This window comes from Poeciliopsis prolifica, unplaced genomic scaffold (assembly GCF_027474105.1).
Source record: "Poeciliopsis prolifica strain line A6 unplaced genomic scaffold, Auburn_PproV2 SCAFFOLD017, whole genome shotgun sequence".
NCBI lineage: Eukaryota > Metazoa > Chordata > Actinopteri > Cyprinodontiformes > Poeciliidae > Poeciliopsis > Poeciliopsis prolifica.
Genome location: NW_026562392.1, coordinates 10334870 through 10406533, shown reverse-complemented (window position 1 = coordinate 10406533; position 71664 = coordinate 10334870). Strand labels below are relative to the sequence as shown.

The window sequence follows — 71664 nt, the reverse complement described above, 5'->3', positions numbered from 1 at the left end:
AAGGTTAAAATCTTACTATTCAGTTGTAGCTAAGCATTTGGGACAATACACATTTCACTTGAAATAAAGTTACATCTTAATCAGAAAGCTCTTATCTTATTGCAAGGCATGCAAGCCTTTATAACTTTGGACTCCTATCTGCAATTGTTCTGACCAAACCATCAGACAACTAAAGTACTAATGTTAATATTTTGTATCGGAAAACTTTGTAGCTGAATGACGATGAAACATTCAACTACTTGATAAGATAAACAGTGAGTTAATAACGTCTATTGGGACAAATACTTTGGAGATGTGAGTTTGAAAAGTTGCATGCACATTCCTTACATATACACACAGACGAGTAAATTTTTTTATACAAATTATGTCACGCATTACAGTCGTTGCATAACATTAAACCCCAGTCAAAACATGTTCTCTTCCTGTCTAATGCAATAGGCTTTAGCTAAATGTTTGCATATAGTTGCCCCGCAGAGAAAGGCAGGTTAAAAGCTGAGTCCCCACAGCTGGAGGCTGCACACTCATTTGTGCAAAAATGGCGGGGAGGGGCAACACAAATGCTGTACTCGTCTTTGTTGTGCTTGTTGAAAAAAAAAAAAAAAAGCTAGAGGCAGCATTTGCAATACCTAAAATACAGATTTGAGACTGAAAATAGAATCATTCATAACGCAATTAAAAATATATACATTATCTGAACAAAATAGTGTAATTACACGTATGAGAACATAAATTGAGCTTGCATAACAGAGAAACAAAAACAACGTTTTTGTCTATTAACTCATTATTGCCTACTTTTTATGGTTAGATACTAAAAATCAATTACATTAAAAACATTTTTTAGGCAATTTTCAAAGTACTTTTTGTCATATCCTGAAAGGCTGCTGGTGAACAACGGCCATAACAGTTATTACTTAGAACCAAAAGGTGACTTTACCTCCTCTGTTCAAAGCCCTAAACACTGAATAAACAGTCAACAACGACCTTTATCGCTGCCAAAGCTTTCTTAAGCGCTCATAGACTCAGAGAAGACAACTCAATGAGAGCAATTGTTCTCACCGTCAAGTGCAGCTCGGCTTGAAGAGTGGACCTTTTGCTACCTTTGTGCCTGTATTCAAACCGCCAACATCTGCACCTTCGCGCACAAACCTTCTGTGTTGTCAACGTCAGAGTGGATGGCGGTGTCTCATTGGTCCAAATTAACCAATCACCGCGGCTGTTGCAAAGGCGAGCGCGCCAGCATGAAGGCGAGGAAGGCCAGGCTTCCTGAAGAGAGAGATAAAATGGCTCACGTTTTCCTAAAAGTTAAACACACCCCTCCAACTTTTAGTTGTAAATACAGAGTCAGTTAGCCTGCACAGCAACAGCTAGTCATGTAATTGTAGAAGAAATGATGCCCTTAATAAAAGTAAGGGAAGTTTTAATTATTTATATCTTAGACTGTGGGCCATAGTGAATTAATTTTTAATATAAGGAACAAAATAGAAATATTTTCCATTATATTAAAAATAATTATAATTTGCTGATATAAATGTATATGGACTGCACAGCTGCACAATCAATAGCACTGTGGTTTTGCATCAAGAATGTCCAGAGTTCAAATTGCAGCCCAGGAATCGTTCTGCATGAATATCATACACTGATGTGGGTGTTGTTTTCAGGTAGTACAGCTTCCTCCCACAGTACAAACTTTGATCAATTGTTCTGGCTAAATTGCATTAGTTCTGAGTCAGTGCAAACATGGTTGTTTGCCTTGTGTGTTTCTGTTTCACTGTGATTGACTTGCAACCTGTCTAGTTTGAACCTTGCCTTTTACCTGCTGGAGGTGTGCACCGGCCTCCTCATGACAATGCACAAATAAGTGGGTATAGATAATGATCGTATGGAATAATAAGTAACATTGTGTGGCGTAATTCTGTCTGGATGTTTTACCACTCATCTTAACAGGGTTACAAATATTCTGGTTTCCTGTGGAACATGTGATCCAGACTGTTTCAAACAAGAATAGACTAATTTATTGGAAAATCTACCTGATGACATCCTTCCTCCTCAGCAAAGTTTTATTATTTTCTGTCTTGATAGGAGAAAAAAAGATCAAAATCAAAAATGAAAAGTCACAATTCCTAATCCCAAGAGGCCAAAAGAAGAAACTTTTTTGCACTATATATGTTCTTTGATACAGTAAAGAGAAAACAAAATAGGAATATCCCTGAAATAGGTGATCAAAGTGCAGGAGTGCATGAGAGGCAAGCTGGAATCTTGAATGCCGCATTCCACAAACTACGAGCAATATCAGCTGCAGCCAGCCAACTGTATCTGCCACTGTCAAAGGCAAGAGGTGATTACAGAGGCCTTGCAGTCCAGCGTGCAAAAGCACAGGCACTGATACTGGGTGGTTGTGGACAACGACCGTTGCCATTATTTGTACATTATATTTTGCTATGACAGTTTGCTATGACAATTCTCAGGGGGTTGTGCCTTCACCTGACAGACTTGTCTTTGTTCACACCATTGAGCAACAGACTGACCTCCTGGGATGTTTAGAGGAAAGGACAGATGGCAGGTTTCAGACTTGCTGTGTTCACTATCTGTCTGTGGACATAAGGACACTAAAAGTGCTCTTCTTAGTTTTACTTCAGCAGAAAGTTATGCACATTGGCTGTAAAAATAGTACAGAGCCCAATGTGCTTACTGCAATATTTCCTGGTCTATTTTGTATAGTCACAAATGTCAATTTAAAAAAAAAATCACATTTAAAGAGCTTTGTGAAAACGTTTTTATTCTTAACTCTTTGGTGCAAAATCTGAGTGGAAGTTTATTTATTCACTGCATGTTTATGTCTGCGCAAGGTTGAAAACGGCCCCTTAAACCATTCAGAGACACAATCAAACCTGTCAGATTACTTATTATTGCCCCGTGATAATAACTCAGAAATAGTCCAAATAGTTTGGATCTATTTTTTTTTCTTTCCTTTTTACGGAAAGTTTCTGTTTATATCATAGGTTTGTGGTGCATTTCTATCCTAAAGCAAAAATATATAAAACTTCAACTATTTCACAACAAGATGTTAAGATACATGTAAAAACCTGAAAGAAACTTTTAAATTTGGAAACACTATGCTTATCTTTTAGCAACACTTGTTAAAAATGCTTTGGATCTACAACAATTTACAGAGCCCTCTTGTACACTTAAAAAAATCTTGCACACCAATCAAACCTAAACATATTTTTAATACAGAAATGTCAGCTATGTGAAAATCATGTTTAAAATATTTTTATTTTATTGAGCAGATGAAATACAAAAGGTGCAAGAAATGTATTTATAAACTTTAAAATACATTTTGCGGCCCTGCAGTACTTTTGTCTTGACGATTTTGGCCCTTATGGCGAAAACTATAGTGATGGACGTTTGACTTGCAACCTGTTAGCACTTTTATTTTGAAAAACAACAAGTTACTTCCGGTTAGTTTGTGGGTTTTGTCCAGGCAGCTCAGAGGAAGAAGGAACAACCCGAAACATTTCGACTCTTTAACGTGACAAAATGGGGGCCTGTATGGCTTTGTGCTCTTTGGCCAGCTGTGTGAGTATCTGTTTATGATAAAACCATTATCTCACATTTTAAACAGCTATTTGTACTCGGTGGTCAAAATGGATTTGCGCTAATATGACCTATCTACCTGAAAGCTAAGGCTAACTTCAATCTTCCACATATGATAAAATAGTAAGTTAAATCGCACACTTTATTGCTATGAAACATTCAGACAGATTTTGTTTGAGAGGCTACTCGTCAGTATGACTGAATAAGAGCGAAAACAGCTCAACATGTTTACCTTTATGCTCACGTAAGCTGACATTTAATGTTACAGTGTAACGCGGTCAGTTTCGACCAGCTGTATGTGTGCTAATTTATTTTTCTTAAATAAACAGAGACTGGTTTAGCCAGTTTTTAATAATTGTACAAGTGGATGGTTGAAGTTGTTTAAGCCTTATTTTAACAGGATTAAAGTATGTGACAAAAAGCCAAGAAGCTAGTGCTGTCAAGTTTTGGTGGCCTAAATCTACAGAAATATTCAGTAAATTATTTACTAGGTCAGTATTTCCAATAGAACACAACAGGTTTATGATATCTATTTGACTTTGACCTGCATTAAGGCAGTTGATGTTGAGGGATTTTATTTTATTTTTTTATTATTTAAACCCTCTTGGTGATGTATCTTGTCTACATTTATCTCCAGGCCTCATGTCTGTGTGGCTCAGCACCATGCCTTGTGTGTGGCTGCTGTCCTTCCTCCAATAACTCCACAGTGACACGGCTGGTTTTCTCTTTCTTTCTGCTTCTGGGAACTATGGTCTCTGTCATCATGATCCTACCTGGAATGGAAACACAACTCCGCAAAGTGAGCTCCCACAACCAACATGTTGTGATAATAAGAATATTAATATAACAATGGGGTTTACACAACTTCAGAAATGCATTAGATGATAGACAATGGATTTTGTTTTGGGATATCAGTAAAGGCGTCTTTATGCATATGTGTTGCACAGTTATCTGTTTCTTAGTGTTAGTCTGTCATATAAAATCCTGGTAGAAAATTATTAAAGTTTGTGGCTGTCAAGTTAAAAAAAAAATGAGAGGAGATATGAATACTTTTGCATTTTCAGGTGTTGTATTTGTGTTGATGCTCCTAAATTTAAAGGTCTGTGTACTGAGAGAGGCAGTTTGTGTATCTGTGAGAGATTTCACTTCATGTGTTTAATTTTTCTTCTGTAGATCCCAGGATTTTGCCAGGGAGGAACGACCATACCTGGTATCGAAAACCAGGTCAAGTGTGACGTTATTGTGGGGTACAAGTCTGTGTATCGCATGTGCTTTGCCATGGCCTGCTTCTTCTTTCTGTTCTCGGCCATAATGATTCGCGTCCGGAACAGCAGAGACCCAAGAGCAGTGATTCAAAATGGGTGAGAGCCCTGTTGGCTTTTTACTGGACACATCCGGTCAGAGCTGTGGTACTTTTTGTCGTCCTCATCTTGCAGTTGTAAATTAATTTTTCTTCTCCAGATTCTGGTTCTTTAAATTTCTGATACTAGTTGGGATCACAGTGGGAGCGTTTTTTATTCCGGATGGAACATTTAATTCTGGTGAGGACTAATTTCTACATTTCCTGTTGGTCATATATCATATAGTAAACTTACGAGTCATTTTCCTTTGTCTTTCACAGTGTGGTTTTACTTTGGATTAGTAGGATCATTTATCTTCATTTTGATTCAGCTCATCCTCCTGATTGACTTCGCTCACTCGTGGAATAAGATCTGGGTTGAAAATGCTGAGGAAACCCAGAACAAATGCTGGTTTGCAGGTGAAGTTTTTGGAAAATAAAAAAACAATAATAATAAATAAAAAAAAACCAAAGTTTAAAATTGTTATGGTTGACTCTACATCTTGTATTAAAGGTGTGAAACATATCTTTTTTTTTTTTAAACGAAAACTGGGGCTAAAGTCAACATTTTCAGTATTTAGTGTAAAAGTTATAGGGAGCATGCTGGAGCGTTCAACCACATCTATTGATAATGCAAAGGGTGATGGCAAACCTGTGGAGGTGAGGAGATGCAAGGAAAGCTGACGGCTTTCTCAGGAGTCCCTTATTAGTAATTATTGGTACATATAAAAGATAAATGGTCATCCTGACCACAAAGTTCCTGCAGGAGTCATTCCAAATGTCTAAAATATCTAAGCACAAAAGATGATCATTCTAGTGTGCATACAGGAGTTGTAGTAGGAAGATTCAAAATCTCTGTTGTGGTTTCTGTCAGACTGTGCAACAATAATGTTAAAAACAAATATTAGCTGAGACTAACCCAACTCTTCCAATAGGAAGAGTTGAATAGACTGAAAGCTTCTTGCATTTTATTTGACATCTATCTCTGGCAAAGCAGCTTAATATCATCCAAATATTTTTTTGGTTTATTTGCTTTTTTAAAAAAAATGTTTTAGTTCTGTTCTTCTAAATATGGAGTATTTTTAAATATGACATTTTGAATTGTATCTTATGTTATGCAGCCTGATTTCTGTCTAGTTTCCACAGTGGTTTTAAAATTACCCACAAAGCCTTTAAATGTAAAAAAATTGATACCATGATAAATATTTTCCAACTGTTCCCAAACAAAATTGAACATTGATCTTGTACATTGTAGCTGTGTCGGATGTATGTCTCATGTGGAAAATATTTAGAATTGATTTGTCAGTCTAATTTTATATATTTATTCACTTGACTAAAGTGGTGTGTAGACTTTCGAGAGATACGGCGTCTATACTTTCCAAAATTAAACTTGTTTGTGTTTCACCTTGTTTTCTTCATTTCAGGTCTCTTGTCCTTCACCGTCCTCCACTATGCACTGGCTTTCTCTGCTGTGGTGCTTTTCTACATTTACTACACACAGCCAGATGACTGCACTGAACACAAAGTCTTCATCAGCCTCAACCTCATCTTCTGCCTCATCATTTCTGTTGTGTCCATCTTACCAAAAATACAGGTGAAGTTTCTCATTGGGTTTTGGATTGTAGGGGAAATCTGTGTTTTTAGATGGATAATTTTAAAATAGATTTCATTTTTTTCAGAGTAAACAACTCTTTCCATAAAAACCTTCATATCAAAGCAGTGAATTGCTAATGTTTACCACTTTGCATACTTTGGCTACTTAAAGGTTTGTGTTTTTGTCCTGTTTATTCCAGGAAGCTCAGCCACACTCTGGTCTCCTCCAGGCGTCTCTCATTTCTCTTTACACCATGTATGTCACTTGGTCAGCCATGACCAACAATCCAAGTGAGTGCTAACCAAGTCAATTCTCTCCTCTTTTTTTTAATAAGTCTTGTTAACGCTCATTGTTTTGTACATGTGCTTGTTAACGTGCTGCAGCTTTTCAATTACAATGGTGAGTTCTAATGTAGCATAATGCCTGACCACTAAACAGTTGTAGCTAATTTTAGCAACCAACCTTTGTGTTTTTTGTGCATGATCTGTAGTTTGTTAGCGGATAAACAAGAATGGAGAGTCTTGAGATGAACTTTTCAAACTTGTTGCAGGATTTCCCACTGAAAATATTATTATTACTAGTAATAATGATAATCAACCTTTAATTTTCGTATGAAAAACAAAATCTGTGGATTAAAGTAGCAAATTAACAGAAGAGTAGAATAGTATCAACATATCCTTTATTGTCCATCAGTGGGGAAAGTCAGGCATGCCAAAGTGACAGGCCAGTTGAAGAATGTAAATTTACTCATAAATAAAATTATAAAGCAAAGTGAGAAAAGGGATTGTTCAGAGAATACAAAGGATATTTTACTGCATAATAAAAAAACAATACTGTAGGTGTTAAAAACACCATGCTCAGATTTGTAAAAGCGATTTGTAAAAAATGTACAGCAGATTAGGATAAGTTGGAAAATGTGGATGTATTTGTGCAACAGACAGTCCATATCATCCACCACAGCTTTATTTTAAGTTTTTGGGAGCTTTTATGAAGTGTGGTGGATTTCTGATAGTGCGTATGTTTATATTCTCTAGATCGGAAATGTAACCCGAGTTTGTTGAGTCTCGTCTTGCACGCCAACACCTCCCAACCAACTGCCAGCCCAGCCTCAGGACACGTGCAGTGGTGGGATGCTCAGGGCATCGTCGGTTTGGTCATCTTCCTCTTCTGTACTCTCTATGCCAGGTAGACATAAGAGGACCTCATTTTAATTTGTTTGTCATGATCTAACTTCATTGGGAGTCTCAAGGCTATAAAGGCACACAAAATACTATCAAAAAATCATAAAATATAAAAATCACATGTAAAAACAAATGAGCTTACATACATTTTAACCAGTATACCCTTGTTCTGGCTAAACTAGCTACATCGCTCATTACAGCGTTGCCCCAAAATTAACTTAAAGTTTCTTTAAAGTAACATACACATTTTTGTAAAGTTTCTTTCTTTAAATGTGAAAACATCAGTATAACAGACATCTTGTTAGCAATCCTCCTTCATCGGAGAAAGATGGATCAGTATGCAGTTTGCAACTTCCAGCCACATTGTTTCGTCTGATGGCCACAAGAGGGCAGTATAGGTTAGTGTCCAATTTGCTTTAAAGAAGGTTGCTTTACAAGTTTGCTTTAGCAGAAGTGAAACTTGTGTGCAGTGATGCTTGTTGGGTCATAAACCTTATAAGATCTGTTATGTTATCATTGTTCAAATGATTGGTGGTAAAAGGACTAATGTACTTCACCTTGCGTTGTTGGACATTTTAAACAAAAAGTAGTGCGTTATTGTGAAGCTGAAGGACGGTTAGACAAGGTTTTCAAAATTTTTTCTTGGCATGCAGTTATACTGAGCCCAGTTTGCAGTGACACTGCAAAACCAAACTCCAGTCTGTGTATTGTCTCCCTTTGTGTAATTTAAGCTCAGTATAAATTAACTCTGATGTTTTGTACAGAAGATTGATGGATAATCAGTATCATGAAAACCAAGGAATACAGCAGTCAGGTCAGGGATTAAGGGGCTGATTAAGTAAGTCCATCACAAAATAATCCCATCAAAATATACTGGAATTGGGCAAATATTAAAGTGTATAGATACTTTATACACCTTAATATTTTACACCATATTACTCAACTTTTAGATGGCAGCCTGCCTCAAACAGATCATTTAATGATCAGATGGTTTATATGCCTTCCATGTCTCTAGAAAAAAACACATTTTACTTTACTGGTTTCATCCTCTTTTGCACTCTTCAGTATCCGCTCATCCAGCAACGCTCAGGTGAACAAGCTGATGCAGACAGAGGAGGGCACAGGGTCCAGTGGCGAGGGAGTGGTGGGGGAGGACGGCGTGCGCAGGGCTGTCGACAACGAGGAGGAGAATGTCACTTATAGCTACTCCTTTTTCCACTTCCACCTCTGCCTGGCCTCGCTCTACATCATGATGACGCTGACCAACTGGTACCAGTAAGTGTTGTTAGGAGATGAACACAGGTGGTCGAATGTGATGCAGTCAAATAAAACAAAGACGTGAATATGTATGAGTTAACTATAATTTTTTGTATATTTGCTGGATGGATATTTATGGATTGGGTTAAAATTTTAAACCACAATGAGACCAAGGATAACACCTAAATATTTTGAGCTCATTTGGTTTAGCCTTAAGTTTTTCTCCATTCTGTGTAAAACCACCAGATGGCGCCTCGCAGCAACAGAAGTGTCAAATTGAATATTTTTATCCCTTAAAAAAGATTTTCACCCACCCCTGCACATTTTCTTCAAAATAGTTCAGATAAACGTCCATAGCTGTAACATTCTGAGTTGTTCATTAACTTGCGCGTCTCCTTGTGTGTGCCCTGTCAGACCAGACACCAGCACACAAGCCATGCAGAGCACGATGCCAGCTGTGTGGGTGAAGATGTGCTCTAGCTGGCTGGGCCTCGGGCTCTACCTCTGGACCCTCATCGCCCCTCTTATCTTCCCTGACAGGGATTTCAGCTAAGAACTCGATGTCCTTGACGTGTTTGTCCTTCCTGTTTTCTCCTTGCACACTAGACAGTTTGAAGGATTCTGTAAAAGGATTTAAAAAGAGTGAAATGAAGACTTTGAAATATCATTTTTGTTGGGGTTTTTTTCACATTGTGTGTCAGCTGTTTGTGTTATGTTGTCTAACTGCTTCTGCTAGTAATAATCATTACGAAGTATGAAAGTTTACGCTGATTTACAGCTTGTTCAATAATGACTTCAGCTTTTTCTTAATGTAATGGGAAACCCTCTGTCTTTTGCGTTTATATTTTAATGTAGAATTTTAGACTCTGCACTCTTGTAAATACTCAGCAACACGGCACTTTCAGTACCTCAGAAAGTTCACTCATAGATTTGCTATTAATAGCCTTTCTGATCAGATACCTGATTGGCCTGGTCTGGAAAACCCCCGATTATCTGTACTGCCTCGCTGCAGAGGGTGAAATAAGGGGAACCCTGCTCAGGAGCCCCACAGTGAGACGAGTGTAAGCGTTAGATAAGACTAATAAGGCACGCCCTGCAGATCATAACAGGGCTTCCCTGATGCTGCTCAGCTGTATGCACAGCCACGTCACTACATCTTGAGCTGCCGACCGAGCGCTGGACTAATCTTAGCTCTTCCTCGTCTGCTCTAATTTGAGACGGTTTATTCCCGGTGCTAAGCTTTTCTTCCCCGTCTGACAGCGTTCAGGCTCGGACAGCCACAGGCAACAATCTTTACCTTTTTATTGCAGTGTGTTGCAGCTTGGAAACTTGTATTGATCCTCAGCTAATCAGCAACATGCAGTTGGCAGAAAAAAACTGTCCCGGCAGCTGCAGCATTAAATCAACACAACTTGTTTTTTTTTTGTTTGTTTTTTTATTAGAAATGCCATATGCTTGACAAGAGACATGAGTAGAAACAGGCGTTTTAAATATTGTACAAACAGAAGTAATGCATTTCAGAAGTGATCGAATTGCTGTTAAATTGTATTACCTTTCATAGCGATTGGATGGTTGTAATGCTGGTACAATAATTATGCATTATGTAGTTACCTCATTTGTATGGAAATGGGAATATTAGTATATTTTGCACATGACAAAAACTTTTTTTTTGTTCAGTCCCAAACATTTTATTCTTTTGTTTTTAATATTTTTCAAAAAATGTCTTCATAATCATATAAAATATGTATTGTGAAAGGAGTGATGGTTATTTTTCTGCTGCAGTTTTACATTTCGTCCCCTTTCAGAATGCTATTTTGGGTAATTTTCTGTTTCCAGTTAAGTTTTATAAAATTGTCAAGTGCCTCTTTGTAGTCTTTGTATTTCAGAAGGGAGATATGCTGATATGCCTTACCTGAACGTTGTGGTGAGCTATTGCACGTCCTCAGGCACTGGTTTGTCATGTGATTTTAAACTTGTATGTAATGCATTGAAAATCACATATAATAAAGGTACAGATTTCTTTCAGTGAGGATGAAGTGTGTTTCTTGTTTCTTGTCCGATGAATCTCATAAAGACCCAATAATGTTGAGTATTATAGGCATGTTGCATCATTTTCTGTTCTCCCAGTGGAGCATTATGGATAGTACTATGGTTATCTGAATACGCACAAAGCATTTTGATCATTTTTAGATTTTTTTTAAAAGTAGCTTTGATATTGATGACTGGATTTTATTCAGATTTCCCAGATTTGATTGTCTCTCTTAGAGAAAGTTTGACTAGATGTAAATGATTTCAAGTGCTTACAAGTTCTTAGCTGAGTTTTACCCCGTTTTTGTTGCCCAGTGACCTGTCCTCCTTCCGCTGCTTCTGAATCAAAGCCTCGGGTTGTAGAGCGTACGAGGCGATTCCTTCATGCTTACATGGGAGACAGAACGTGTTGGTTTTGGCTGCTCCTGACTCTAAACTGCCACATCCACTGGACTTGCACCCTCATGCTGCTCCACCTCTCTCTCAGCCTATCAATTACAATCCTGATTTTATCTGTTGTGTCACAGCTTAGTTGCGACCAAAATCAGATTTTATCTTTAGTCTTACGGTTCGATAAATGCTTTCTAGAAGATTACACTAAAATGTGTTCTTGCAGTTAAGAAACAATTACAGTTCAATGACAGAAAGGGTCACTTCTTCCAAAATAGTGTTTGTATTTTGGTGCAAACACCTGTGCTGGTTGGCCAAGTTTGTGACATACTTAAGTTGTGGTTGTGGTCACACAAAGTCTTTCCGAAGGGCCACAAATAGCCTGCATGCCGCACTTTGGGCAAATATGACCATTGCAGCATTTTGCCTGGAACTGCCCCTCAAAATTGGACCTAAACACTGACTGTCTTTTTTTTCTTTGTTTGGTTTCATAAGAAGTGCTAAAAATATCCAGCCGTTATTTGTTGTGTTGCTGCAGAACAAACATTTGTGGGGATCTGTGGAGCTCCAAGGTCACAAATGGTTTAATTTGCATCAAGCCGTACAGAAAAAGTACTGCAAGAAAAATATCCGACATAACTTAAATGTGCATTGCAAGATGAAGAAATGGACAAACTACATGCTTGTGTCTTGATGGAACATGGTGGTGAAACATGTCGTCGTGACGACATGAGCCCACGACGTTGCTGCACAGCATGGTGATACATTCACCCACCAGACTCGTGTTAACAGGGGCCTGCTGAGTCTTGTGTGGCCACCATCTCTACTCCCAGGCATCTGTAGCAAACTGGCTACTATTAAGATTTAATGCAGCTCCTCAACAGGAGCAGACATGCAGCCTTTCTTTGAAATCTCGGTTGATTTTAATTGTTTTTAGCTCCTAGTTAGAGTTTCAGAAGGATCCGGTTGAGTTTCATAAAACTGAAGAACTCTGCCCTGAACTTGGCGTCTGAAAAATGTGAACATAGCCAGCAGCACCTGAGAACAAAATTAGCCGAGCGTCATAAATCTCTCTTTTATTTCTCCTCGTTAACTTCAGGTGTACAAACGCAAACTCAAACACTCTTTTCTCGCAGGGATAGATTTAAGGTGCTCTCGGTCTTTGGCTGTTGGCTCCAGCGTGATAAATCCAGCCTTCGTTTCCTCTCCCGTCCTCGGATGCAATTTGTCGCTGTAATAAGAGATCAGAGGCTGTAATGTGTCGATTATGAGCCACTTAGTGCGACTGTGCAGCCGCGCTTGGTTAGGCGTCCTGGGATTTTTAATTGCAGATTGACTAAGACAATTGTTATCAGTTGCAGGGTTCGGTCTGACCTTAATCCCTGCTTTCATTTTCTCACATTAGCTGGTAAATGTCAGCGTTATCAGCATGTTGCATTTGTCAGGAATAAACCCCTTCTCTACAGTAAAACAGATAGATTACTGTAATATCTTTGTTTCTGACTTTATGCTGAGATAAATGAGCTGAAGAACCACTGCTGTGATGCTGCTCTAGGTGCATGTCGTTTTGGGAAGGGAGAGTGTTTCCCTGACCACCCCACCACACCGACTTGAGATGCCTGTCTGAGGTGTAATTAGGTTTAAAGAGTTGAATCCAGGCCCCATTAAATTATATTCTGCATGCAGGGGAGTTAATTGGGTTTGGGCCCTGCTGGCATATTGCATGTGCACTGGAAACATTCACCCAACATTAAGCCCCAATTAGGCTTTCCATGATGGGAAACCTGTTGCTGGATGATGGGATGTACAGACGTTGATGGTTGACAAGACCGATGGTGCAGTTTTTTCTGCAGTAATTGCGATGTGGCAACAAGCTCATATGTATATTTGCACGACGCCTCGCAAAAGTCTTCCTGCCTCTTGAACTTTTTCACTTTGCAACCACAAATGTGAGTGGGTGTCTATGTGAGAGGCAAATGCAGAGTTGGGAATGACAATGAAGCGGAAGAATCTTTGCACAGATGAAAGTGAACATCCTCAGTCTGAAGTGTTTTGCAACAGGTTTTCTTCTAGGATTGCTCTATATTTAGCTCCACCTTTCTTCTCATCAACTCTGATTCCCTTCCCTGTCTTTGCTGAGGAAAAGTGTAAAACCGCCACAACCATGTTTAATACATGGCATGGTGTTCCAGAAAAGCTGTTTTATTCTTATCTGACCAGACTTTTTATTCCACATGTTTGCTTCCTTACACAGTTTAGGGCAAAGAGAGAAGCAGAACTCACAATGATAGATATATATGCAGCTTTGTGGAGAACACAACTCATTGTTGTCTTGTTGCAGCTCCTCCAGAGTTACTCTGAGCATTTGGTTGCTTCCCCGAATCTCTCCTTAACATTGATAAGAAAATACCCAATTTATACTGACATAAAAAGGTCCACCAACTAAGGGCTGAATATCTATGTAAGCTGCAGATATATATTTATGTGATTCTTTTACAAAGCCCTGCATTGTTATAATCTACTGAAAACCTTATTAGGCTATTTAATTTAATTAATTTATTTATTTTTTTGCAGTTGTTCTCCAGATTGTTTTGCAATGGAATCTCTCTGAGAATGAAAGTTTGTATCAGTGGAGCTCCCCAGTGCGCATGCTCTCTGCTCAGCTCAGAGCAGCAGCTAATGCAGTTATATAACAGTCAGCGCAGCCGGCGTCTGCTGTGAGCCAAATGCCAGGCCAGTCTGGTTACATAAGCCTGTCAGAGTCATATTGTAGCAGCGCAGAGCGCTCACACCACGGCGTGGCTCTGCGCTCTTTTCGCCGTCTCCTCCTCTGACTCTCGCTTCCTCCCGCTGCATTTCTTTGCTCCTCTGTCCTCCCCGCTTTTTTCCACACCCCACCCTCTCCTTCTTTCCTTTCCTCTCCTCTCCTTCCTCTTCCTTCTCTGCTGCAGCGCTGCTCTCCGCACTGAGAACAAGAGTTAAAGAGTGCTGGATGCAGATGTGGAGACAGCTCGGAAAATGGGAGGCAAAAAAGTTGCACTGAGCACATGAATCCTCACGCATGTGATTTTTTCTACATCAGGTTCTCATGCGATAAACGTCACGCTGGATTTTAGGTTACTCATCTCATAGGAGATCTTTGAGGTGTACTGGCTGCCTCTGTCCGTTGCTGCCTGCTGGGCCTTCGGGATCCGTTTGATCTGCTCAACACCAGTCAAGGTTGCATCTCTCTGTGACCTTTGCTATACCTGACCCTCAACACCACTCTTCTTGTCCCTCAGGTATTAGATGGACAAAGTATTAGGTCAAAATGAGACACAATGAGGCCAGAGATGTGTGGAAAATCTTTCTACACACGTTACTCTGCTAGTAACATTTTTGTTACCTCCAGAAAATACTAATGCTGTGCAACTGGAGGGTCAGCTGTGGGGCTCACATCAGCCCTGAAAGCCCCAAAAGAATCAAATTATTTTTATTAGGCTATTTATAAAAATGGCACTGGGAGTAAAAGCCCCACTATTGAGGACAAAAATGAAATGAAAATAAAAATAAATTAATTAATTTCTCATTGACCATTGTTGGTTTTGTGTCCACATTTTATCACTTTCCTTTAATTCTTTTCATACAGATAATGTGAAGCCAGGGTATTTGAGGTTTTGCTCTCTTGTACTTTTATGAATAATTGAGACAAATATTCATAAAAATGCTCATAATTCCAAACATCTTCTAGTTTAAGACACAAAAATGCCATACATTTTGGTTGGGACCCCTAATTGGGCCAGTTGACCTGCAAAATACAAGCGATTATGACCTAATTAAACCAAAACAAGTCCAATTAGCATTCTTATTGTAAATATAATTATGTATCTATACATAAAACTATGAGCAAAGTACAGAAAATAATTTTAATGTCAACTGTCCCTCTGCAGACACCTCTGTTTCCTGCTCCATGAAGTAAGAGATATAGGTTTGTTTTTACTACATAATTGGTATTACGCTTAATATTAATAATCAGTATTTATAATGGTGCAAATAAATTCCAGAAAGCTGCTTAGTATTATCTTAGTTTTGTTTTTAGTCATACAATTCAATTATGTAAGATTTTACCATTTTCATGACAATTAAGTTTCATAATTTCTAAAATGCATCATAAAAGAAAACTAAACTGGCATACAATGATTTGATTTAAGAGTGAAATGAGCAAGTATGCACTTTGGAAAGAGTGAAGTGACCAAGAGCAACTCTTGTCTCAAACGTCGCATTTATGAAACACAATATCCACAAAAGCATCAAAAAAAAAAAAAAAAAAAAAAAAAAAATCCCGCATCACAGGTGAATATTGAATGCTGATCACCTATGGCATTAATGCACATTTTTTGAAACTCCATCTGGAAATCTAACTAGTAGGCAAAGAGCAAGATCGGAATGACCTATTACATAGAAACAAAAAAGTAATACTGCAACGATGATTTATTGTTCAGCTCTACCAACAGGATATGGGGCAATTGTTTGAGAGTGAGAGGAAACTCAGTCCTGCAGAAAAATGATTACTTATCATTTGATCCACTGCTGTTTCAGCTCCAATTTCTTACGTCGTATTCACAAACAAAACGCGTGCAAACTCCAGAACCATACATGCCTAAAGTCCGACCTCAAAGCCAGCGAGTGTGAAAACTCCTGAGCCCACTACGCCGAGTCCTCCCCGCTAATTACAATAGTCTGAACCAGGAACTTCTGCAGCCAGCCAATGGCCTCCGCCGCCAGCTCATGGTTATTCATGAGCCGCGCCAGTCCACTGGTGGAGGCTGACAGGAGGGCGGCGCACAGCGGGAGCTGCCGTGCGGGGTGGTGCGGGGGGCGCGGAGTGTGTGATGCGTCGGGCGAGATGTTGTTTTGTTGTGGCGATCAGCTGAACGTGGCATCGCCGTCCGGTCTGACACAGCGGCAGCAGCGGGCGCCCAACGCCCCAGCACAGCCAACAGCGACGCGACCGCGCGTCCACAGCAGCGCCCCACAGCCGCCGCGTCCGGCGCATCTCAACCCAGGAAATGCGGACTTCTGGCCCTTTCGCTTCGGGATAGATGGCTGCAGCGCGCACGTCGTAGCGAGCTGGTAAATATTAACCTAAATGTTTCTGCCTGTGCGGGAGTTGGTTTCGGTTGTGCTGCGGTGGCTGCCAGAGAAAGGGAGAGAAAAAGAGAGAGAGAGAGGGGTGAGAAGTTGAGAGCAGATCCCACCCTTTACTTTCCTCTGCCTGATTGTGTGTTAAAGTTGAGCTGCGTGGATTGATTGTAGCGGCTTGTTTTGTTGATTGGCTGTTTAACATATGTTGCATCCAGACGAGTTAAGCAGCAGGCAGGGCAGGTCAGCTGGATTTCAGGCTGCCTGGGCAGCGGCTCAGGGCACATGTCTCATCATGGAGCTTCACTCAACCTGCTCGGTCTTCTTAAGATCCCAGATCCCGAGGAAAGCAGCGGATCTTATGTCTGCGCGTGTGAGGAAGCAGATCCAGATGGTCCAGCCTGTGAGGTTGTCCAAAAAGGGCTGTACCGTCACTTTGTGGATTTGTAAAGGATGACATCATGCTTCTACTCTGTCGGTCTGTCCCTGTATTGTGGATGGGCTAAGCCTTTTGTTTTGGTTTCCCTTCACATGATGAGATAAGGTCTTAGGACTTGTTGAACATGCAAATGAACCTCCAGGGAGAATTTTTCAAGACTTTCCCCCTAAATAAAGCCTTATGTGAACAGATTTGCAAGCACATTTTAAAAGCAGTAAGAAAAGACATATTACTTTTCTTAGGATAATTTGTTTATTGAGCTTACAGGTGCATTTAAATAAGTTCCTTTATTTCAGCACTTGTGTCCAAAAAGTGATTTAGATTTGTTATATTACTTTCTTGCTTACTTACCGCTGATGAAAACCCAAAATTGCAATTTTTCTGAAAATGTTCCTAGTTATTTATTTCTAGAAATATCTGCCCACTAAAAAGCATGTAGCCTGCAATATATACACTCAGTGTTTGGTGGTTTTTTCTTTTGCATTGATGGAGTTAACACTCTGTGGCTCTCCATAGGTTTGTTGTCTCTCATCTCATCTCCATTGGTTCTATTGGGTTCAGGTCAAGAGAGTATATCATTTCTGTGATAACTTCACATTTAATTTGTAAAGCCAAGTGGAATCTGTGCCTCTTCACTTTTACTCCAAAGTCTTAATTTGCACTAGAGTTTACTTTCATGACAAAAGTAAAAAAAATCCTTTTTCTCCAGGTAAGACTATTCTGACATTGTCCCTGGTTCAAGGCTTAGCACCTGGAATGCAGTCGCAGCGTGTCCCCTGCATGTGTGTGACGGCTCTTTACTCATGACTTCAGCCTCGATCCAAACCTTGTGAATCTCTCCCAACCTTTTGAAAAGGCCCGTCTTCCCAACTCTCACATGGATGTGGTGAAGCAACCTGCCACGACTGTGACCACACTTTTTCTCCCACACTCTTTTGCTTCCACTCAACTTCCCATGTCCTTTGATGCAGAACCCTTCGAACATTCAAGCTTTTTAGCAATGAGCTTTTGTGACGTTTACTCCTTATGCACAGAGTCACTGACAACTGTAAAGACAGCACTCTTTTTTTCCTGGTTGTGTAAGTCTTATCATGGCCATAGTGTAACATTTATCTAGTAAAAATCTCCTTATCGGTGTTATGTAATATTATTGATTAGGGGTTTTCATTAGCCTCAAGCTGCAGTTGTTAGAAATAATTTGTCTGTGTCATCAAGTTCCATTTATGTATATGAATTTTACACGTTTGACTCGCACAGACGTCCTGATGAGGTTCCACTTTTTTGGACACCCATCACTACCTTTGTTATGATTTTCAACCAGAAAGTAGTTATGTGTTACCCAAATGATGTATAAATTAAATATGATTTTATCCTTGGGTTGAAAAATAACTAATTACATTTGGAGGGGATGCACTTATCAGAATGCACACAAAATATGTTCTCCCTTAGAGATGGGGTGGAGTGTTGATGTTTATTTGGCTTGAAAGAATTACTAAGACATTTCCAAAGAGTTTAGATACTCTTCTGGTCACACTGAGCATGAGATCAGGATTAAAAGAAGTGAAACCAAGACGTCCGAGGTGTGGTGGAAGAGTAATGTGTACTTCTAGAGAAAGATGTGTCATACTTTGTGAGGTCATGAGTGAACACAGGCTAACTTCAAGGATAACTAAGAGTGTCTTTGACTTTGTTTAGTTTTTCACACACAGGACAGTAATAAACAGTGGGTTGCCAGGTTGGAGGACCAGGGAGAAAGCCAAAGATCATGTGATCTAGCAAGGAAGCTGGACGAGGGACAAATCAGATGAAATTATGTTGATTTAACTCATAACAGCTTGGAGAGCAGAATAAGACTTCCTTTCTGGATAAGAACCCTCTCCCATCTGTGAAGCACAGTGGTGGTAGAACGATGATTTTAATATGTTTTGTTTAGGTTATCAGTTCACTGATGAAAAAAAAATGTATTCTGAATATTGCAACTCAGTTCTAAAGCACAACCTTTACACTTAAAATGTAAATTATTTTTATCTCTAATTCTGTTCATTCAAGTTAACTATTCAAAATGTTTTCCTGAGTTTATATGAAAACAGTGAAACTTAAATCCAGTTATTCCTTGAAACAATGTCACGAGCTCGTGCCTTTTAAAAGCGAAACTGATATAAACACCAGTGATGCTGTTGTGTCATTTCCTCTCTTCGTGTCCCATACTGTCATACTTTAAACAACAGAACAAAACATACTGAGTGTAACGGTGAAGGGCCACGAATGAAGAGAAACCAACATGTTATTATTTCTTATTGAATCAGCACTAAGCAGCAACCTTGCAGTGTGCTTCTTCAGCCTGGGCCACCACTACTTGTGCTGCTGGCTGAAGAAAGACACTTGTTTAACAGGGCGTCCCGAGGGGAGGGTGGAGTGGGGCCACTTCTCTATTTCCATGCAAATAGGAAAGATTGTGTAATAGCCGGAATGGATCCTGCTCATATACTTTGACCCAGGAGCTGCTGCTATTATTTTTATGACTGACAGAGATGGAAGTTAAAAGTTTTCTGCCAGCCTTACTTTGAAGTTTGTTTTATTACTTTGTAGCGTCGCTGAGATAAAAGCAGGATGCTCTTTAACAACAACAGCTAACCTTAAAAGCTGAGACTGAACGTGATCATTCATATGAACCTGTCTGTCAACAGCTTGGCAGCGACAGTTTCATAACAAACTGCACTGGTATTCACTGCTGCAGAAACTTGCACAATGCATTTTCTCAGGTGTAGTTTAATGAAAACAGAAGTTTATCATGACTGATTAGTGCATGATTCAGCCAGGCATGCCCATCTGTTGTTGTTGGACTTTTTCCCACTCCCCCTAGTAGCTGCAGATCAAAACAGGTCTTGTAAAGTCAGTAGTCACTGTTCAATCCATCATCTGACACTGTGTGCTAGAGCATAGTCTAAATCTACCAGGGCTGCATTAATTAGAGAAAGATCCAAGAAGTGAACTCTGGAGGAGCTGCAGAGATCCAGAGCCACAGGTGTCCTTGGCAGGACAGCTGTTAGTCATACAGTCAAATCAAACAAATCTGACTTTTGTTGTTGATACAGAATCTTTACAAAAACAAAAGATAACACAGTTACCTGACTGTCCTATAAAATGTCACTTTGTGTTTGGAATATATATAAAAATTCTCCTTTAGACTTTTTTGCCTACATGCAAATATTGTGTGGTGAAAAACTAATTTTGCACACACCGTCCCATTATGAAACATGAGAAGATAATTTGGAACCAAATCATCATGTGTGGGAAGACTTGAAAATGTATTCATAAGAATAAGAGCCTCTCTGTTCAGTCTAAATTATTTAATTTTATTTTACAACAAAAATGAGCACATTTAGTTCCTAGATATGGAGAAATGTCAGAAATACACCCCAAAAAACGCATTCGGGCGTATTTGCAGAACAGAAGCTTTTCTTGAAAATGTTAAAAAAAATCACCAAGGAGTATGAGTACTTTCTTCAAAACCTTTGATAGTAAATGGGGGTTGGATGTGAAGCCTGATGACTCGAATGTAAAAAAATTGCAACTGGGAGGGAAGTTTGGGAAGGATGGGAGTGTATTTGGAGCAGATTGCCAGACATGACTCCCATTATGACTGTAAAAAAGCTACTAATTTCACTGGAGCAAAGAGGCTGCAACTCATCTGTTGTTCTTATTTGTCTGAATTCCTCATGCGGAAGCGTATTCTCTTTTATAACATGTAATATTAACATTCTGCTGTTCTTTATTTGCTTGACACATTCATCAAAGTGCTAAATGGCATGTGTGAGCCTGTTGAACTTTTCATTCTGTGTCAGAAGCTCAGTAAGAATGATGGCAGTACAAAAAGAAGAACACAGTGATACACACCTAAGTTATAAAATCCCTTTTGCTGGCAGGCCGAAACCCTTCGGTGTCCATGCTGTCGCTGATTAATCCTTTTCGGTAAAGCGCTATTGAAGAATAGGCCCGCTGTTGTGCTGGGAGACCAGACTGAACCGGGAACAAGACATTGGATACACATTTACACGAGCACACAGTGCAGAGCGGAGGCCAGGAGTGCCATTCTGGCAGCCGCACAAGTGTCCCACTAGCCTAATAATCTTATTCCTAGGCATGCAGGGTGCTCCGAGCTGGTGCTTTATTAAGACCGGTGCAGGTTTGTGTGTAGGATATTTGTATCGAATTGTGTCAGGGTGTGTGTAGTTGTCGGAGGTGGAAGGGGGTTCAGTTTTCTGTTCGCCTCTTGTTCAGCCCAGGGTGTTGGCTGCCTCTTGAACTGCAGATTAAGTTTCAGAGTGCGTGCCATGGGCCGGTGTCTGGATGTGTGTTACAGCTCGGATGCCTGGCCTGCCACCATGCGTATTTGCCCGGGGTTATGTAACGATGAATGCACACAATGATGTACATAGCAGCGCATGTTCTGCAGGACAGAGGAGCTCATAAAAAGGGACGGCTGTTCATTCACACACTCCTTTCGTAAGAATTAATCATTACCTCGTCCTGCACAGTCGGTACCCAGCTGGAATGTTAGCGAGTTTGCCGTTTGTGATGGCACTCCTTCTCCAAAACAGACCACATGTTTATTACATCAGAGCAACGCCAACTTTGCACCAGCCCATAAGTTATGCAATTGTTGCCTGATTTATATTTTGCATTGTTCTCTTCTGTATATCTTGTAATCCCTCTGTTTTCTTCTTATGGCAACACTGAGGGCACGTTTTTAGCAAATTGGACGGCGTTGTGAAACTGTTTTTGTTGTTGTGTGATTGTAAGTCTCTGAGCTGAACACCGCAGGTATATTTGGAAAGGGATAGGTCACGATATCACTTGTGAGAGTTGCGAAACTTGAGGGTGGGAGGAACGCATGAGAACATGTAAAGTCAACGTTTTTAAAAAGGTTCAGGATAATTTTTGACAGAGCCAATTAAAGTGCCTTTTAAATGGGATTAACGCAATTTTATTTTATTTGAGTTTTATTTAATAGACCAGCATTAAATGGCTGGTCTATGAAATAAACCAGCCATTTAACTGTGAAGTGGGAGGAAAGTGATATTTGTGGGGGTTTTTTGTTGTTTTTTTTACAAAAAAAAAAAAAAAAAAAAAAAGAAGAGTGGCATTCATCATAGGACAAACCAGATAGGCCAAAGGTTAAGTTGTGGAGAGGTTTAAAGCAACATTAAGTCCCAAGCATTCTCACACAGCACTGTTCAATCCATCGTCCCAAAATGGAAATTAATACTACAAACCTATCAAGTCATGGATGCTGACAGGCCAAGGAATGGAGTGAAATAAGAGGCAGCCAAGAGACCAATGGTAACTCTGAAGGAGCAGCAGGGATTCAAAACATGTGGCACATGTGTTTATTGCCTATAATAAAAAACAAAGTACTTTTTGATTAAGGGCAACATTTTAAAATGTGGGGGAAAAACTAAGACTCTACAAAAACTCGAGTTTGGGGTTCACATATAACCACAAGCAGGTCAACAATCCTAAGGCAGAATGAGCCAAATTGATAATTTATGGCAAGGCTTGAAAATTGCCGCCCAGACATGCTATCAGCTCAGCACGGTCTATTTGCTTTGGCTGAGCTTCAAATATTTTACAAAGATGAATTAAACAAAGATTTAGTAGTGGAGAGACACCCTAAAGACTTTCAGCTATAATTGCGGCGAAAGGTGGTTCCACAAATGACTTGGCTTGATGTGGTTGTTAGATAATTGCTGCATGAAGTTATTTTAACTGGATTTAATTCCTGTTGATAAAACTCCTATGAACTACACGTCAAAAGTTGTTTCTCTGCAACATGAAAAAAACATGGAGAGGTTCAAAAGGGTGTTAAAACTTTGGTAAAGCTCTTGCAGGGCTGCACATTGTCATGGAAGATGCAGTCTTTGTTCTGCAGGATGATCCAGAGGAGGTATCAGAACAGGATATCACTTCCTCTTCTAAATCTCAAGTATTCCTGCTCTGGGTCCCATGGCACTTCTCGGACCACGCCTTTTGAGAGAGAGGGTCTCTGTGAAGATTACAGTCTCCAGATGCTTCTTCACAACCTTAATGTGTGCTCATTGAGCAAACACCTGCAAAGAGGGCAGCTGTTTACCTTTGGTCTAACTTCCCTGAAATCCCCTGGCTGCATCATCCATTAGGATCTTCATCTGTTTCGTTTTATAGCATTAACATGCCGGTGCCGGTGCCTGCAGAACTGCTTGGCCAGTCCATGAGGAAGGAGAGAGACAAGCAGCACAACAATTGATTGTATTGTTTAAATTTAAAGATGTTTACTTTTGTTTATCTTCTGCAAAATCCAGCTCTACTCCTCTCTCTGTCTCTCTCTCTCTCTGAAGGAGTCGTATGTTTCGGTACCCCCGCAGAAACTGCAAGTGAGGATTGGAGGGGATTTCTGCTCTGTGGGAGGCTAAGAGAGCTTTCGGAGTAGAAATCCTCCCAACCTTGCCGCGGATCTGCTGAGCAAATCAAGGCAGCAGGCGATGCTCCGGTGCAATCCCCCTGACCCCCCGCCGAGTTTCTGTCGCTGAGGCAGAGAGGCTGAACTAACCCCACAGATCCAAAACCAGCACCACCAGCAGCTCACCGCCCCTCCTTCAGCTGTGCGTTTTTAAAAGCTCTGAGAAATCCGTGGAGCAGCCTTCAATAAAATCCAGATTTGTTTTGTCTGACTCTTGGTACTGGCAGGCTGCTGCGTGCCATGTTCAGCCTTGAGGAACAGTCTCTTACCTGTGGGGCCTCCAGGCTCTGAACTGTGGAGGCTTATAGGGAGCTCAGAGGCCAGCTTCTTGTTATTTTTTCGGGGGCGAGACTATAGTCTGATCTCTTGACTCACTGGTTATTATGGCGTTCAAGTTTTATCCTCAATGCTTGGACTGAAATGTGCACTGCCCAGCAAACGTGATCATTTTCCTTCCCTTTTTAAAGGGATTTTGTCTCATTACAGCTACTGACTTTTGCATATTTCATTGCAATTTGATGTGACAACACACAATAGCTGATAACTGTAAAGTGAGGGTAAATTATACTTATTTGTGAAAATAGAGACTCTGAAAAGTGTGGCATGCATTTGTATTCAGTCTCCTCTAATCAGATACCCATAAATAGAACCCTGTGCAATCAGCAAATAAAGGGAAAGCCTTAAAAAATGAAAATTATTGGAGCTGTACAAGAGGTATTAATAATTTTCCAAGGTATGTTCATATGTTTTTGGCTCTTGTGGAAAGTGTAGCCCAACATTGTCAAGGAAGGCCTTGTGAAGAACATCTCTTTTTATCCATCCATCCATTTTCTTACACCCCTATCCCATTGGGGTCTGGTGCCTATCTTCAGTCGAGAGGTGGGGGTCACCCTGGACAGGTCACAGGGCAACACAGAGACAGACGGGACAAACAACCATGCACGCACACACTCACATCTAAGGAGAATTTAGAGAGATCAGTTAACCTGACAGTCATGTTTTTGGACTGTAGGAGGAAGCAGGAGTACCCGGAGAGAACCATTGCATGCACAGGGAGAACATACAAACTCCATACAGAAAGACCCTGGGCCAGGAATCCAACCTGGAACCTTCTTGCTGCAAGGCAATAGTGCTGCCAACTGTGCCACCTTGCAGCCCATCTCCTCTCCTTATATGTTGTTAACTATGCAGCAGTGTGGTCGACTGCCATCAGCGTGGAAGCTCTTATTTTTTTTATATTTCCTCCCTGAAAAAGCAGACAAACTCCACAGATTCTCATCTGTTTCTGCTACAAAAGAAATGTGTAATCATTGTTGTGGTTTCGTGTTGCTCCTGATGCTCTACTGATATCCTGTCTGAGGATGGAAAGCCTTGCTTAGTAAGCCTTTGGGCTTTGCACTTGTCTCCTATTTGATGTATGTTCACTGCAAAGGACGGTGCATTTATACATGATGTGTTTGAGCACAATCTGTACACTGTATGTTTATACAGCATGTTCTGTAGCTGTTTATGTGTCCAATGTTTTTGCTGATCCCTTCATATTCCGGGCCCTGAGTTTGGGTGTCTGTTTCATCTAATTGAAGGTCAATATTTGCATGAGCATTCCTACAGACACGCTTCCTGCAGAGGCTCGGGTTGGACAGGACACAGGCTGCCCCTGTGCTTTAAGAATCAGACTGGCAGTCATGTTCTGATGTAACATCCTGATGAAAATGTTTGTGGTCTGATGTTTTTTCAAACAGTCTGAACTTATCTCGTGCACATGAGACCATAATGGTAACATTAGTGGGGAATGATGAAGTTCTAAAACATGCGCATAGCAATATGATGGTTTTAAACTTTAGTGTCCAAATAGGGTATTTGACAGAAAGAAATCACATTGGAGGATAAACAAGACTCAGATTGCAGGAGTCAGGCAATTAGGCCCCATGTATTGATTGCAGGAAGTGTAATAACTCATAGCTAATCTGAGCCATCAATTATTTTTCTCGATTGTTAATGTCAGGAGAGTAAATATACATCCAGTTGACAAGACAAGACGATAAGATGCAGTACAAGTTTTATAAGAAGGAGAATATTTCTTTTAGAAATCCACAGATCTCTAGTTTTCATTTCATTTTAAAATTATTGAGTCAGATACAAACTGTTCAATGCAGTCCACGGATGACTGGTCCATATATTGAGGTTTCTTATTTTTGTCTGATTCAAGTTAATCCAAATGTTTAAAAAGTTTTTGATATACTTCCATTTTGTGTTTTTACAACAGGTTTTACAAATTTCAAATTGAGTTTTAATAATCACTGTTGAGAGTAAAATGATCCATTTCAGTTTTTAGCTCCACGTGACCAAATGCAGTCCAGATTTATTAAAAAACTGTGAAGGAAATGTTTACTTTAGTTTAGTTTAGTACAACTTAACAGTGAAGTTGTTTACTGGCTGAAAATCTGAAATTTAAAGCTTTATTTCCATACCCAACTTTCAGTAATTTATTCAGTAATGCATAATTATCTGGAAACTGGTCAATTTAGTTAATCCAACTGTAAGAAGATTTTTTTTTGCATTGTAATTTATGTATGTCTTGCCAATTTTAAACAATCGATTCTTTGCTCACACTGAATTTTGTGAACTACAAATAAGTCAGTTTTAAACCAAACCTCAATAGTGGCAAAATCTAACCAAATGCCAACAAACCATGAATCAAAGTAAAATCATTACTGAAGAAAAGTTACTGTGGTAACTTCACCGCAGCCACTCCTAACTCAAAGTGCAGACTATTTTGTTTTGGTTGTTGGACTTTTGCAAGTGATGAATTATTGGTACTAAAGAACACCTTCATTTCTCGTAGAAATGTTAAAGATTTTACACATTCACTGCCTTCCTTGTACCTGAACAGCCTGCAAATGCTAGACTTTAATGGAGATTTTTTATTGTTGTTTTTTTTTTACAGTTGTTAGAGATTTACAGCTACAAATATGTTGAACTGTAAAATTATTGACCATCAATTCTTATTGAAGTCTTTATTGTCTAAGAACTTCAATTTATAAATAATTCTTATTGTCTGAAAAGAACTAAGAACTGTGCAAGCAATTTAATACATATATAAAAAATTGACATAAAAAAATTTGAAATCCTTCACTTCAGAGATTAGTGATTTGTAGAAAATAGAGACACTTTAAAATATTTTTTTTTCTTTTCAAGTGCCACAGTCTCACAGATACATACTCTATCTGCAACATGCAGTCTCTGCAAACTTCTGCACCCCTGGAGAGGATCCTCTCTTCTCCCCCTCCTGCCTCTTGCAAGAGCAAAACCCCCAAAGCTGCTGACACAGACTCACAGAGCGTAATTGAGAAAATAAACAGATGATGGGGATGATAGGGGGAGAGTTTGCCTCTCATCGTAGGGCTAGATGTTTATCCTCTGCTGCTAGATGTTGAAGGCAATGTTTTCATCAGCCTTTGATTTCCAAAGATGGATAAGGTGCTGAGGATAAACTAAGAGAAGGTAAATAGTTAAGGTTTGCATGGGGAAAAAAAGTGTTTTTTTTACTTTACTGATGAGAAAAAGGCTCCTAAAACTAAAACTCAGTCTCAATGCAGCACTTTGTTTTGACTGAACAGTAGCACGATTAAAAATCCTCTAATCAGCTTTGCTGGCAAAACGTTGAAACAGAACAATAATCATGTTTCAGGAGCTTCAGGCCCCTGGAAAGTGGCAAACTGAATCTTCATCCCTTGATTACAACTTTTACTCCAATTAACGTTGTGGTTAGCAGAACTTGGCCAGAGTTTACATGCGTTGTTATTTTACATTTATTTATTTATTTATTTATTATTTTTTTTCCCAGAATCAAATGTTGAGATTGTGCAGTCGACGTGTATGTATGCATAAAAAATTTTCCACATTTAGGAGTGGTTTGAACAAGAAACCTCTGAAAACCAGACATTTTAGAATAGATTGACGAATGAATCCATGATTGGATGAAGAGATGGATGGACGTATGAATGAAAAATGAATGGATTAATGGCTCGTGAATAGAAGATGTATTATAGATACATGGCTGCATGGATGTAACAACAGACCAGTAATTGTTTGTTTCTTCCTAAACCTTCTCTTGCTGTTATCCTCTCCTCTATTGGAGTAATGTTTACTCATCTTTAACATAACCTGCACCTATTTAAACAGAGCAGGTTTTACTGCTCCGTAACATGTCTCAGTATTAGTTGGAGACACGAGGCAGTAAAATTAAATGGACTGGCTGAAATGAATTATGCCATTAGTTAGCCATAGCTGCTCTAACAATAGCTATGGAGAGATATTGCATATGAAGCTTCCTGTAAGAAGCTCTTCCTCAGTCTGAGGAGTTAGATTGCTTTAATTATGTAATCCTGTCCTTGTCAGCCACCTCGATCAGCAGTCGGTGTGTTTGCGTCCAGGTAGTCTGCCGCCTCCTCCCTGTTCCCTGTGTTGCAGTGTCAGCACGCCACAAGGGAGAAAGGCCAGCTTAGTCACTGCATTCAGTTTTTCATCAACACTCTGCAACTTTAATATGCTTAATGGCGCTGCCTTTGTCCTCCGAGGACCCTGCCTTCGCCCCGGTGTCAGCTGATTGACAGCTTGCTGGGCCAGGGGGATGGTATAGAGGAAGGACATGTTGTGTTCTTCTCTGACTTCGGCCAAGACGTAATTTTTCACTCTGACAACCGCAGCCACAAGGACACTCCAGGCTGGTGCACACCTGGCAGCGAAGCACTCTTTTCTTTTTGTTCTCTGTCATCTGAAAGACTTCTCATTTCTTCTTTTCCATCTTCAGAGTGCGTCAGTGTGGGTACAGCTCTCATTGGGATTCTTTCTGTGCATCGTTGCATCGGGGCAGCGGCGGCGCTGGATTCCCACTCATTGCCCCAGAGTAGGGTGTCCATTACAGTGGGAGTGCCCAAATTACACAGCGGTGGGAGATGAGAGAGAGGAGCCCTGGTGAGAACTGTGTTGTGAGAGGACAGGAGAGTTGATGGGTGTAAAGTGGAGAAATCAATTCACCCAAGCATAAGAGCATGAAACACACAAAGGCATTGTTGCCGTGGTGTGAAGAAGCATGTTTTCAATGTTAGCTTTACGACCATCTTTGCAGTAAGGTTGTAAATCATGAGTTAAGTTGTTATGGTTAATGCTTCTGCAGTTTTTTGTTGTTGTTGTTGTTTTTCCTTTTTCTGTCAGTGCAAAAGCATAATGTGTCTTTGTCAGCCTGTGGGATGGATGGTCTTGTGAGAGCGAGCTGTCCCTGTTGTAACAGTATTTCTTTCATTGGCCGTAGCCTGTGTTTTCCCTCAGCCGGTCTGTCATGTTATCAGCATCTCCAGAACACAAGTCAGACGTTGGTTGCTCAAGAGATGAAACTGCGGAAGCAGCGGCTCGCTTTGTTAGTGTCATCAGGGTTTCACCTCATCAATCCCTGTAATGCAGTTTATTGCCTTTCTGTGTAACTTCTCTCTTATCAGATTACCCTCAGTACAGTTTTTCACTCTGAACAGACTGCTATATTTAGTTTTGTCTCTCATTTGCCACATTTTTTATACTTTGGTTTAGCACTGGGGTCTACTGCCCTGCAACGTTTAGGACCGTCTCTGTTCCTACACACTAAAATCACTAGACTACATCATCAGCAAACCCTCAAGTTTGGCAAAGCTATGTAACCAGCCTTAAATTTGATTCAGGTGTGTTTTTGCACATTCAAAATAAAACTCCAAAAATGTTTTACTAAAGAACTTTCAAACTTTTCAAACAGAAGACACGCCGATTCTCACGTCTAAATATATCAGCAAACACCCTTTTCACAGTTCACTGTTCTCTGTTCAGGCACTCATTGACAACCTGCCAAACCACAATGAGCAACACAAAATCTGGTGGTTTTTGAGTCTTGGTCTAAGAGATTTTGCTTGTAAATAAGTCAGTGTGTGTTCAGAAAATTTCTGTGTTTACAGAGTTTTGCTGCAATTACAGCACGTGTGTGCTTGCGAGCACACACACACGCTGCACACAGCTTGCTGTTTAACTCCCCCTTTGCTGCATTTGTTCTAATACTGGTAATCTGTGATGATATGCACAGCTGAAGGATTTGCAGCTCGTATTCAGCATCAGTAATGAACAGGAGTGAGACGCCAGATTAGATTTTTGACATATTCCAAATAGACTTTCTCCTCTTGCTTTAACTTCTCACTGGAGGGCACACCTTTCAATTTGTTTACATTTTGTCGGCCTCAGCCTTATGACTTCCTTGTCAGCTTTTCATGGTTTTCTAAATGAGTTTCTATAGCTTAGAAAAATTATTTTGAGAGTCGGGCTACGTTTAATTATGTTTGGACAAAGTAGCTGACCTACTGAAGGTGTTGCATTTTCTGACCTCATTACTTGTAGTTTTTGCATAGCCAGACCTCCTATGGAGGAATATTAGTGGTCTGACATAAGCCATGATCCTTTCTGGGACAAGAGAAGATACACTTCTAAGCATTGTTGCTGTAAAATGTTCATATGTGTCAAGATTTTGTCGGCTCTAACCACAAAGAAATATCGGCTTTTTATTTATTTTGGTAGTATGTTTCAGAAAGCCAGAAACGGGGAAATAGAAATGTGAAATTATTTGTGTTCCTGTTTGACATTATTTCATATCAATTATTATATATCAATTTTGTTTCTGACCATTTTGTTTGGCATTTGACACCAAAATTGGCTTTTTATAAGCTTAAAAATTAGCATGTTCTATAATGTATAACGAGAGATCTGTTTTTTCTGGAAACTGGAGAACTAAAATTGTTATCTCTGTTATCTCTCACCTTACTTGGTCAAACTGCAGTGTTTTTAATCAGTTTTTAGGCGTATGTATCCACCAACACTATGCTTTCTCTTGATCAACTGAAGCCCATCATCCACACATGTCGACCAATTATACTGAGATACATTTTATTGCATTTTTTCAAAAATAGATTTTTAATGGAGGTGAAATGAGCTCTTTCATGCTTTGCATATTTCTTATCTTATTGGTACTCTAATTCATTCGTTATTGGGTCAAAGCTCTGTGATGGATTGGCGACTCGTCCAGGACGTACTGTACCTCTTACCTAATGAACGCTGGAGGCGTAGGCAGCAGATTCATTCACCTTGGAATGCCAACTGCTTGAAGTTGCTAAAAATTTGGCTCTGTTTTTATTACTAATTAGAAATTAGCTAATAATTAGTTGCCTACTTCTATATTGAGCATTGAAATTACATGGAAATATGGCGAGGTGATTATTAATTATAGAAAAAGGAAAAAAAATTAAACAGTGACACTGCTGCTTAAAGTTTGGTTATATTTTAAAGGTTTTTTATATCTTATCTGGTCTTAAATGTAATTTCCTATATATTTTTAAGTTTTGTTGTGGCAGGGATAGTTAATTGACTTAGTTATGTACCTAGTTTCACATTGGTGTATTATTTAGTGACCTGCACTTCCTTAAGAGGGATTATTTCTAGAGGTAATACAGGTATAATGAATTATATGGATTACTAGACATGAAAACCAGTAAAGCATGGATTGCATTGAATCAGCTATTATTACTAGGCAAGAAGTAGCAGAAAATCAATTTACTCGGCCACCTATCCTACATTAATGTGTTGATTCCTCTCCATATCTTTTTATTATTCTCAATATATTCCTTTCTTTCCCTTTGCCTTCTGTTTGTGGTTGCAGTACACTTTTCAGACAGCATCTATTTTCAGCAAACCCTTCTTTTTTCTCTCTGTTATATTCAAATGATCAGGCTTGCAGGCAGGATGATGCAGCTCTCAGGATGAGTGGGACGGTAGCAGAGGAAGGAGCAGAGGGAGTGCCTGTGGTTCGGGGAGGTTTTATTTCTCCTAGATCAGATCTTTTCAAGGCGATTACAACTGGACAAAGGCATGCTGCAATTCCTAATATAGGTCAAATGACCTTTTGTGCTTGATAGCCAAAAATACAGTTCATCATTTTACATTATGGTTTTGTTGGCCAGCATATAATTCCCTGGAGACTGTGTTTAAAACACATTTTTATCACCCTCTCTAACTGTCTGGGTTTGCAGTGACGATAATTCTTGTTAACGTCTTTAAATAAGACAGTATAGTTAAGTGTGGTCCTGTCCCTTTGTCGAGTAAAACTTCGCCTCCTGGAGATAAATGGAGCTGTTGTTGACACATTTTTGTAAGTCTGCTAACTCAAAGTGGGCCAGTTGGTTGCAGTAGCTTGGGCCATATTTTAGTTACAGTGCCGGCACATTGGGGTTTTCCATGCTTTTAATAGAGGCATGAAGAGTTAGGCAGTCACAAATAATCTCCACTTTACTGTCTTGTGTGATGCAGCTCAAGTTCAAGTTGTGGTGCAGAAACAGGGGGGTTTATCTCTGGCTGTCACTAAGATTGTGTTATTATAAGCAGACAACAAAATTTGGCTCTTATCTTGACATCATAAGCCTTGTGTTTACAGTAGAGTAAAACTGTGTGCAAGTGAGGACTGTTGATGTAAAAATAAGGTGGCCACAGCTTGAACAGTGTGATTATTTAGGTCCTATAAGTACCTATTAGCTACCCACTTTCTATTACATTGGGTCATGACAGAGTCCTGCAAATTCACTTTTGAAATCTACATGTGCTCCAGTAAAATAGCATGTAGTAATCACCAAATAGCAGCAGGCTATTTAGTGATTCACCCACCAAATAGCTTGGAAAACTCCCTTTATTGGCTTCAAGTTAGAAGCCTTGCAGTGTATGCTGGTTCAAATCCCAGCATATGGTTTTGCATGGAGTTTTGAGGTAACTGTTTTTTGTGACAGGGACAAATATTTCTTCGCAAGTAAAGTTTTTGCAGCACAGTCCTACTATGCTTTCCCAACAAGTTTTCAAAAGCTGTAATGTCGATATGACACCTTAAGCATAGTTTTGACCATCACTTGTTTCTAAGTAAATTTACGTCATCCTTTGGCTGGGAATATTTCTGTGTTGAGCAGTTAGCTAAAGCCCTTGGCTAACACTAGCATTAGCCTCTGTTTTGATATCACTTGTTGATAATTTAGCTTATTACATGTTTTAGCATCACTTTGCAGTAGTGTTCAAAGTCGGTCCTCGAGGGCCGGCATCTGCATGTTTTAGTTTTCTCCCTGGTTTAACACACAAGGATCAAATGATTGCTTAACCTTTCATGCTTAGTCTATATCACCCAGATGTGGTTCTGAATCGGTGTTCAGAGAAATGATCAACATTCTTTGAAACAGATTTTCTATTAATATTGATCACCTGTTGGTCACAAAAGACATTGTTGTTGGTTTACTGCCCTGTGAATCTAGCTTAAGGTTCACATTTGTACAGAATTTTATTATTATGGTGCAGTTTGTTTTTATCTTGACGACTGTGTATAAATGAATTACCCAATGCTGTTTTAGAGCTGCTTTTCTTGTGTGTGCCAAGGCACACATGTTTCAAACGGCACAAGAGAGAGTCATTGCATAGATCATGAGATTTTATAGTGAAACTTTTCTGTCTTGTCTCAGAGACTCTCTTGTACATGTGCAGTTTGTTTTCCCTCGTGTTGTTACTTTCTGTTTGTATTCACACTCACCTCCACTTCCAGTCAAGTGAATGCATAAACAAAACAGCAGGTGCTGTATGTATCTATGAATCGGCTTCGAAAAGAGAGCTGACGAGGCATTGATGCTCCAGGAGAGTCTCTGCTGACAGCCTGCTAATGCTGCATGGCACCAAGCACAACGGGGAGCGGGGGCTTGACGTGGAGGAGGCAGAGTAAACTTTAAATGTACGCTATTTAAATTGAGTTGTTTATTACCGCAGGTAGCAATTACTTGGACCAGTCTAGTTTTGAGTAAACTCTGCAATCAGAAGGAGGCCGTGTTGACATGTTCTGTGAGCTTGGTCGTCGTATTTGAACGCTCTCAGGCCAAGTTTTCACCTGTTGACTCGCCGTTGCATGTTTGTCCAGGCAGCAGTTCAAGCGGCGACAGCTTGAATTAACATCGCGGCAGGTTGCCGAGATGTGGCGATAAGTCACGGCGCCAGGGTCATGTATGAAGCCAGAAGGGAGAACCTGTTGTGGCTTTTGCACAGAACAGCTGCAAAAAAAAGAGGAACTACTACTGGTTTTCCCATCATGTGGGAGGAATCCACAAGGGTGACTTCACAGAAAAACGATAACTTCAGCAAAAATAAAAATAACTGTGCAAAAGTAATTGCTGTTATAAGGTAAAAACTGTAGGGGAGTCCACTGACCAGCATGAGAACGCAGAGTTTCAATGCTTTGTTATTTTAAACTCTGTTACCTGTTTGCAAGAACCTGCACGAAAATTTAATTCATCATGAAAGATTGAATGATATTGAATTTTTTCAAAATATAGCTCACACCAACAGAGCTTTTGTATCTTTCCATATTTATTCAGTGAAGTGAACGCACTTCTCTCATCACGGTGTTGCAGCAAGCACATTCCTTTGTTTGCACCGTGACAGAGGAAAAGCTAAATACAAAGCAGCCGACTGTGAACGACGTGTACAGTGAGCTGCGTGGGAGAGCGTGCTCTGTGGTCTCGACGTCCACGCATCAGTGAAACCAGTGAGCACAAGGAGGACATCTTCTGAAAAAGTGAAAATGTCAGTTCTTCTTTCTATAGTTGTCTGCAACCCCGCCACCCCCACAGTGCTTTGTCACTCTTTTATTTAGTTTGCATTCCACTCGTGCTAAGTATCGAACCGTCCAAAAGGGGATCAGGTGTCTCTGACAGGAATCTCTGTTTGAACTTTTCCTTCATTCTTTAATTCTGCCTCTTTAAAGTTCAGGGTTGACCCTCCGAAATTCTCCATTTAGACGTGCAATTTTTAAATGTTGAATATATAACAAGAATACCTCCAATATTGTTTTAGTATAAAGGGCATTGGAGTGTCCAGCTGCTAAGCTTTTCATGAAGGAGACAGTTCTGTGAACCTGGAAGAAAACCTAAAGACCCTGTGGAGATATTGGCTGAAAAAGGTAAAAGTGTGTCATTATTAACACTAAAACAAGTCCTCTGTCAACATGGGTTTGACAGAGGAACAGAGAGGAAGAAGCCATTAGAAACATCGCAGAATGTTATGTTTAATGTTAAAGCTTGGACTCAAATAGTTTTTCCAAATAGACAACTGTCTAAAGCATAAAGTCAAATTAGTTAGTGAGAAGAGACTGATGGAAAACAACAGGTTCTTTTCTTCGGAATATAATCAGAACTTCAAAAATGTGCAGTTTGCTGTAAATCGCATTGTGCTAAACTTAGTAAATAAGTCTAAGTGATTTTTTTTACTAACTTCTCTAAATTTTCCTCTGTTATTACCAAACTCCCAGTAACCAACTTGAAGCAAACCGAGATGCAATGATCACATCTTTCACTATTTCAGAGCTGCTTTGGAACAATAAAAACCGACAGCTGCAGAATTGCACAACTGTTTGTGAAATGCCTCAATTAGAGATTAAAGTCTGTAAAATATGCCTTAATGATTTTTGTTGGGAGAGAAACAAGACAGATGATGGAGTAAATGTACATTTCCTTGAGGAGAGAGCGGACTTGGGGGTCTAACATCCTGTTCCCAAATGGTTATCAGCTGCTTCTCTCCAAGTTTAGAGTTTTCTTATTTTTAGGGTTGTTTTTGTTTTTTGTTTCCTTTTACAGTAAATACAAACAGGTATAGTACTGCCGAGCCTCGTACGCTCTGGGTAGGGTCCCTCTTTAAATGGATCTCGTTTCTATCACCACACCACAGTCTTATGAAGAGAATGGGTCAGTTTATTGGAAAACCACACGTCTGAAATAATCCAGCCTCGGGAGAAAGAGAGTTCTTTCTGAACGCTGACATATTTTCCCACTTCACTGCCAGTGTCTGCAATTTACAGGGTGAAAGTCCAAAAATATGTCATGTGCACGGTTGTCTGTAAATGCGTAAACCACTCATTTGGTTCAAATTATAGTCTGCGGCTGCTCCAGAACAGCACAAAGTTTCTTATAAAGCATGATGTTTGCATTTTAGGTGTTGCTTCTACCTACATTATCACGTGTGGAGAAGTAATGAAATTTCCTCATGCGACTGTGTCACAGGGGAGTCCTTGTTTCCATTTACTGTAAACGCGAACAGCTTTGCATATACTGTAAGTCTGAACTGCTGTACGCTTAAAGAATAATATGCTCAGTACTTTCACACCTTCACAATCGCTGCTCTTGTGTTTTTGAACATCACTTCCCCTGTTAAAGATGCAGCGCTCCAGGAGATATCCAAGTCCGATATCAGAATTTGAACATCTGCTGAAGCTTTTCTGTCTGGAACGTCTTTTTTAGACATTTATTTTTGTTTGCAGCTTTTAGTGAATATGAAAGAAACCCACACATGTATAATCTGCTAAAAAAACAACAACATCTGTTTGTGCCCATAATATTCATATTTTAAAATAGTAATAGCATTTACTGTCCCTGTGAAATTAATATTTTTGAATTAAACATGGCATTTGCGAGAATGACCCTTTTAGATTATAACAAAATAGTGTTACAGAGCTGCTAAATCTGTTGATGAGATTAAAGACTTTTTATGACTACTTTTTAATTACTAAAGTATCTGTTAAAAGGGGTCTAAAAAGTCAGTGCATGCAGATTGCTCCTCTGTAACTCTCTTTTCTGCCATGATTTGATGGTCGTGAATGAGTAAAGGTATGACACTGAAAAAGAGTTGCACCAAACAGCTCAATAAAATATTTGTTTTTGATTTTAAAAAGGTGAGGCTATAAAATATTTGTGCAAGACACAAACCTTTATAGTGTAATTCAAAAGTGTCGCACAGACCAGCATTGCATCAGAGATGATCAATGATCAAAACTAAATCTTTGGAATCACATTTCCTTACAACAAACTATGTACAGAAGACAAATGAAATTAAATCAAAGTGATATGAAGCATTCAACTGGTGGATATGAATTTGCTCCAGTTATTACTAAAAATCTTGTGCAAAATGTAAATATTTTCTACCCAAAAATGTTGGGTTGACTAAAACTCCAAACACACGGTGAAAGGACGAAATCATTACCACCCAGTCATAAAACATTTGTCTATATGTGTTTTATGTGAAACGCTGACAGACTGAAATGTTCCAGGTTAAATCAACTTCAATATAATCTTGATATGAGATCGAAGAGCCACGTTGGTATCGGTTCAATAACCGATACGGTACCATTTCCGGTTGTTGTCGCGGTTTTGGGCAACTCGCATCGATATTAGATGTCCAGGCTTGGTCTCAGCATTCTTAACCTCTGTGCTGAGCAACTTCCCTGTCAATCAGCGCCACAGTGGCAGTTCTGTTCCCCCTCCTCCACCTCCCAACATCTTCCCGACAGAAACCCTCGGTCTGAGGAACAGTGGACAAAGGGATGACGGATGGATGAAGGTCCCTGACAGGGAAGTACAGCATGGAAGGTGTGTGCTGTAAAGGGTGACAATGAGCACATTCAGGCAGACACAATGCAGCGCCTGGGCCTGCAAAGCCGGTAGCATCAGGCCGGCACAACCCCATCTACAGCCGACAGCTGCACTGAGCCGGGGGTAATCACCAAGTTCTCGACAACACTCCTATTGACTGTGGCAAAATGAAGCAGAGGGGAACACAAAGCACAGATGTAAGAAAGGAAGACGCACATGTGGTTAATGCAAGAATCACTCGGGGAAGGGGTGACGGAAGCACGAAAATGGGGCGTTTGAAAGGGGATGGAAACAAGGGGAGCGGACGAGCATGAAAAAAGACACAATTAGAGCAGGAGAGGATCATCGCCTCCTCCTGACTCATCCCCGTCTCCTGGCTGCGAGTCCCACCCGGCCGCCACGTGTTGCCGGCCTGCATGGATTCACGCTCCCCTCTGCCTGCCTTCTGATCAGCGGCCCAGCCATCCGCTCATTCCGAGTGCCGGCTCGACACTGCTGTGCTGAGCGTGTTTATTTTAGAACGTGTGACTCACACTTCCTGCGCTCTCTGCCAGTGAGGCAAATCTCTATGGAACAGCAGGACCTCCGCTCATTCTCAATTCTCGCTCTCTTTCTCTTTCTGTTTCCCTCGCCCTCCCCGCTCGCTTTGCGTGGCGACGCAGAGCTGGTAGGCCCGGCCCGGCGTGGCCCGGCGTGGCCCCGGGCGGTCCGGGGCTCCTGTGTAATCGTCTGAACCGATCCCGCTCTGGAATTCATTTACAGATGCGGCGCGCAGGATGAGGCTGGGAGCCTTGTTTTTTTCTTTCTTTCTTTTTTTTTTCATGCATTATGAATGTTTTGTCACTTTGGAAGGGGGCTTCAGAGTTTTTCTTTCGTTTCACTGCCACAGAGCAGGGCGGGTTTACTGAGAAGGAGGCGATGATGATGATGACTCGCAAGGAAGCGCCTTCCTCGTCTGTGTGTTGCAGGGGAAAACCCCCGTGCAAAAACCTGTTTATTCGTCTTGTCTGTCAGCAGCAGGATTCCACAGCTGTGAAATGTGTTTGTAGACGATCCTGCCCCGTATGAGTGCTAATGGCAAATGATAATAGTACTGCAGTCATTTAGAAATGAGGGGATTTGTTTTGTTTTTTTGTTTTTTTTCCTCAGCACTCTCACACGAAGCTGCTTCTTCTTGCTGAGACATCTTCCTCCTCCCTGCATATTTATACAGTAGAAATATTCATTCAGTGTCTTCCTCTCCCCGTCTTTCTCCATCACTTCTTTCTTTTCGTTTTTTTTTTGCCTCTCTCTCCTCTCTGAGCAACACACCCACTCAAGCAGTCATATCCGCTCGCACTCTCTGGCTCTCCCTGCTTGTCTCACAGTGCCTGTGAAGCGTCTCTGAGGGGGAAGACCGGTCTGCTCTGTCAGGTAATCTAAACTCTGTCTCACTCCTCACCCCTTCTCATTCTAGTATTTTTTTTTCCATATTTGCATAATCCATCTTGAAGCTGCAACTGCTCACATTTTCCAGAAGAAAAAAAAAAAAAAGGTGAGTAGAAATTTGTAGGTTCATGCAAAAGTTAATTAGGGTAATTCAGAATTCCAACAGTGATCTCAGTGCAGCTTTTCAGAAAGGAGTCGCCAGGTTACGGTTTCTGCTGGGCATGGGTGCAGATTTATAGCCTGCTGTAATTTTAGGGAAAGTTCCAGAACTATGCATGTGCGATTGATTTGCATGTTTCCCTAATGGTTTTAATCCACGGGGCAAAGTTTTGCTTTAATATTGATTGAGAATACAACATTGATGGGGGTTGGGAAGAGGAAGGTGAAGAGATGTCAACCAAAAGACGTGTGCTGATGTCTGTGTGTGGATCCAGGGTCACTGGGGTTCAGCAAATGGACTAACCAAGTCTGACTTTTAATACTGTCAGTAATACATAGTTAAAAAGATGTCCAGAGACATTTAGTGTTTGAAAGATGGCGCTTTAATTTTTGTCATTTAACATTTTTTTGCAACTTTTATCAATTATGTTTTAAGGCAACCGCATCTGCAAATAAGAGGACGGAGAACCTACCACTTAATTTTGTGTGCATGTCAACAAAGAGGCGATGGAGAGCCCCTCATGTTTTCACCCATGTTCCGCTCCTTCCTCAATGAGACCTGTACCTGAAACTGCACAGTGTTGTGTTATTAGTCAGAGCGAGCCCGGTGACGGTGAGAGGTGCCAGTCTTATCGGAGCTCTGCGAAATCCCTCTCTATGTCCTCTGGCCTCAGAGGCACAGCAAACACAGCGCGATCCCAGGCTCGAGCCGAGCGGCTGTGAGCGAGGGCTCTGGTATGTGGGGTTTGTCAGACGAAGTGATAACCCTGGGTGGATGTGAGTCTTGGTGTTTGGGGTTTTCTGGCCTGGTTTTGTTTCTGTGGAACCGTTCGGATTTCAGTGTCTGGATTTGACCGAGAGCTCTGTGCACAGTGGGTGTGAGCTAACTTTCTGACTGCCTTTCAGCTTGGGAAAGCTGCAGAGCAACCTGTACAGTATTGAGCACCGAACTGCTTACTTGGCACTGTGGTTCTGCTGTTGCTCAGAGGGAGAGGCCAAAGTCCAGGGGTCATGCCAGCTTGCCGTCGCATGCCGAGGCAAAGCGGTTCCCCACCTTACTTCCTGCTGCCAGTGTGCGTCTGTAGTCAGAGAGGATGCTGGGAGATAAATTTAGACCTCCAGCTCCCTCTCCATCTGCCCGTTGCTTCAGAGTAGGAATGGTTTCCATGGGAACTTGCAGCAGGCTACTGCCAGTAGGAGAGGAAGAGAAGCAGAGTGTTTGTGCAGCTTGTTTATTTTGCTGATTTATTAAAAAAATACAAAAATGTTTTAGTTTCAAATTTATTGATCAAACCTTTAAATTAAATATGCAACTATAGGCCCACCTCTTCAATCTTCCTCTTGATTGGATATTTTATTCTATCAAATAATGAAAAAAAAATATATTTTTTTTTATGTACCCTAATAAAGAAATCCATCGAAACCAAGAACACTAACCATTTCCCTGACTATAAACACTTCACTCAACTGCATGTCTGTTTGATGCAATTTTTGCATGTAATAAAAATCAGGCAGGGGTTGGGGAAATATGCTTTGATGCATAAGTAGGATTACTCTTGTAAGTCTTCCATTTAATTTTGGATTCAAAACTACTTCACCTGTCAACCAGCCTGCAACAGACTTTCCCCTTCCTGTGTTTTAGTATTTAGAAAGAAAAAAAAATCTGAGTAAGAAAGGAAGTCAACAAAGGAAACCAGAAAGCAGTATTTATCTGAAAAATCTTGATCGGTCAATTTCTACTTTTATTGTGAAGTGCCTGCTCCATGAACGCATTATTAAGACAATTTAATGTTGTGTATATAAAATCAAATGGGAAGAACTGTTGGTAAGTTATAAGTTTTAAGCTATACAGTTAAATGAGGGATGTGCCAATCTGGCTTCTCCTGACCCTTTTCAGTTTTCTTTGAGGTCTGACCTGCTAATCTCAGTCTGAACCAGCTCCAAATTAAGTCTGTGTCAAACAGCTTAACAAAAACATTTAACAAATTTAATTGTAAAACTGCTGTAAATGCTAATCTGGGGGCCTGAGCAGGGCTCAATGCTTTGTGGGATTTCACAGTTAGAGATGGGCGAGGAGACTCGCTGGATCCAGTAAACATGATGGCGGGAGACAGCGTTTGACGTGCACGATGACACACGTGTAGAAGGGAAATGAAGTGTGAGCTCCTCCGTGTGTCAGGGGCTCCCTTGGGTGACTGCATCACAGCCCGTTTCTGCAGACAGAGCTTTGCGCATGCATGCTCACCCTGCGCACGTTCCTCCTTTCGCTCCGTCTTCCCGTCTCTGCCGACGAGTCATTAGTCGCCTTTCGGGCGGAGAGACCGGAAACTAGTTTGCACAACAGATCGCTTAACAAGCTTCGACACTGTAACTCTCAATTACCATGAAATAGATTTAAATCTGTGGAGCAGCTGGATTATTTTCCCCCCCTCACACCTTGGCCTAAAAATAGAAGCGGGAACGCCCTTTCCCCACCCGCACCAGTAACAGAAGGCTTGTGTGTCACGTTCTAATTTCATTTTTAACCATAAACGAATCATTGAAGACGGCGCGTTGTGGTGTTGTTGTGCGTAACAGGGACCATTGTTAGGATGTCTTCTCTGTGGAATGAGATCTGTGAGAAAGGAAACCCCCTGACTGAAATCAGGGTAAGTCACCTCAGGGCATCGTCTGATCAGGTTTACTGAGGAAGATTCTGTGCATTTCGTTCCGGTTGCACCTCTGCTCTACAGTGTGTGTGTGTGTGTGTGTGTGTGTGTGTGTGTGTGTGTGTGTGTGTGTGTGTGTGTGTGTGTGTGTGTGTGTGTGTGTGTGTGTGTGTGTGTGTGCTTTGTCTGAAAGTAGGCTGTCTCTGGCATTCCTTTCGCTCATCCTCCTGGCACAGCTCTGACTGTGCTTCCTCACGCCGACCTCACACTCTAGACTGCGATGAATAATGAAAGCAGTGCTCTTCCCAAACCTTCTTAAAAATCTTCTAATTGCCCTGTTTAAGGGCTGCATCAACAGCCAGTCCTGAGATTATTAAACCTAACCTCTGATAACAACTATGTGAACTGAGACATTTGTTACGGAGGATGTCAAGAACGAATGTGTGTTATCCTCTTTGCCTTCTCTCTTCTATTTATATCCGGACCATAATTTTTTTTTCTCCCTCATTTTCACCCACTTGGTTTCTCTACCAACACTTTTCCTTTTCTTTGTGTGAGGTCTGAACAATGCTGGCAAGCCCTCCAAAAAATATACCACAATATATCAAATTATCATCTCCCTAGACACATTTTGATGTAGGTTATCTGTGAGTGTGTGCTGCAGCGATTAGGTTCAACTATGTTAATGCACTGAAATCAGTCTAGTTACAATTTCTATATTCTGTCAAACATTTGTCTGAAGGATGAATTTGTTCCAACCAATTGATTTGCAGTGGCTTGAAAGGAAGAGTGAACACGGTGGAGGCTGAAAGCAGCATATGTTTGGTTGACTGCAACTACAGGAAGAATATTGTTTGGGAAAATGCTACATGGGCTTTAAAATCTACTTGAACTACATCTTGTATAGTCAATCTGTGTTTATTCAGTGTATTTCCTATAGTTTCTTCTTCTGTCACTTATAGAAAACAGGCATATTTTTTTGTGGTGATGTTTACTGTTTAGGAGAATAGCTGCAGAGAGAAGGGGCAGTATAAGAGGCACCACTGATTATGTTCTAGCCAGAACTGGAAAACACACCCTTACGTTCTGTTAAACAGCCCACACCAGTCGCATCTGGTCGGTGACAGACGCTTTAGGCACAGCCCTCCACAATTTCTTTAAAGCATTTTCCATTTAGATGCATCAGTGCTCCTGAATCAACTATTCAGGACTGATGTGCAATAATCTGTTTCCTTTTCTAAATACGAAACACTGCCCAATTCCCAGTTTGCTCATTTTGCTAATGTTTATCTGCTGTTTTTGCTAATTTGTGGTGTATACTTAAAAATCCCCTTTTAGATATTATTTTGTTTTACGTCAATGTCTTCCTGATGCAGTTCTTGTAGTCCAGCAGAATAACGTGTCCCTGCAGGTTCAAACATCCCAGGATAGAAACAGCTGCAGCAGCCATCAAACTGTGGCGGAGGGAAAAAAAAAGAAAACAGAAGTGAAATTTAATGGTGTTTCGGTTTGTTGTGCTGCGTAATGGCCCAGTGTTGTTGCTGGAAATCCGCTGTAATGAAAGACTTCTCTACTTTAAAGAAACACAAGCTGGACAGATGATTGGCCCTCATCTGAAATGTGGGAAAACGTGGAGACCGAGGCAAGAATCTGTCAAGTTGTTGCCAAAAGGAAAGGTGATTCTTTTCCCTTTCCTTTTTTTTTCTTTCACCATCCTTAATGAAGGCAGACTCTGCTGTGTTTTTGTCATTAAAAAAAAAGCTGTCATTACCGCACTGACAGCGCTGGCACCGTAAGCCGCAGTCATCTCTTGGGTCTGATTATTTAGCCACTGTCTCATCACTTCCCACCTCTGTTTCTTTTCCTCCATCACCTGCTTCTCTCTAATATTATTCCAACAAATTTGTGCAGATTTTTCTCTGCGTTTGCTCTGTCTGCCTCTTCCCTCGCTGCAGAGATATGCAGCTATGAAGAGAACACATAGGGTGTGTTTCCGAGCGCTCATCTCCAGAGTGTGACAGGGTTAGGGAGTTGAGGACGGTGTCAATGTCATGGATAGTGAATGATACTCTGGATGAGCCTGTACTGAGAGTCTGTCAGCAGTCAAGCATGGCTGCTAACTGAAAATGTTATGATTGGCTCTGTCCGTTCCCCCCAGTGTGCTTTTACTGGCCGCAGTACAAGAATCCTGTGTCTTGAGTTGAGCCTGAGTACCGCCGTTGTAGCAATTGGAGGGGGAAATATTACAGAACATAGATCTTGATAAAGAATAAGATTTCACTCCAGCCTCATCTCTGAGTCTCTGTGATCAGCTATTGTTAGCTCCTCATAAACACAGCTTTCTAGTAGTGTCTAAGTGGAAAATATTACAATAGATCCATCTTGATAAAAGGTTTTCCCGGGATCCTGACATAGTCTGGTGGCAGTAAGGGTGGGGAGGGAGCTGTCACTGAAACACAGCGGTTTTAAGCCTATACCATCTATACCATTCGCCTCTCTCTGCTTTGCTGCCAGATCAGATAAGCATAGGTAGAATCTGCAACGTTTGTTTTGACTTCTTGCTCTCATACTGGGGCCTTGGCTGTATGACTGTAAGTGGCCATGCTGTGGATGCTGCCTGGTGGACCTCAGGCTTCTCTGACCCCTGCTGTGATGACTGCTCTTTGGTCAGATGTGATACCATGAACTTAAAATACCTTTTGCAAGCAACAGTTCAAAATTAGATTGTTTTGTAATAAGGTTTTCCGTAACTTCTATGAAGATTCAGAAATATTTATATGCCATGTTGTCGTGTACATTTGTCCAGATCACTATGACGTTTTGAAATACTACTGAACATAAATACTAACTTGATTGGTTTAGGATTGCTTTTGCACTATCAAACTAAATCGCACTTCCTGATGCTGTTTTACAAATTGTAATTTTGAATAAATGATACTCATACAATGCTCTCGAAAAAAAATTGTTTTCCATTGGTCTCCATTGGTCAATGGGTTAGAGGTTTGGTATAACGCTTCTAACCTGGGCAACTGGGAATCCAAGTTAGAACTACAGATAAGATTAGTAAGACTAAGGTATTGATGTCAGTACATCTAAAAAATACACATCATTAATATATGTCCTCTTTTGTGACAAATTTTTTCTTCATTTTTTAATTTCTGTAGATCCACCCAGAAGTTGAGCAGCTGCCATTCTCAACAATCAACAAAGAAGATGTGGGCATCACCCTAGGAGGACTGCTGGAATGGCTGTGGCTGGAGAGAAGTTTAGCTGCTTTGCACAGAGAGAGCTTTCATGTTTACCTGCATCAACGCAGCTCCAGGGCACCTTTTAATGATGTCTCATTCAGAACTTTGGATTAACTGTCTGCCCACTCTGAAAGCAGTCCTCATTTTTGATTTACAGTTCAATTTCTCGATGTTCCATAGCCTCTGACCTTATTTTGCCATGCGATTAAACCAATGAGGCTCACAGAGCCCTTTGTTACGTGTCTGTGAGGTCTCCTCCCCACTCTATGGAGGCTGAGCCCAGCCGTCCGGCCAATGGGGAGCGCTCTGGAAGGCAAGAGTCGCAGCATGCAACAGCTGAGTCTTCATTAGGGTCTTGTCCACCTCAGCAACCCCAGCAGCCTCCTAATCCTCGTCCTGTACATAGAGCTTTGGGGCGCTTACAAAATCGTCAACCCAAACGTACCGACCTGCTTCGGTTACAGCAGCAGCAAGCAGCAGCATGGCAGCATTCAGAAACCCCTGGTACCTCCGGAGCCAGTTTTTTTTCTGCAACTTCCTCCTCATCCTCATCCCTCACCACTATGTCCTCCACCCAGGGTGAGCATAGTCACAGGGGACCATCTCACTCCAGTCACGAGGCTCCAGAAGGTGTCAGCTCTCCCAAAAAAGGGGAGAAGAAACCTCAAAAGCCAGGGAAATATGTTTGTTCATATTGTGGTCGTCCATGTGCCAAGCCAAGTGTTCTTGAGAAACATATTCGCTCCCACACAGGAGAAAGACCCTATCCTTGTGCTCCGTGTGGCTTTTCTTTCAAGACCAAGAGCAATTTGTACAAGCACCGCAAGTCCCATGCCCATCGCATTAAAGTAGGTCTGGCCTCCAGCCGAGATGAGCCCAGTTTGAGTGGTCCAGAGGGTAGCAGTATTGGAGAAGACCCTGAAGAGCACACAGAGGGAGAAAGCACTGAATCCGAAGATGAGACTGGCCAGCGCAGAAAATCTTCTAAAGCAATGCTTCGACAGCAGAGGAAAGGGGCTAAAGAGCGGCTTGGAGGCTCTGAGGAGAGCCAAAGGCCTGAGGATTCTCAGGCTGTCAAGCAAAGACTGGCATTGAGACTTAGGAAACGGGGCCCCATGGCTTCACCGGATGACCCTCCCTCCTCTTCCCTCTCCACATCATCTTCATCGTTAGGCCCAGGTAGTAAGGGCAGCACAGAGTCTGGCTACTTTTCTGGATCGGGCAGTACTGACCTGTCCCAAGTCAGCCCTCCAAGTTCCAGTGCCAAAACCTATGCAGAAATTATTTTAGGGAAGTATGGAAGACTTGGAGGACAGCAACGCAGTCCTCACCAGCACCAGCTTCCTACTTCACATTCCTCATCATCAGGAAGCGAGGACAAAAGCATTCCCTTTGCTGTACCCAAAACTCAAGTTATTGAACACATTACCAAGCTCATTACTATTAATGAAGCAGTAGTAGACACCAGTGAGATTGACAGTGTAAAGCCTAGACGCTCCTCCATCTCCAGGAAAAGTAGTATGGAGTCACCCAAATTTATCATCCCAAAAGATCCCTACACATTTGACCCTAAAATAGAAGCTGCTGGTCCCAGCGGTTTGAAGCACCCCCAAAACTCTGAGGCAGATCCATTGAGTACACAGGAACTTTCAGCAGTGCCTCTTCTTAGAAGCCACTCATTACCATCAACTACAAGCCAAGTAGAGCCCCTCACTTCGGGCACCATGTCTCCAAGAAGCTACCGCCTTAGCCAGTCATTTGATGAGCAGCAAGCAGTGGTTGCGGAGATGAGAGGTGCGCAACGTATGCTCAGACGCCAGCCTGCCATAGAGGTACCCCTGGGTGCTGAGTCAGTGCTGGAGGAGAGCAGCCCTGCATCCTCATCTTCCTCAGCCAGAGGAACTCATTCAGGCAAGCAACCACATCATCCACAAAAGAGTCAAAGCATCTGTGAATGTAGATCTTGTGGCGTTGGCTTTCAGCACAGTGAGGACTATGAGGGTCACAGAAGAATATGTCCAGGACCAAAACAAGAGGACATTGATGCACGTAGCCCATGCAGAGAGAATCGCCCCCCGCTGATGCACTCCAAGTTCCGAGCACTGGCCATGGCTGTGAGGAAGAGGAGGAAAGAGGAGAGCCTCGAGGAGGATCCCCCCAGTCCTGGAACTGTACCCATATCCAGCAGCTCTGAAGGTCTCATTCCAGTGCCAAGCAGACCAGAGCACAGCCAAGGCCTCTCAGGTTTGTTTATGCATCCTTGTAATGGATTACTGGGTAATTCTGTTCTCCAGAAGCAAAGTGCTGCATCTTTTAGATGTGACCTGCTTTATACCGACTTAGTTTTAATGCAGTGATCACTAGGAGGCTCCTACAAAACTTGATAACAGAAGAAAAATTAATTTAAAAATGATGTCTTATGCATGTCTGTTGGACAAATCTACAAGATGCAGAGTACTGGCTCTAAAGACAGAGAATTGCATTGGTTTGTATTTGACCCATCTTAATCTGTTTCAGTTCAGCCTGAACCTAAATAGACAATTCAAATACAGGACAAACATTTTAATATTTACATGTACATCTTTATTTCAAACTTGAATAAACATAAAGGAAAGGTTCTGTTACATGAAACAATAGTGTAGAATGCAGCTATTTTTTTTAAATGTAATAACCCTAGAGCCATTGAAGTTGATACTACCTTGTATGCTTTTGTCTGGTCATTGCCTCTAGGTGTTACTTTACATAATGAGCCAAGCCAACAGCAGCAACAGGACAGGAAGGGTGTTTCTGTCATCCAACACACTAGTTCTTTTGAAAAACAAGAAAGTGTATCGATGGAAAGCCAGGAGCCAGACCTCAGAGAGAATCTGCAGCCACAACAACCTGAGCCAAAACCCTCTCCCTCCACATCCCGCCTCATCCGACAGCCAAACATCCAAGTGCCGGAGATATTTGTTACTTTGGAGCTTGATTCTGACATGCCATCTGTTTCACCCCCAGTGAAAGCATCTTCATCCAAGGTATGCAAGACTTTCCTCCTTAGTCTAGACTAATTACAGAAATTGGACTGAAATTTTTAAGACTTTTGTACATAGTTGCTTACCCAGGAGACTTTGTTAATATGTAGTTCTTTTGCAGGAACTTGAGAAGACAGAGGAGTTCCAGTGGCCCCAGCGGAGCCAGACTCTGGCTCAGCTACCTGCAGAAAAGCTGCCACCAAAGAAGAAAAGACTCCGCTTAGCAGAAGCAGCTCAATCTTCTGGGGAGTCCAGCTTTGAGTCTTCATCTCTTCCTCGCAGCCCTAGTCAAGAAAGCAATGTCTCAAGCCTCTCTGCTTCCTTTGAGGACACAATACGTTCAGAGCCAGCTGTCTGGGGTTCTGGCAGTCAAAGCTCTCAGATGCTGATGGTCCCATCTGCTTCTCACCAACACAACCAAAGCCACAAGGAGATGAGGCGTTCAGCTTCAGAGCAGGCCCCTCCTAGGCCCCAACACACTGAACAGATCTCAGAGACAAGAAGTAAATCCTTTGATTACGGATCTCTTTCCTCTCAGCAGTCCACATCCTCCTGGAAAGAGAGGAGAAAGTTTCTTCTTGTAAAACAGGCCACTTTAGGTGAAACAGAGCAGGAGATGGTGGGTAACATTAGTCAAAGCCCAATGCCTGGTCCTTCTCACCCCAACATGCCTTATGTCTACCCTACTGAAGTCAGTCCCCACTTCTGTCTGGATGCTACAGGGAAGCCCATGCAGTTGATGCAGTCTCAAATGTCCTCATCCTCTCATGATGTGTTCCCTTTGCAACACAGAGGACAACACATTTTTCAGAGAGGTGCACTTTCACAACTACTCCCCATAACTACATCCAAAACAGAGATTCTGCCCCCCCAAGTCATGCACAGAGGCTTCTTACATTCATACTCTGGATCTCCTATACAGACCCACACAGGACAAGTCCACTTGCCTGAACGGTTGAGAATACCATTACATCATCTCCCACCCATTGTTCCTCTCCCTAGCTCCTCAAGGGTTAGAAGTAGTCAGCCTCTGTACTTTCCTTTTCCACCAAGTCTTGGTACACACATTCCTCCTCAGTCCTCTACAGAGACCAGGCCATCCATTTCCTCCATGTCATCATCTCTGACCCATCACTCTCTTGAAACCATCTCATACCACCAACAACAACCAGTCATTGCCACATGCCTGGCACAGCTTAGACCAGTAGTATCACTTGTAGTGCCAGTGCGCCTCCAAACTCATAGACCTACCTTTGCCAGTGCCATGTATACCACACTCTCCCGGATTCTGGCTTCCACTCGCTCACAGGAATCAACGTCTTGTACAGCTATGATCATCATGACCCAAACAGAACGGGACAAGCTGCAAGGATCCTATCTGAAAGTTCCATCTCCATCCATCCATGGCCTTCTCCCTCTGTCCCTCTCGAAAGAGCTGTCCTCAGTGTCTGAGGATGAATATGGCTCTCTGGGACCTGGAGGAAGCAAACGAATGCTTTCACCTGCCGCTAGTCTAGAGCTCAGCACTGAGGCTAAGCGTCACCAGAAAAGAGTAAAAGAAGAGGAGGAAGAGCAACAGAAGAGTGTTGAAGAGGAAGAAGACGTAGAACCCAAGATAGGCCAAGAAGAAGAAAGCAAAAACATAGAGAGGACACTAGATGTCAGAGAGAAACAGCAACCAAATAGAATAGAAGGCACAAGTGTCAAATTAAAAGAGGTGCAGGAACAACTCCCATGGAAAAATAACAGAGAAGAAAGGGAAAGAAAGGAGAAATCAACTGAGAAGATGAATCCAAAAAAGGAAGAGGTGACAACTCCAGAAGTGGGGGTTGAGAAGCCAAGCCCCCTTCATACCCTAGCTTACACACTTCCACCTCTGTAAACTGGTGCTACCTGAAGTATGTCAAACCCAACCCGTCTGCTGAGAGAGACCCGCGTACCTCAGTTTATTCTACATGGAGTGTCAGCGCACACAATCCCAATCTGCCAGGCATCAGCACCAAGGTGGCTCTGTCTCTGCTGTGCTCTAAACAGAAGCACAGCTCTGAGACATACACCATGGCCACTGCTTTAGCACCCGCCAGAGGTGAACCAATCCCTGAAAGCAGCACAACTCCACATATTTCAGAGGTAAACACAAACACACACAATACAGTGCCTTGAAATCAGATTTATAACTCCTGAAGTTTTTCACATTCAGTCATAGACAAAATCTTGAAGGTTTAATTTGGAAGTTATATGACAGACCAGTGCAAAGTAGCGCATACTGGAAGGAAAATCAAACATGATTTTCAAGGTTTTCTTTTTACAAATAAAAACTGAAAAATGACAAGTATTCCCTTTACTTTGGTATTCCTTTATAAAATCCATCCAGTGCAAACAATAATCTTTAGATGTAACCTGTTTAGAAATTAAAAGGAAAACTAGTTAATCCAGGTGCAATATAATCTCTGCAGAACTGCAGCTGTTCTGCTGCTGCAATTGCAGTAAACAGTTGATTCGACTAAAAACTTACTTAGGGAGTTGCATAAAAATACACTTAAAGCAGCAACAATGTTCTATTGTATTCTTCATCATAAATATGCACTATTTTGTGTTGTTCTTATTCATAAAATTTCAATAAGTTTTATGGTCGTTTATGGGTGTAGGTCAGAGTTTGAATAAAAAATTTCAAACTTATGACTCACCTTCAGACTTGGTCCCCAGGTGTGAGAGCCAAGTCTTAGTAGCACTTTAATAAAGTCACATAATAAAGATTGTAATGAAGCCTGTCACTGTTCATGCTAGCTGTAGTTTCATAATTATGACCACATTAATGTTTCTCCAACGCTGTATTAAATAACTAGATGATTTCAGAACAAAATAACTTACCTCCAACATGCTTTCCCTGTTAACTGCAGCAACACAAAGTACATGTCTGGCTGCAAAAACTTAAATAAAAGAAATTCTGCAGTTTAACATGCTTTCAACTGCTTACAGCGCCATGACCTTTTCATTGTTTTATAATTTATACAGTACATTTGCACATCTTTACTATTTTGAATTGAGAACAAAGGTAGAAAATGTTTTTTCCACTATTATTAAAAAATTTCCAACTCAAAGCGAGGTGAAGGAAACACTCCAAACTATTTAGTGGAGTACATAATAAAAATGTGGACAATAGGAAGGAAAGCAATGAAAATGAATTAACAGATGTTAACTTAGTCATTATAAATACATGTTGTTATGAATAGTGATAGATTAAGACATAATTGTGAAAAAATACTTAAATGTTCATGAAGACATTTAGGCTGAAGAACAATCGGTTCATGTTTTTAATCCTAACTTATAATATTGCAGAGTTAGAGGTGTGGTAGATGTTATGGATTAGATTAAATAAAATGAAAACAGAGACTGGAGACTTGACTTGGACTTGGCCCTTGGATTCTTGAGACTTGACATAGAAACAATAACTTTTGTCTGCTTTAAGCTGGCAAAAGAGAAAAGGTTTATACTTTTTGCAAAATACTGTATAATGTAAATATTGTGGTGTTTATTTTCTGAGAGCTAGAACTAGAACTGCGTTATGCTCTGTTATGCTTTTTAAATAAAAGACTTCAAACTTTCAACTCACCTTCAGACTTGCCCCAAAGATTTGTAGTATTTAAATTTATTTGTCTTGGACATAGGCACAAGACACCCCACCAAGTACACTGCCTGAGATGAAGGATGAGGAGACGCACAAGAAGGACAAGATCAAAGATACGAGGGAAGAGGAAGGTCCTTCCACCTCCAAGCAAGGCGAAACAAGTTTGGTCCGAATCTTTGAAGGAGGGTAGGTGCAACCGCCTTTAGAATATATTTTTGAAACATTGTCGTTCATCATTACAGAAGTTCTTCCTGATAAAGGCAAACAAAAAAAATGAGCTCATATTGAGTTGTGAATGAGAGTAGCATAAGGGAGGCACTGTGGCCCAGTCGACCTCGTTTGCACCTGTAGCCAAACTTTTTGCACTTACTGCTGCCGTGAATTTCTGCTTCTAAGATGTGATGATTTGGAGTCAGAGCTGTGTGTTTGTGTGGGAGTGTAGAGTGCATGATATTATGATATTTTTATCCATGACAGTCAATACAAAAAATATTCAGACAAAACAAAATGTAGGCTTAAACATTCAGTATTAACAGTTCACTCCAAAATCATTCATATCCCTGACAGATTTAGTTTTCAAGTGTATATATATATATATATATATATATATATATATATATATATATATATATATATATATATATCTTTTTATATATATATATATATATATATATATATATATATATATATATATATATATATATATATATATATATATATATATATATATATATATATATATATATATATATATATATATATATATATAAATACATGTTGTTATGAATAGTGATAGATTAAGACATAATTGTGAAAAAATACTTAAATGTTCATGAAGACATTTAGGCTGAAGAACAATCGGTTCATGTTTTTAATCCTAACTTATATATATATATATATATATATATATATATATATTTATCAACATCATTTTTCTTAATGAAGATAATATTTACATTTTGGACCAGCCCAGCCTGACTTGAAACTGGTAGAGAATCTGTGGAGGGACCTAAAGATTAGGGTTGTGGTAAAGAGGCCTTCCAACCTCAAAGTCTCACAGCTTTTAGCCAAAGATGAATCATCAAAAATCCCTGTGACAACATGTACAAAGCGGCTCAGCAATTATGAATTAAGAGTTTGATCACTATAATGTCAGTAAATATTTTTTGACTACTAAAAAAGGGCATATGTATTTTTTGATATGTAATTTTTATTATGATAAATAAAACAAGCTTTTGGTTCCATAGATTCCTGTCTCTCCTATCTGAAACAATCTATTTGGTTGATTGAAAAGTATTTAAATGTAAATATGCTAGTGGTATGATTTTGGGCTTAACTGTGCACATGAGTTGAAGTTGGATTGAACTCCATTTTATGTAACTGGTTATGAAATGTACCATTTCATTGATTGTGACACAAGCCAGCCTACTTTACTCAGGACTCATCCCAAAGTTAGTTTTATTGTTAACATTTTCTTTTATAACTCACAGCTGTGCCCAGGCTTCAAACAACTTGTCTAATCTTAGAGAAAAGTAAGTTGGTGAAGATGTTGAGGAAAAAAAGTCTTGGAACCACTGAGGCTCACGCGTGCAATGAACAGTACACCCCTGAAACGCAACTTAAACGTTGTATCCTCTTTCCAGTCTGGAAAAGGATCAACTTTAAAATGCCATTAAACACAATGATGTGTGAATGCAAACCTGTCAGCCTCTACATCTTGTTCTGCACCATCAATACTTGGGTCCTTATTTCTTCGCCTGTGAATGTGTAATCATCTGCAGCGTGTGCCGTCCTGAGTCAGAAGAACACAAGAAGTGGGCTGTATGGAAACCACCCGGGCAAAAGTGTGATGGTCATGAGGCAGTCTATGAAATTGAACCACCCTCGCCATCCTACGGTGCCAAGCAACCTGTGCTGTCTCTTCAGCTCCTTTAAGTCTTTGTGCTGACATCTCCAAAAATAAAAGCAATGCTTACAGTTTAGAATTGTCCAACCTTTCAGAGATTTTCATACAACACTACAGAGGTGCATGCACTTCTAAGAATGAGCGTGCATACTGGTCCTTATTTTGGTACTCAGTCCCTGTGTCTTAAAGCTGGAAGTTTTTCCCCCTGATTTCATAGAGAAGTACAGGAAGATGCGTAGTCTTGTCTGCTCAAGTGGTAGACAGATTTAAAACATTCTCATATCGTTTTATTTTCTAGTAATAATTTGCATATGAAATGAGATATTAAAGAGACAATTCGGAAGGGGTCTTGAGATGTGTGGAGAGACACTTCTGTTTTGTGTTCATGTGCAGAACAGTTTGAGAGTGAAGCAGGTGTCTGCTTAACAGGAGATAAGGCACTAATTCACACTCTTTATGATTTCCAGCCACACCTTACACACACCAGGGAAGTGCATCTTCTGCCATAACGACCCCACTGTTTTCCTCCCTCCTCCTGTTGTCTGTCCACATTGCACCCACTCTCTGCTCATGCTGTCTGTAACATGCATTTCTTAGTTGTCTCTATCATGCATAAAGATACATAATGTCCTTCTTCACTTTCATGCGGAACATGCTGAAAAAAGCTCAGAAGCTAAATCTATGAACAGAACAGAATGTTTTGTTTCCTCACTCTGTCAGGACCAGTTATTTATTTCTTTTTAAAGTTGTTGACACTTTGAATTCCTCTTTGTGTGGAATGTGTGACAGCATAATTATTCATCTTTTAGCCATGTATTTTTATTTTTTTTGTCACAGTGGCTTGTCAGATTTAGTCCTACACCTTCAGAGATGTCTGTCAGAAAGAAAAGCGCAAGTAGTTTAGACCTTCTACTTGAAAATATGTTTTTAGCGTTAGCAGCCGTAGCTGCCTGGACAACAGGCAAATGTAGGTTTGACCTGTTGTGGGATTAGGAAAAGCATTGGTAGCCCTTTAACTTTTCTGCATTTTGACTTTTTTTTCTGAAATAATTCTCTTGAAAGTGTTTTTGCTTCTTCTCAGCTGGGAATGAACTTTGCTATTGGGGTTTGAACTGCTGGAAGGTGGATATTTTGTTGCACTGAATTTTGTTTTTGGGAATCAGAGTACAACAGGCTGAAGTCAAATACATGCAATAATTCAGTGTTTGCCAACCCTCGTCTGTAAGACAAGCTACCCTGCACGTTTAGAATCCATCTTTGATTTAACAGACATAATTCAGATGACTGCAGTTCAGGAAAAATCTGTCAATCAGCCATCAATTTAAAGCAGCTGAGCTGAAGCAGGAAAATGTCTAAAACTTGCAGTACAGTGTGTCTTTCTGACCGGGGCTGAAAAACACAGTAAAACATTTTATATTTTTCTTTTACCACACAATTATGTGCAGGTGTTCGTCTGTCACATAAAATCAAATTACAATTCATACGGGTCTGCGGTTGTAACATTACAAATTTTAAATACCTCAAAAAACATGGATGTTTTGACTAAACGCACAATATTAGTCGATGATGCAACTGAGAAATCTGTAAGATTTCTCAAAATCTTACAGATTAAAAGTTTGTTTATTCCTTAAGTAATCTTTTGTTTTTACAAAACCAGACTGTCAGTTCAATCTATGTGAAGACGGGCTGAAGATTTAAATTTCAGCCGACGGAGTACAACGTTTGCCATGTTTTCTCCCGAGATGTTGGCAAATATTTGTAACCGTTTAGTAAGAAGTCTGTTTAAGCAGCAGCCAGCGCCTGAATGAATCCAGCTCAGCGCCGCTGCTGAAAGTGTTTCGCCGTTGTGCAGTAGTTTGTTATGGTCTGCTCCAGCTAGTTCTGTTAAACAACGGGGAGTTTTGTAGATGTGGTAGAAATCCCGTAATTAAACACAGTTGGTACCCACTGGGTGTTTACGGCCGAGAATGAATTGTGCAGCTCTTCTTATGCAGCGAGACGGCAGAAGGAGTTTTTCATAGACTACAATCTGTTCAGATATAAAAGATCTGTGGTCTGCTGTGTCTTCAAATAGTCTTTTGGTAAACATCGAGATTGTGCATAAACATTTTTTTTTATAGACTAGACCTAAATGTGTTGCTTGATTTTTATATGCAGTGTCTATTTTAGGTTGTTGGCTAAAGCCAGGCTTCCCTTCCCTCTCTTTAGCTGCTGCTGTTGTTGGCAGGACGAGCCGATTTGGAGCAGAATAGCTGGTATTCTTTGCGATCCCGGAGTGTAGCGGAGGGTGAGACCAAGGGAGTCGGTGCTGCTGGGCATTTGGTGGGGCTTCCCCAACCCACCTCCATAAAGAAAGCCTTGTTTCTGTATTTTCAGTGTGTGTGTGTGTGCTGCGTGAATGTGAGCCACCACATCCGTCATTGTTGTTTTAGCTGCTCTGATCGATTATTTATTTATTTTTTTGTCATCAGGGTCATTCACTGGGATGAAGCATCAGAACTATCCCATTTGACTCCATGATTTAAAGTTAGAATTTCTCAGGGTTTTTAATACTGATAACATTATTGTGAAATAATCACATTATAGGGAATTTTCTTTTAGAGAAATATATCATTAGTTGCAACAATTTTGTAGACATAAGACTAAAACTGGTCCAGAGTGACTTTTGAGCTTAGATTCATGAAATGTCCATAAACATAAGCAATTTATCCTGTTTTACTGGACGTAATAACGTTACAAAAAAAAATAATGAAATGTTGTATTATCTTTTCATCATTCATCTTTAGGCTATAAATGGCCAAAGTTGAAAATCCCCCAAACTTTTAAAATGTTTTTATTCTTACTTTCAGTCTGATTTTCATTCTTAACCTGGCATAATATGACTGGGGGTTTAAGTGTTTGATATTGTTCTGTGTTGAGCGTCCATAGCCTGACACATCTGGGTCCCTGACTCACGGGTCTGAATGTGTTTGGCTAAGACGTGTCCTCACTGCCTGACATAAGATGGTCAATGAAAAGGGGTCATTTAAGGATCCACGTTTGGTCATGTTCCGTCATCTATACTCCAAAAGATGATCAAGCTTTTTATTGCCACCCGAGCCATTTCAGATTAAGCATTAGTTGAAATCTAATACTAAACCAAAGTTGGAAAATCAATGCTATGAAGGAGCTTGCCTTGCATCACAAGGAGTACATTAATGTTGTGATTGTGTCAAACTCAACTCACTCACCAATGATCTTCAGTGTTAGTTTCTGTTTGCTAAATACTTGAACATTATTTTGATATTCATTTCTAGGTTATGAAAATCTTAAATAATGATTTTAAGGCTTTCTTCTGGTTTAATTGACTTTTCAGTGAATCGAGACGCACCTCTGGGTTTATTTTAAGGCAACTCCTAAAACACCTTGTGGTGACCAAGATGTCAGACAATCATGGACCTCCATAAGTTTGGTTCATCCCTTTGTTATTCAAACCAATTCTCTTCATTTTTGTAACTCAAATGTTTTCTTGAAAGCAATTTTCTTTCTTTTTTTTTTTTTAAATCCGAGTCTTTTGTTTCTCCTCTGGTTACCCTAGCTACAGGTCCAATGAGGAGTACGTCTATGTGCGAGGTCGCGGTCGGGGAAAGTACATATGTGGAGAGTGTGGCATTCGCTGCAAGAAACCCAGCATGCTGAAAAAGCATATCAGAACACACACCGATGTCCGCCCTTACATCTGTAAACACTGCAACTTTGCCTTCAAAACCAAAGGTAAGCTAAGACACGAATAACCAACGTGAATTGTGTGGCTTGGGTTTTCTCCAGGAGAGCGTATTTTAGCCCGGTTGTTAAAAATATTTTCGCGCTCTCTTCCAGGAAACCTTACCAAACACATGAAGTCAAAGGCTCATGGGAAAAAGTCCCAGGCAGTGGGAGTGTCTGAGACGTCTCTGGACGAGCCAGAGAGTGAGGAAACAGGTACTTCAGTGGGGACGGGAAGACATCTTTCATGTTTCCACTTCCACGCCACAGAACCGCCTGTGCACAGCTATGTTAACTCCTGCATGTGAAGAGTAGAAGCTGCTCGGTCCTGACAGCTTATGCAACAGCATGTTCTATTCTCTGGCCCCTTGATGTTGCATAAGGGATAGGGAGAAGTGTGAGATAAATAAATGAAGAATAAGAAGCCAGTCCCATTCTTCCGGTGCAGTCGTTGCAGGAGTCTGTCTGCCACACCTTGTCTTCTAGAATGTGTCGCCGGAGTGCAGCTGAACAGAGCCGACTTGTTTCCATCTGGCTTCGAGTCGAGCGCCTCAGTCTCCTCCCTGGCTTTGTCTTCCGCGCCTCCCTCTTGCTGGCGGTCTAGGCTGAGCGCAGCCAAGGACGTACCGACTCCTCCATTCATGAAGCTGCAGAAATAGTCTTTGAAAAGAGCTATTCAGTTGAATTCCAGCCTTTTTACTCTTAGTCTATTTATAACAGAGGTTTGTTTGGTGGAAGGTGAACTCAGCCGTCATCGCCCGTTTTTTATTAGTTTTTTTTTTTGTCCAAGGTTGTTCTGTAAAGGTTTTTTGAGTCGATGTCACGATTTTCAGAATAGACATTTTTAAAGTTTGTGTGAACGTCAGAGGAAACGATTGAAAGTTTCTTGTGTTTTTCTGTCTGCTCAAACATCAGGCAGTGACGAGCGCGTTCACGGCTCAGAGGAGCAGGGGGAGCATCAGTTTTCCGATGTGGAGGAGTCTGACGATGAGGATGACAACGATGATGATGAAGAGGAGGAGGAGGAGGAGGACGAGAATGAAGAAGAGTCTACGTCCCATGAGGACCCACCGTCCTCCTGTTCATCAGACACTCATCAATCGATGGGAGGGCGCTCCAGCTGCGCAAAGCGCTCACAGCAGTGCACCCCCGATCCAGAGCCCGGTCCCGGTCTGGAGCCCGTCCCAAGGGGAGTCTGGCCCAGTAGACGGGCGGCCTCTCCGGGCAGGAGGAGGGCGCTGTTCTCGAGGCAAGGTTGGAAGAGCTCTCCAAAGGCCTTCTCCCCCAGCAGCGAGAGCTGCTCCCCCAGCCGCAGCCTCTCTCCCCACCTGGACCTGTCCTCGCCGATCCGCAGCCTTTCCCCGAGGACCGAGTTATCCTCGCCTGGCAGACATATCTCGCCCTCCCCTGAGAGGAGGCCATCTCCCGTCAGAGCACATTCTCCTCTTCGTCCCATTTCACCCAGCTGCTACCGGCCATCTCAAGTTCCAACCTCTCCATCACCACTGGGGGCGCTGCACAGAACCCCTGGATACCTGCCCTGGGAGACCCCAGGCATGAAGGGAGGTCATGTTAAACCAGTAAGTACTTTTTATTTTTACTTACTCTACATACATTACTGAACAAAAACATTACATGTGTTGGTTTTGACTCTAAAGAGCCAGATCTTCCTATTTGTATTCAAAGTGCTCTTGAAAATATATTAAAAATAAGATTTTTTAAAACTGCATTTTCACAAATTTTCCACCCAGTTCTTTCATTTGACCAGGGACACATGGAATATTGTGTGCTGTTTTCCAAAATGAAAGAAAGATTGAGTCTTTGTAGATAGCAAAAGTGTATAAAGATCGTATTCAGTCGTTGGTATTTCATTTTATGTGATATACCAATATAAAGTAGCACATACTTGGCAAAGCTAACGAAATAAGCAGCCAAGAGAGCAAGACTAGCTGTGGAGGAGCTACAGTGATTCACAACTCAGTTGGGAGAATATTTTAATAGAACAGGTAAATTTGACCTTTAGGTAAAGGTGAAATACCAGGACAGAATACAACTAACAACTAATGAAAAAAAAAAACAGCTTTAAGGAGTATTACTTGAAGCTTTGCCTCAACAAACATGAGGGGAACATTGTGCTCTGGTCAGCTGATATCAAAATTAGACTTTTTGGCCGCCTTGATAAAATAAAGTGGAAGAGAACTAAACTAAACTACACACCCGCATCCACCACATCCTTGAAGTGAAGAGCCGAGGTTAGTCATACTAAACATAGAACAAGGTGTTCTGGTCAGAAAAGGCCCAACATTTTCTTTTACTGATGAGTAAGAGAGTGTGGTGTAAAACACAGCACTTCATCCTGAATATGCCATACGCACGGTGAAGCATGGTGATGGCAGAATCATGGTGTGGGGGTGTCTTTTTCAGCTGGCACAGTGAATCTGCTCAGATTGGACCAGAAGTCGGAGGGAGCTATAAACAGGGCGATCCTGGGAAAGAAACCTGTTAGAATCTGTCAAAGAGTTGAGATTTCCAGCAGGACAACAACCCCAAACATTCGACCAGAGCCACGGCTGATTGGTTCAGATAAAAGCATGTTCAAGAATCAGAAGGGCCCAGCAAATATCCAGAGCTAGTTCAAATTAAAAATCAGTCACGCCACATTTTCAGTGATAGATCTTTGAAAATCCATGAATTATTTTCTCTCTACTGCTTTCGTGTGGGTACGTCATGAAAATTTAAAGAAAATGTACTAACATTTGTGGTTGTAGCAATAGAAAATGTTAAAAAGTTTATGAATTATAGTTGTTTTTTTAAGACCTTCAGACACATGATGGATTAATACCTCGGATTCAGTAGCCATTTTTTTTGTTGATTCATAGGTCTGAATTAAAAGGCTCCACAAACAGAACGCATCGTTGTAAAATAATCTGATATTTAGACTTATATTTTTATTCAGGGGAATAATCAGTCTGATTCTCTTTTCTTTTCTTTGGACTGCTTTGTATTCTGTCAGTCGGGTTTTAAAAATACAGTGTTTGCTCCCCCTGCAGGAGAAAAGTGGCGCTGCAGGAGAAAGGCCAACGGTGTCAGAAGCGAGTTTGTTCCCGCCGGCTTTCCGTCTCTCCACCTGCGAGGCTTATCCCGGCCTCCAAGCAACAGACAACATCTTCAGCCATCTGCCCATGCACTCCCAGCAAGCAAAAGTCCCCTGCCTGATGATACCCATCGGTGGGATCCAAATGGTACAGGCCAGACCGAGGTCCCACCCGACTACTCCCTCATCTCCAACGTCTCCCCCGCTGGAGGGGCCATCGCTGTCCCGATTTGAATCATACTGGGGCGGGACCCCCAGGACTCAAGGGCTAAGGACTCCTGGAGACACCGGGTCGGAGCACCAGGCAGCAGGAGCCAGCCACCGCGCCCTAAGCACAGAACTCACTTTTTCCAAACTCAAGTTGGAGACCACAGACTCAAAGCAATATGGCAGCTCACGCAGCTCCGTCCGCCCCCACGGGTCTGCCACAGAGACCAGGGAAGGTGGCGCTAGAGACAGTCAAACTGGAGCGTCCAGCCTCGGAACAGCAGCCCCAGTAGCTTATCGTGCCATAGGAATCGCACCAGAGCAGGACGATCCGGCGTCAAGCGGTGATGCGGTGGAGGGAGACGGTCAAGAAGACTCGACCACAACAGAACAGAGCACTTAACAGTGTCGACACCTTGATGCATCTCGCATCCAATTTTGGTTTATTGGTTGCTACACTAGTCTTGTTTTACGATTATTATTATTGCTTTGTTTTTTTATATACAGATTTCAATACTATTGCTAATTTAAATGTTTGGTCTCTGGCAATATTCAGGTTTGTTTATAAAAATGCACTTTTTCTGTATGAAAACATTGTTCCCGTAAATCTCTATAAATATATACAAAATATATATATATATACTGTATCTAATTAGATACTCCTAATGTCAATATCTATTTGAATATGCGTAAAAAAATTTATAATACATTTGTAAATGACCAAAATATTTCATTATTATTAAAATAAAAAGACAATTTTCTTTTAGGTTGTTCAGTATTACTCAAATTGTAGTTTCTTGTGCCTTTTCTGTCCATTTTTGTGTTATTTTAAATGTAAACTTACACAAAGAGAAGGCTGTGAATTCAGTTTTATCATTTTTTACGTCGTCATAGAGGGTTAATATTTAATGTTTTTGTTCTGAGGGCCATTGCTTTATCACCAAGGTAACTAGTCAAATCATGGGAAAACCTAAGGAGCGGCTGACACGTGTCAAAAGAAATGCACTGACGTTTTATTTTTATTACTGAATGCTTCAGATTATGTGTCTGTACAAGGGAGAATGCTCCTTATTTATTTTTATTTGATGACATTGATCCTTAATATTTTTATTTTTATTATGGGGGAGGAGGGAAAACTTTTTTGTTACATCTGTTTGACTTCTTAATCATGTTCTTATAACTTGAACTGGTGGTGAAGATGAGATATGAATGAATTTGGCTGGTACCAGAGGATCAAGTGCCCTGCAGATTTCTCAGCAAAATTTGTAGTTGTTAAAAAAATAATAATGATAATAATAACAATAATAAAAAAAAAATGCACTGGGCTTCAATGAGATTGTGCCTTTTTTTATTTTTATTTCTCACAGTCAATTTTGAAATACAAGTGTTTAAATACAGAAAGAAGATTGGACAAAATATTTCAAACATCTGATAATTTTTGCTGCAAACTTCACTTTAAAAGCTGTAAACAAAAACACAATAAAGGATCAGACAATCTGTGGACAATGTAGTAATTTGTTTCACTAACTTGATTGTTGTTTATTGGACGATTAGACTTATTAATCCACAGGGATTTTAAAAAGGTTTCTGTTTTTGTTTCTTTGCCAAACCCCAATGTTTCAATTTATACAGTATAATCAGATTCTATGATCAGACTAAAGATAACTCAAGTAAATGTAAAGAAGCAGCTTTCAAACAGTCATTTAATAAGATAAGGGGAAAAAAAACAACCCACACCAACCTGGTCTTGTGTGGAAAACCTGTTTATCTCCTGGTTTACCTGCACATTCCTGTGATCTAACAGATGAGTCGTCATTGTGCTTCTGAAGTTCCTTTGGTGGATCGACCTGTCCCGGAAAGATTCAACGTACTTCATGTTCTCTCCTTTTGTTCAAAAGAACTGTATTGTAGTTCACTCCTAAAACCTCGGAAATGGTAAAAAAAAAGTTGTAACTCTTCCCTACCTGACAGATGTAAGTAAGGGATGTTAGAATGTAATCTTCAATTTATTTGCTTTTTCAGATCTTTGGGGGAAATTAAACCACAAAAAATAGGATTAATTAGTTAATTAATTGTACAGAGGTAAGCAGGTTTCTTCATTTGTTATGAATAAACCTGCTTGGTTATTCTTTGCGAGCTAAAATTTGTTTATCTGAAATATTTAAGTATAACCCACCAAAGCAGGATTTGGCACACCAAACTTCCTGCCATCCACTGATTGGTCTGTACTCAGAGAGCCTTCTTCTGATTAGCTACTTAACATAATATATGAAGTATCATTCATTTAATGTGGTTAATTGGGTATAGGACAGAGATTTGCAACCTTTTTGATAAAAAGCATCTTTCCTGGTCGTTAATTAAAAATGGAAAATAAAGTCCAGGAGATGCAAAAACTACCTTCCCTTGAATGGCTTTTGAAGGAAACAGAACTCTGGGTGACCTTATTGTTGAAAATGTGAAAGAGGGATGGAAAAATAAAGGAAAAAGCATCACTTCTTTCAGTAACTTTTCTTTTTTTGCTTTATTGAGTTTCATTCTACAACTACAGTGCCTTCCAATGGCTGCCCAGCCCCACCTCTCACATTAAAAACACTTAGCCTGACAGATTATATACCCACATTTCTCTTTTTCATATTTTGAGAGTTAAAAAGAATTAATTACAGTGATGATATATATATTGTAGTCAATAAATTAAAGCTTTTTTTATTTCAATTTAAAGGGCTTTTTTGGAAAAAACAACTGCAAATAAAATATTGTCATTTTGCAGGTTCACAGATTGATGTAAAATGAGGATGAGCCTGCAACGTGTATACACCTGATATTGTTAACCTCAGATCTATCTCTAGTACCTCATATATGCAAACAGGCATTATTACAGACTCACCTGAGCCACATTGTGCTCCAATTACCTTAATTTCAGCTCTGAGATAAACAGAGTCCACACCAGCTTAAATAACCTGTTATAAAATCCAGAGTGTTTCCGGGCCAAGTGGGTCAGCCGTCGGATTCCTCTGTAAATAAGTTCCGACAAAGTTCAGGTTTTTATGGTGGACAACATTCACAGGGTTTGTTTGAGAAACATCAGCACACCTAAAATATCATTTGTCACGCTGAGTCATCCAAATTCAAGTGCACTTACACTCAAGTGTACATATTGTTTTCAGCGTTACGAACATGAAGCCCAGGAATTTGAGCAAGTCACTTAACTATTAAATATTGACACAAAATCAGCAGCAGCAGTAGTTTTGATTCACCTACGTCATGAAGAACGTTGTTTAGCAGCACAGCACGACAGAGGTTATGAAAAGCTTGCACATGCACATTATTTAAGTTTATTGACGGGAGGTCAAAAGATGATCTGATGACCGATCAGATCATGCAAACCAAACTACAGTGCAAAGATCACATAACCACGAAGGTGAGTTAATGAGAGGTTGAAGATCATCAAGAATGAAAGCCTTGTTAACACAGTAGAATAAGATTCCCCTTATAAATGATCAATAAATAGTAACTTAATCATTACTAATAACAATTTAAAGGATCTAAAAGCCATTTTATTGTAGGAAATTATAATAAATTATTACAGTGGTAAGAGATAAGGTCAAAGGTTAAGTCAAATTGTAGTTCTGCAGCAGAATGATAAAACTCACTGATACATGTTTTACAACTGTTTATTACTGGTTTATAAAGCAGCTTAGATAACAACAACTCAATATTTTAACCCTTTACTGATGGCTCAGATTGAGGGTGCCATGGTAATATTTAAAATTTTGTTGATCAAATTCAGTATAAATGTACGTTTATAACATCTAAGTCATAATTCATTGTTCTTATTGCTAATTCTACTTTATTCCATTCTGCCACAGTAAAGCCATCTACAGCGTTTCTCAGACGATTAATGAGTGAAAATGTTTTACATTCCAGTAACGCAAAAATATATATTACTTTTTGCTTCACAATAATAAAGCTTCTATCCGTCACTGTGGATGGAGGGACTGGTTTAGGTGTCTGTCTGTCTAAAACACTTGAGTATGTGTTAGCAGCTACCAATGCAGGGTCAAAGGTTATTACCAATGCAGGGTCAAAGGTTATTACCAATGCAGGGTCAAAGGTTATTACCAATGCAGGGTCAAAGTTATTTCAATCCTTTTTCTAATTCATTTAAAAATTCCAAACAAACATTTTAGTATTCAATAAACAAGAATAAGGACTGCTTCGGGTTACAAGTTCAACTCTTCACCCATTCTCCTCAGAAAATCCAGTGCGCTAATCTTTTGGGAAAAGAGTATCATTGCGGATGTATCTGCACGTCACATCTGTACATTTATTCCCTGTGTTTCCGTGTGAGGGCTGGCATTTGCCTATCGGCGTGAATGTGCCATGGCTGAACTGTCTCCGCAGGTCATGTGGGTGTGACATGACCAGGATCCCTGATCCCCGCTTGGATTAGTCATCTTATATGTCACTGTCTACTATGGATGGATGGATTAGTTCAGGCAAATGTAGTTAAATTGCCTGTTATATTGAGATTTGGACTTTCCTAATTAACAGAGCAAATTGTTGAGCAAATTGATGAACAAATTGTTGCCTGTGAAGTCATAATATTTCCATTATAGTTTTGTCAGGTTTATTATTGCTGCAGCTTGTGTACTATTCTCCAGTATGTGATGTCAAGTTACGTTGTTTACAAAAATAACATTTATTTAAATTATGCCTCAAAAGCAATTAAATGAAATATAATAACTGCAGCATCAATATATAATGAACAAACTTTAGTAAGATAAACATGTGTAAATTGCACCACAAACAACCACATATATCTTAATTCTTTTAAAGCTTTTCAATTTAACTAATATGAATATATTTTTACTGTACTTGATGCTTATCTAAATGTTTGCATAATATGTACCTCATTAGAAATGATTGCTTCAGAATCTTGTCTTCAGAAAAATATCCCTAATTTGACGTTTTTCTGTTACAGAACGTCCTTCCTCTGTTCTCTTCCTCCACCTGCCTCCATCAGCCACGGTGCCTCCACATGGTTTTCAGATCATATCATCACTGTACAGTAATCTCATGTTAATTTCCCCATTACTTCCCTGCCAAGATAATTCCTCAATCCACCTACAGTCGTAAACGTCACTGGACAGCTGATATTCATCTGTGCCACTCAGAGGCCTGAAAGCCGCAGACATTCCTGGAATGTGTTGCAGGATTGAATGCCAAGGGGTCGAATGTGGCCGCCACAGGAGGAGGGGGCGGGGAGCTTGTGTCGTCACATCACAGAGGAGGAGAGGTATAAAGTTTAGACAGCAGCAGTAAAACAAGCAGAGCAGCAGCAGCAGCAGCAACAAGTGAGCATATAGTAGTTTCTCTCTGCAGAGGCTCATCCACACTGCATCAGCCATGCCATCTCACAGCAACCTTCTCCTGCTGGTCACTCTTTGGGTCTCTGTTCAAGACGGTGAGTTTTCTTCTTCTTACATTTCACATTTAAAAATGGTTTCATTTAGAAAATAATTTAATCCAGTTTTGGTATGAATTTGACATTCATTTATATTCACTGTAGTATAGATATATTGTCGTTCATTTGCAGCTGCTCTTTCGATTTTCCAAAACAAACATTTTTACCAAGCCACGTTTTTTAGAGCAAGCTTAATTAAAAAAATATATATATTCAAAACATATATTTTTGGTATATTTACAAGACTGCTAAAAAGCAACAATCAAACTTTAAAGCACTCACAAGACATTGCGAAATCATGATGCAGCATTTTTTTTCATTTTTGCAAACTCATCTCCACCACACCTTCAACAGTAAAAGCTTTATAGATCAATACATGAGAAATGTCGCCTCAAATATGACTTTTAAATGACAATGACATCTTAAAGAATCTGAAACACAATCAAAAACCAAACTAACACCTGAACATGTTTTTGATTTTAATCGTTGACATGTTCATTTTCAACTTATTTCTACTTTTTATGAAGTTCATAGTTTTTAATCTGATTTTTGTTTGAATTTGTTTTTCAGTTCACAATGCCTTTTTAGAATTAAACAGTAGCGGAAATGTTAATATTCTTTCTTTTTCATAAAGTGGTTCACTGCAATATTTAGAGAAAGAAAGAAAAAAGAAGCTCTAATTTAAGTTATTTTGTGAAAGAAAAAAAATTCTAAATGTCTCATCCATTAAACGCTTATGGTAAAATAACTCAAAATAAAATGTATTAAAGCTACCCTATAGTGAAATGTGAATTATCTTTCAGTTGTGTTTGCTCAGCCTCTCTGGTTTCGTCTGAAATCTTCAGGTTTGGGTCTCCCGGTTGTGAAACAGTCAGACCCAGAAGCCGTCGACGGCGTGCAGACTCACCGGGTGAGGACCAAGCGCTGCTCCTGCAGCGAGCTGCTGGACACTGAGTGCCACTACTTCTGTCACCTGGACGTCATCTGGGTCAACACACCCAGGTGGGCTACAGAGGGCACATTCAGTAGATACAGCAGTTTTGTTTTTGTTTTTTTATCTAGACTTCCAAAGACTCACAACATTGTTTGAACTACTAGGATTAAATATCAAAACAGTCTAGACCTTCTAACTCTGAGCCCAGAAACCTCTGACTGACCCTCCTATCATTATTGCTGAACCATTAAACAAGGCAGCTGCAAAGTAACAGAGAACAAAGTCTGGAGAATGTTTATGTGACTGAGGTTGTCTTTGAATCTGCAGTAAGACAACGATTTATGGCCTAGGCGGAGGCTTGAGGCGACGCAAAAGGTCTGCTGGGCGCTGCACCTGTGCCCGGCTCAACGACAAGACCTGCACCGATTTCTGCCATTTCCGGTGAGTCGGGTCTCCACGCATTCATCAGCTAGAAGGAAACAAACTGCACTCGTAGTTAGCAGAAAGAAGGACCGGGAGTGGTGAGGTGCAAACAGAAGCTTGTTCTATATTTGGCCAAAAGTGCCTCACATGTTCTACCTGTCTACAGGTGTGAGCATCAAGACAGTCCTGACTGAGTGCAGACATAAAGTCTGCAAACGTTTGATTTGGATTTGCCCTGAGGAAGTACGTGTGTGGGAGGCTCTGAAACCTTCAGTCACATTCCCCAGAAATGACTGTACTGTACTGTACGCACTTTGAAACCAAGCAGACAGCGAGCAGAGTCATGCAGGGCCTTGCAAAGGTTTTTGCATCATTTAAACATTTAGCAGTTTCTTTTTCATGCTGCAGCCACAAACTTCAATGCGATTTATTGGGATCTTACATGATAGACAGGCACAAGGTAGAAAATGGTGCAATATGCTTATGAAAGCCTCATAGGGTGACAGGCATCCATGAGCTGCTGAAAATGAAGATATGATTTTCTTGCTGCAAAGCGAGGCTGAGTTTCAAGCCTTTTCCAGATTTTCTTCCAAGCTTCCTTTGTATTTACCTCCATCAATCGCCAAATCGGCTCTAATCAGTTTTCCTGTCTTGGCTGAAGACAAGAACCTCTATATAATGATGCTGCCTCACTTTCATCATAATGAGAGCATTCAGAGCGAGGTGCGGTGCTGGTTTTCGTTTCACAAACATAATATTGCTCCTGTAAACCAAAAGGTTTAATCTGGTCTCCTCTGAGGAGATCATCTTCTCCTGTGAAGGAAAGATTTATGGAATCTGGAGCGAGTCATTGTCCAGGCAACAGATTCTACCACCTGAGCTGTGGATTTCTGCAGCTCCTCTACTATCTGCTTAAGTGATGCCAGCTTGGCCACACAACATGCAAAAGGTTCAATGTGTGTGATAGACTTTTGCTAGGCGCTGTTTCCGGTGTAGATAAATTGTGATACATTGACATTTTAAACCTCAAAAATGATGCCGTTTTGCTGGGTGTCCTGTAAAGACGGGAGAATTGCACTTTGTATTTGGCTGACATTTCTGTTTCCTTGTCTGCAGTAATGAGATCCAGTCTGTGAAGAAGTTTCAGCTTGACATGCTTCACATCTTGAGGTGAGATTGAGAAACTATCAATAAAAAAAAAACAGAAGAAGTGACATCTTTTTTTTTTCTGGTCTGATCACTATTTGACTCTCTGACTTCTCCTCTCTTTCAGAACGGCATCCAATAAATCAAAGCAGGAAGTAGACACAGGGCGTGCAGGTGGACAGCAGTTATCCCAAGCTAAGAGGGAGAACGTGTGATGAACGGGCAAGCTGCAGAAGCAGCAAGAAAGAAAGAAAGAAAGAAAGAAAGGAGCAGAAGGCGAGCACCTGAACAAATTCCACTCCTCCAGCAGAGAGGTCGCTAAGGGATGTGTTCGATTCGGGAAGGCCACGTGTTATTCTGTTTAATCGAAAGCTGGAAATACATGCCCGAGGTCTACAGGTACACGCTGGAAACAGAAGTGGAGGATCAAGAGAGGTGGAGATCCAACCGGGTTATTTTGAGAAGTCTATGGGAGCTGAAGCGACTGAGTCACAGGCCCGAAGAAAGAGAACGCAAGTGCAAATACAAGCACGGAAATATGAAACTTGCATGTTTTTTTTGTTGTTGTTTTTACTTAATCTTTAATTTCAAGATTATATACATAAAAATTTGTTAAATCGGATGGATAAACTGATTGATTGATTGAATATAATGTCAAATGGCCTTTAACATTTGACTGATTGCTTAAGGGAATTGATTCTTGTTTGTTTTGGTAAATGAAACTTATAACTGTAAAGCATCATTAAAAGATCAATAAAAACAAGCAAAAAAAACCCTACAATTTTGTTTTCTATGCCAAAGTAAATAAAGTAACTCATGAGAGGAGAAATTCAAAGGAACACAAAATCCTATTAGAGGAACATGTGTGATTCAATTGTGTGTCAAGCAAACACTTTTCTGGGTTCAAAAGGAGACCTAGCATGGGTGAATGACTCAGGAATTTACCGCTTCACATCAGTGATGAGTTTACCTGCTATTCAGAGGCGACAAGGGCCGTGTTATCACAGGGATCTGTGGAAAGAATGCTGCGATTTATAAGTCAGGGAAGCACAGAAATACCCTGTCGCCCTGCGTTTTTCTTTGATTGCTTTCCACTGCACACTGTGCGAGTGCACCTGAATATGCAAGGAGGTCGGCTCAAAACAAAAACAGCTGTCGTGCACCGAGACGGGGTTTTTCTGACTGATCAGGCCGCAAAGACAAACAACAGCAGCTGAGTGTTAAAGAGCATCTATTTTTAAGTCGTAGGTTGCCTTTGTTTGACTGCATTTCAGGTCATTCTTTACATACTTGGGCTCTTCTTTGTAGAGGTCCCCTGCAGCCATGCTTCCCTGACAGGCCTGAACAAAGCCATGGGCTGGCTGCTTTCAACACTGAAAACAATTAGAGTGTTCGCACGCACACTGTGCTTTGCAATGCTTTAAGCAGCCATGACAATGCTCTGCATCGCTGGTTTGTCATCCTGAGATGACGGAGTTGAGGAAAGTCTTTCTATGGTAACTGGTAGGTTCACCCTGTTTGTTGTGGATTTCTTTTCTTTCTTTTTTTTCTCAGTTGCCAAGAGCCAGTCATATTGATAACACAATCAGAAGAAGTGATATGGGATTGAAGACATGTATGTCTTTAAAAATTAATTATTATCCAAAGTGACGAAACACAAACACCACATTTTGCCTCAGGAGCCAAACTCTGTCCATGGTGCTGGCGCAGCACCATTTAAAGTTACAGGAACAGGTGGGAGCTGTCTAATGCTTCAGCTGCTTCTGCTGACACTGCCTGGGGGCTTTCATAACGCCAATGATTTAAATAAGGAAAGACAATCACATCAGTCAATGCAGGGTTTTTCTATGTTTCTGAAATGTTCACATGAAGCTAATAGGATTATCTGGGTCACAAGAATATTGACATGGTTTCTTCTTTTTAGCAAGGAATTGTAGTGGAGTGTATTTGGAAAACACTTTGTATCCTCATTTAGATGACGTCTGTTTCTGTTTGGGTGTTGTATGTCACTCTTATGTTTCAGAGCACAAAACAAATTTTATTAGCCTACGTAAAAGTGAAAATACAGTTTCCATTTGATGATTTACTCATGAAAAAATTTCCTTACATAAAAACAGGACAACTTGTTCCTATGTAAACATAGATGCTCCAATATATAATGCCAGACATGGATAAGAGTTGTATCATGCACCTGCCATGTTTGATTTGCAAAGTCAGATTTAAAAAAATAAAATTAAAGTGAGGGACTGTAAGAGCAGGCAGGCTGAAGGGTAAAACGTTTTCCCACTTCTTCAATATTTTTCTCTCCACATTTGCAAATCACCAAAAAAGAAAAGACGTCATGTCCTTGTTGAACTTGTCTGCTATGTCATCCAAGCACCTAACGCTAACAAAAACATTGTTTGTAAATGCAGTTACAAACAATGTGCACATTGGATGTGCATATTCAGATTTACTTACATCGAGAGGACTAATCCAGTTTTGAGAGTTGAGTGAATACTGTAGTTTGCAAAGGCCTCATCACAAGAGAGATAGCTCAAAGTGACTGGTAAACATTTCCTAAATGCTTTTAGTGCTCTGTGTTCACATGTTCTCAAAAGGCTTTTATTGAAGTGACAGCCAGCAGGCATTGATCATAAATGGGAACAGTGTGTTCCCTCTCTTAAAATAGCCTCCGATTTGCATCAAAGGATTTGCCTTGTACTCCTTTAACAGGTCTTTAGGAATATTTGGAATTGTTTGAAAGCACAAACGTATCTGCCTATAAAAAAACAAAAAAAAACATTTACATCACCTTGTCAGAGTATTTGTTGAAGTGTGTTTTAGAGGTAGGGTAAGGTGAGGGTTAGGGTTAAGAGTCTTTAAGTTAAACTTAAAGACTCTTCAACTTTAGACTTTTTAGACTCTTTCAATAATCAATCTGAAAGGGACAATTTCTAGTTACAGTCATCATCAAAGTCTTGTGCAAAGGGTTTTAGAATGTGCAAGTGTGGAAAAAATCTAATCTGTGTGGAACAGATCAGGCTTGAGACTCTGGCAAATGGCAAAGAGCAAAAATCCTTATTCTGTCGTTTGCAAACGGAGAACATGCAGCAACCACAACACATCAGCTGTACCTGCAATGAGTTCTGACTTGGAGCTGCAAGCTCTCACAATATATAGGACTCTCTATACTACCTGGCCCAGATCCAGTTGAACAGGTTTTTTGCTCAATCACTCTTAACAGAGGAGGGAGAATGCAACATCATCCTTACTGAAGGGTCAGTTAATTGCTTAGATGGAAAACATCTTCTTTGTCCAAAATAGGTGAGATTTCAAAAATCAGGTTTCCGAATGGAACAATTTTGCATAACAGGAACATTGCCAGACCTTCTATGTGCACTCAGCACGTAGCCCGAGTTTCTGACATTTAATGAAGGAATTTGTTAAACCTTAGTGTTTATTCCATCTCGTTATAATTACCTAACCTATTTATTGTTATCAGTTAACAAACACTGGCGCCTTGCTTTGGACCCTGTGGTAAGACATTTAGTCTGCTGTAGGGAGAGGTCAGCAGGAAACCTGACTAGTTTTTGGCCTACATACTTTAAAGACTGAACAATACTCATGTTAAATGAGTAAAATATAAATAAAATTGTTAAAAGAAATTACTTCACAATTCCTCCCTTTTTGTT

At 40.5% G+C, this 71664-nt stretch overlaps 4 protein-coding genes across 4 annotated transcripts in view; 3 read left to right on the top strand and 1 right to left on the bottom strand.

Moving 5' to 3' along the window:
* The window catches only part of LOC129367533 (stathmin-like), a 2594-nt gene extending 1437 nt beyond the window's left edge, over nucleotides 1–1157 (bottom strand). The window contains exon 1 of the mRNA XM_055042063.1: nucleotides 1057–1157. The gene's annotated coding sequence lies outside the window, so the exon portion shown is untranslated. The remainder of the gene's footprint in view (nucleotides 1–1056) is intronic.
* A 2310-nt stretch (nucleotides 1158–3467) lies between these two features.
* On the top strand, nucleotides 3468–10990 carry serinc2l (serine incorporator 2, like). The gene is made up of 10 exons (XM_055042238.1): nucleotides 3468–3576; nucleotides 4232–4393; nucleotides 4768–4955; nucleotides 5056–5135; nucleotides 5216–5353; nucleotides 6358–6527; nucleotides 6727–6817; nucleotides 7562–7712; nucleotides 8774–8983; nucleotides 9380–10990. Exons 1-10 carry the CDS (start codon nucleotides 3538–3540, stop codon nucleotides 9516–9518), a joined length of 1368 nt encoding a protein of 455 aa, XP_054898213.1. The 5' UTR covers nucleotides 3468–3537; the 3' UTR covers nucleotides 9519–10990.
* Nucleotides 10991–16016: 5026 nt separating this feature from the next.
* LOC129367466 (transcription factor HIVEP3) lies at nucleotides 16017–62694 on the top strand. Its single transcript, XM_055041901.1, is given in 10 exon segments — nucleotides 16017–16495; nucleotides 44344–46671; nucleotides 47158–47447; nucleotides 47566–49275; nucleotides 49278–49574; nucleotides 51113–51258; nucleotides 56556–56731; nucleotides 56837–56938; nucleotides 57638–58302; nucleotides 59773–62694. Coding segments are annotated over 9 exon segments (6018 nt in total). The 5' UTR covers nucleotides 16017–16495; nucleotides 44344–44693; the 3' UTR covers nucleotides 60427–62694.
* Nucleotides 62695–65189: 2495 nt separating this feature from the next.
* On the top strand, nucleotides 65190–68748 carry LOC129367578 (endothelin-2). Its single transcript, XM_055042120.1, has 6 exons — nucleotides 65190–65319; nucleotides 65406–65487; nucleotides 66333–66489; nucleotides 66749–66862; nucleotides 67961–68014; nucleotides 68118–68748. The coding sequence occupies exons 2-6, from the start codon at nucleotides 65430–65432 to the stop codon at nucleotides 68203–68205; spliced, it is 471 nt and encodes a 156-aa protein (XP_054898095.1). The 5' UTR covers nucleotides 65190–65319; nucleotides 65406–65429; the 3' UTR covers nucleotides 68206–68748.
* The last annotated feature ends 2916 nt before the right edge of the window (nucleotides 68749–71664 follow it).

Excerpts from the sequence above, each read along its gene's own strand:
- serinc2l (XM_055042238.1), top strand. The coding sequence starts at position 3,538 with ATGGGGGCCTGTATGGCTTTGTGCTCTTTGGCCAGCTGT. Across the intron at positions 4,394-4,767 it reads TGGAAACACAACTCCGCAAA|ATCCCAGGATTTTGCCAGGG; the intron begins GTGAGCTCCCAC and ends TTTCTTCTGTAG. Across the intron at positions 5,354-6,357 it reads GAACAAATGCTGGTTTGCAG|GTCTCTTGTCCTTCACCGTC; the intron begins GTGAAGTTTTTG and ends TCTTCATTTCAG.
- LOC129367578 (XM_055042120.1), top strand. The coding sequence starts at position 65,430 with ATGCCATCTCACAGCAACCTTCTCCTGCTGGTCACTCTTTGGGTCTCT. Across the intron at positions 66,863-67,960 it reads ACCGATTTCTGCCATTTCCG|TAATGAGATCCAGTCTGTGA; the intron begins GTGAGTCGGGTC and ends CCTTGTCTGCAG. Across the intron at positions 68,015-68,117 it reads GACATGCTTCACATCTTGAG|AACGGCATCCAATAAATCAA; the intron begins GTGAGATTGAGA and ends CCTCTCTTTCAG.